General features: G+C 41.0%; 1 protein-coding gene across 1 annotated transcript; it reads right to left on the bottom strand.

Annotated features, from left to right (window-relative positions):
• Window positions 1-13134: 13134 nt before the first annotated feature.
• Window positions 13135-52536, bottom strand: LOC126284422 (endocuticle structural glycoprotein SgAbd-5-like). Its single transcript, XM_049983340.1, has 3 exons — window positions 52494-52536; window positions 37581-37699; window positions 13135-13677 (listed from the first exon to the last, which is right to left on the bottom strand). Exons 1-3 carry the CDS (start codon window positions 52506-52508, stop codon window positions 13395-13397), a joined length of 417 nt encoding a protein of 138 aa, XP_049839297.1. The 5' UTR covers window positions 52509-52536; the 3' UTR covers window positions 13135-13394.
• Window positions 52537-70638: the final 18102 nt, after the last annotated feature.

The following is a 70638-nucleotide window of genomic DNA, read 5'->3' as shown; positions in this document are numbered from 1 at the left end:
GCGTGAGTTTTGTAATCTGACAAGCAGATAGCACACACACCCACAAGAACGTAGATACAAGAAAGATATAACTGACACTATCGTGCAAGACCCACTGATCTTCTATGAGGGGAACCACCCTGAGACCGGAAAATCATCAACAAAAGCCGGGTTTGGAACGTATCTCTGGGTAGGCGTGAAACTTGTACGGAGGGATCTGATACAGTTCGAAGGGTCACTATTTGCAATATTTATTTTCATTCTGATAGTGTCACCAGAGAATATCAGATAATAAGTTTCTGTTTTCTGGAGTCTGTGATATTTTAGGTTGTCTATTAACTTTGAAACAGCAATTTACTAGCATCCACTCTTGTGTCTAAGTGATATGAGTCATTAATTTATTGAATGGAGTGAAATATATTACACATGGTAATCATTTTTATTGTTAATATTTTTTATTGTTAGAACCAAAGGTAGTAACTCCCGAGAATAGAGCAACCACCTCAGTACTCGACCGTTGTTCTACTCAGTGCTCCACAGGCAATGCCTACTAAACTGTTGTAACCTGCATTCTATCTTGGGAACTAGAACTAGTGTATGCGTTCAAGTTGAAAACAATTACTTTTTCCCTGAAATAAGTTCCAAAATAGAAGAAATTATTGAAGAATAACTTGATATGATTTTAATGACGATAAAGAGAACGACTTTATGCAAAAGGCAGCAACACAGGATGAAAATGTTTTGGTGGTAACGCCCCTCCGAACACTATGTATGATTTGAGAATTGTGAGTTTCTGGTTTCTCCGTCTCATATCGTAACGGGTAGTATCTTACGGGTTCTGTTAACTCCAGGAAGGTTTATTAATATATACTGTTCATTATTGCTTAGTTAACCTTTTCTGTCTTGCTATTGTTGGAGAGTGTATGCGGTTCGGCGCCACAGCCGTAACATTGTGGACAAAATTGCATCTACATCTACATCTACATCTACATGACTACTCTGCAATTCACATTTAAGTGCCTGGCAGAGGGTTCATCGAACCACAATCATACTATCTCTCTACTATTCCACTCCCGAACAGCGAGCGGGAAAAACGAACACCTAAACCTTTCTGTTCGAGCTCTGATTTCTCTTATTTTATTTTGATGATCATTCCTACCTATGTAGGTTGGGCTCAACAAAATATTTTCGCATTCGGAAGAGAAAGTTGGTGACTGAAATTTCGTAAAAAGCTCTCGCCGCGACGAAAAACGTCTATGCTCTAATGACTTCCATCCCAACTCGTGTATCATATCTGCCACACTCTCTCCCCTATAACGCGATAATACAAAACGAGCTGCCCTTCTTTGCACCCTATCGATGTCCTCCGTCAATCCCACCTGGTAAGGATCCCACACCGCGCAGCAATATTCTAACAGAGGACGAACGAGTGTAGTGTAAGCTGTCTCTTTAGTGGACTTGTTGCATCTTCTAAGTGTCCTGCCAATGAAACGCAACCTTTGGCTCGCCTTCCCGACAATATTATCTACGTGGTCCTTCCAACTGAAGTTGTTCGTAATTTTAACACCCAGGTACTTAGTTGAATTGACAGCCTTGAGAATTGTACTATTTATCGAGTAATCGAATTCCAACGGATTTCTTTTGGAACTCATGTGGATCATCTCACACTTTTCGTTATTTAGCGTCAACTGCCACCTGACACACCATACAGCAATCTTTTCTAAATCGCTTTGCAGCTGATACTGGTCTTCGGATGACCTTACTAGACGGTAAATTACAGCATCATCTGCGAACAACCTAAGAGAACTGCTCAGATTGTCACCCAGGTCATTTATATAGATCAGGAACAGTAGAGGTCCCAGGACGCTTCCCTGGGGAACACCTGATATCACTTCAGTTTTACTCGATGATTTGCCGTCTATTACTACGAACTGCGACCTTCCTGACAGGAAATCACGAATCCAGTCGCACAACTGAGACGATACCCCATAGCTCCGCAGCTTGATTAGAAGTCGCTTGTGAGGAACGGTGTCAAAAGCTTTCCGGAAATCTAGAAATACGGAATCAACTTGAGATCCCCTGTCGATAGCGGCCATTACTTCATGCGAATAAAGAGCTAGCTGCGTTGCACAAGAGCGATGTTTTCTGAAGCCATGCTGATTACGTGTCAATAGATCGTTCCCTTCGAGGTGATTCATAATGTTTGAATACAGTATATGCTCCAAAACCCTACTGCAAACCGACGTCAATGATATAGGTCTGTAGTTAAATGGATTACTCCTACTACCCTTCTTGAACACTGGTGCGACCTGCGCAATTTTCCAATCTGTAGGTACAGATCTATCGGTGAGCGAGCGGTTGTATATGAGTGCTAAGTAGGGAGCTATAGTATCAGCGTAATCTGAAAGGAACCTAATCGGTATACAATCTGGACCTGAAGACTTGCCCGTATCAAGCGATTTGAGTTGCTTCGCAACCCCTAAGGTATCTACTTCTAAGAAACTCATGCTAGCAGATGTTCGTGTTTCAAATTCTGGAATATTCCATTCGTCTTCCCTGGTGAAGGAATTTCGGAAAACTGCGTTCAATAACTCCGCTTTAGCGGCACAGTCGTCGATAACAGTACCATCGGCACTGCGCAGCGAAGGTATTGACTGCGTTTGCCGCTTGTGTACTTTACATACGACCAGAATTTCTTCGGATTTTCTACCAAATTTCGAGACAATGTTTCGTTGTGGAACCTATTAAAGGCATCTCCCATCGAAGTACGTGCCAAATTTCGCGCGTCTGTAAATTTTAGCCCATCTTCAGGATTTCGCGTTCTTCTGAACTTCGCATGCTTTTTCCGTTGCCTCTGCAACAGCGTTCGGACCTTTTTTGTGTACCACGGGGGATCCGTTCCATCTCTTACCAATTTATGAGGTATGAATATCTCAATTGCTGTTGCTACTATATCTTTGAATTTGAGCCACATCTCGTCTACATTCGCATAGTCAGTTCGGAAGGAATGGAAATTGTCTTTTAGGAAGGCTTCTAGTGGTACTTTATCCGCTTTTTTAAATAAAATTATTTTGCGTTTGTTTCTGATGGATTTGGAAGAAATGGTATTGAGCCTAGCTACAATGACCTTGTGATCACTAATCCCTGTATCAGTCATGATGCTCTCTATCAGCTCTGGATTGTTTGTGGCCAAGAGGTCAAGTGTGTTTTCGCAACCATTTACAATTCGCGTGGGTTCGTGGACTAACTGCTCTAAATAATTTTCGGAGAATGCATTTAGGACAATCTCGGAAGACGTTTTCTGCCTACCACCGGTTTTGAACAAGTATTTTTGCCAACATACCGAGGGTAGGTTGAAGTCCCCACCAACTATAACCGTATGAGTGGGGTATTTATTTGTTACGAGACTCAAACTTTCTCTGAACTGTTCCGCAACTGTATCATCGGAGTCTGGGGGTCGGTAGAAGGAGCCAATTATTAACTTAATTCGGCTGTTAAGTATAACCTCCACCCACACCAATTCGCACGGAAATTTACATTACTATCTAAAAGTCAGGTATGACAAGTAAACTGAAAGGCAATTCACCAATTCCTTATACACCAAATTCGGATCACACGCGCTACTGAACAAGCCCAAAGTGGAACATAGACCACACTTAACACATTAAGCTAAGAACCCGATAATCCTGTGAAGCTCTTTCCACATGAAGCTACATCGAATGCGCACTATGATAACATCTCACCATACTAGTGCCTACCATACACAATTACTTATTACTGTGGCTCATGACAGAAGTGCATAATGATATGTCGTGCTAAATACAGAACTACCTCGCTTTTCTTGCTTAGCCTTTCGCTTCTTTCCATTTTCCCCAGTCTCTCCCCTCGTCTGATTCGAAGATGCTGTCGACGTTTAAGGCAGCACCTCTTTGGTTCCCTTAAAACGACGTATTCGACTGACGTGAACTATCGTGAGGCGAGTTGGGAGTTGTAGCTTAGCGTAAACAGACGAAATCATTTTTGACATCTGAAAGTGGTCCTCACAACGTGTCACAACATTCATAGTTTCTTCGTTATATATTGGTTGATCATCATAACACGCTGACCTGCTTGATACTTACATACAATGCTTTCTTATTATGGGTCGTGTCTTGCCGTTCCAAAGCAATGGCGTTCATCTTTTTCACCTGTCGCCAAATAGTTTATAATCTTTCCAGAGACATTTTTCAGACAAAATACTAGCTCCAGGGGGAGGTGTATAAAAGTTAAAAAGGGGCAGCATCTTTTGAACAAAAACAACATCGTACGGAGGCAACCCTATGCTCTAGTGAATTTTACAATTGAATGTCGCTGTGAGCATAACTGATTTCGTTTATTCCATTTTACAGAAAATTATATTGCTATTTTACCATGTGTAAGTGAACCATTTAGTGTGTTACACCGTGCAGGGAACTGCATTGAGAAATTCGCGTACGTGGTGACAGTGACTTTTCTTCAGTGACCATTTCGTGATGGCAGCGACTGCAGGTTGTTTTAGTTGAGGGCTAATGAAAGTAGCCTTAATTATAGTGTGAGAGTTGTCTACTAGTTGTTGTCCTCAGATAATCGGAGAAGTAAATTTTACTGTCATTTTTCTGACTGCGACCATCATTGTTGTTGGCCCAATGCTGTTTGCTGGAGCTAACTCTTTTGAATCCGTATTCGTTGTGCTAAAGATGTTTTTTGTTGTTATTCTCTTGTTGTGCTCTGCCTTGAAGAACTGTATCGGCCTGTAAAATAAGTACTGCTTCTCATCATTTCTCTACTGTCAAGAAGAATTTTTATATTTAGTAAATTCTTTGTAAACTTGAGCCCACACGTGCACAAACCCAAATGAGGGCTCCACTCCAGCGAAACCCTACGCTGCCACGTTACACCCCTTTGCTACTGGCACTGAACGTGAGTCTGACTGGAACACGTGCTATAGTATGAAACAGTGAGATTTTATAAAAATGTATGCAGTATGTATTATGTGCCACAAAAGCTACAAATGTTTTGTAAAATGCCCTTCGCAATCGAGTACAATTACAGAAAAATGATGGTACACAAAGGGGGAAGTAATTTTCTGTAATGATAATTCATGTACGCTTTTAACTGACAAGATAACATGGCCATTATGTTATATAATGAGACGACATATTTTCACACAATAATCCTCTTGCACAGATGCGTTTATGACAAAATGTGTTCAGGCTTTCAGAGGTATTGTAGTTTTTGAACAAAAGTTTTAGACCGCTGTCCGGACGTTGACTCTTCTCTGCTGAATGCGTAAATTTGTTAAACAAATTACGGGCCGTTGCTGGAAACAGTCATTGTGACTATGTGTAGATTATCGTCTCTTTACCTTTGTGACATAGTCTAAAAATTGTAGTTACAGAGTGAAGAAAGCCATATTCCTTTGGTTAACGTTGAATGCAGCCCGAAAGCAGAACACTGAAAGGAATCGTGATGCCGAGCGATAAACGGTAGCGAGATTTAGGAAAAACCTGTTGCTACAATGTGACTGTCTTGTGCGAAGCTGCGAATAAAGGAAAAAGTGCTACGTGTAAAATGTTTTGGATGAAAATTCTAGCATACCTTTTAAAGACCCTAAGTAGTTTGCGAGACTGTGATACTAAAATTATCATTTGGTCACACATTTGCAATACTGTACCAATACAAATTTTATGCATTCCACATTTTCATTCATTATCAGTTGCATGAATGTGGTTTCCAGATCAGATTTTGCAGATTTCTGTAATTCTTAAGCATAATACTGTATACTGATGCAGCTGCACTCAGAAACCACGGGCACGTAAATTTGGTCAAAACGCAACCACAAGGAAGGACCGCCGTATTGTGCACCAAGCACACGGTGCTCTGCCTATCCTCAGAGAACAAGTAATAGGGTACCTACAGTATTCTGTCACATCCCATAGCTTTGATCAGATAACAGCACCAGCTGGACAAGAGAAATACGCCCTCATGCGTAAACTGATGTTAGCGTGACAGCACAAACGGCTGCGTTCTGTGTTTGTAGTGGTGCTATGGCAGGAAATCATGGACTACTTATGAGTGGCATCCTATAATTTTCCACAATGAATCGTGGTTATATAGTGCCTCGGATGAGCATCGTCGGCGATTACTGTGGTGGACTGGGAAGATGCTTTGTTCCAGTGTTTTCGAGACGTACAGCGGCGGTAGTTCTGGGGTGATTGATGGAGGCTATTTCTATCACAGCTGTTATAGAGTTTGAGAGAACGCTGACGACACAATGGCATTACGCGGATATCCTGAATTGTCATCTGTTCCTTCTCATGCGACATTATTCTGGTGCCATTTTTTAACAGGACAATGCTGGTGCAGCCATGGTCCGCGAGCCTGTGAACTATATGAGTGATTTTAAGATACTGTAGTGATCAGCTCCAGTAAATTACGTTTGAGTGATGAGGTTGGTCGTCTGTCTTGGTGCCAGTATCCAGTATATCGAGGACCAGTTAAAAATTTGTGATGCAGCGTGTCTGAGGAAAGGATACAATAGGCTTACGACTTCTTTTGCATCCGATTTATGATATACATCCAGGCATGCCAGAGAAGATGCTGATAACTGACTTCGTTGTGGAAAATTATTTCTAACTTTATTTTATAATCATAGACGTAACATCACTTATCCTCTAATCCCATTAAATTTCGTTTCATTTTCTTTTTTCCTTTCTGTGTGTTGAACCAGCTAACACCATTATTTCCTTCTCAGCCTGCTTAGTGAACGGTTGCAGTTATCCCTCTGTAGAGGTCACCCATTGCCGGGTAGGGAATCCCTACTGTTCTGTCAGGATGCTGAGAAAGAACCTTGCGGCGTCGTTAGACGCAGTAGAACAGTATTCAATATTATTCCATTAATTACTCGACACACAAGTCGTTCCCATGTCTTCTGCGATGGCTAGTGGCTATATAATCCGGAGAGAAAAGGTTCTACTATTGATTTCCACACCATAAATATTTTTTGTGATCATATTACTCCAAACGGTCAAGTTTAACTGTGGATGTCGAATGGCTCGTTTCCCTGGTTAAGTCTTATTTTTTAATGACAAAGAACACATAAAAGTACCCGGCGGCCAACTGATGCTCTTTGTCGTCATCCACTACTGTATACCCAGTATTATTTTTGTTTATTTTTGTCAACCGCACTTCAGACAATTCTCTTAGCGTACAGCTAGGGTCATCACTGCCTTCGGAATTATCATATGGTCGTTAGTGAATAGGAGAGAGTATAATTTATCGCGTTCTATCAACATTCCCTTCAGTATAAGTGTAATTTATATACATTTGAATACATCATGGGAGCAGACAGTGATCAATGTTATTACTAACAGTTACTATAAAAATCAGTCTTGATCACAAATTTATTTATTCCGGTGATAAATCGCTGAGCAGTGATTTACCACCAGAAGGAGGCTCAAGCTCATACAGCATTTTCGTCTGAAGATGACCACAGGGCTATCCGAACCGGTTACCAGAACAAACAAATTTGTGATCAAGACTGATTTTAATAGTAACTGTTAGTAATATATTTGGTGGTAAGGCACTGCACACTGATGTTAAAAAACAAAACTCAAAATATTTTGAAGAATCAGAAGAGAAAAAGCGATTTAGCGCCACTTGGTCATGTGAACGTGTTATTTTCATAATTAAAGAGCAAACAAACGTATCGAAAGGAGGTGATCTATTTGTTATTCGCAGACCTAGAAAAATGATATGTCACAATGCCGTTAAATAAGATGTCAGAGCGTCTTAATACTTTATCCTATCATGGTCAGAGACTTATACAGTGGATGCATCAGCTTAGTGAAAATGGGTCAATATTACCACAGGATTTCATTACTAGCAGAGGGCTTCGTCAGGGTTATCCACTGAGTCCTTATGACATGCGCAAACAAAACAGTGAAAAGCTTTCTCAAAATCAATGAACCCCAAACAATATGCTTACTAATTTTCTTTACTCCATCCAGGTTAGTCATTGATGGCTTCCTAAAAGTCCATTTTGATGCATCGACTTTTAAATTCTGACTGCCCTATATTCCGGTAAACATCCTGTTTATTTTAGAACTGATTCATAATGTAGCAGTTTAGAGACAGGCACTCGATCTGTAGCGTTCCTTTTTATAACCAATTGTTGTTTTTGTTGTTGTTGTTGTGGTCTTCAGTCCTGAGACTGGTTTGATGCAGCTATCCACGCTACTCTATCCTGTGCAGGATTCTTCATCTCCCAGTACCTACTGCAACGTACATCCTTCTGAATCTGCTTAGTGTATTAATCTCTTGGTCTCTCTCTGCGATTTTTACCCTCCACGGTGCCCTCCAATACTAAATTGGTGATCCCTTGATGACTCAACACATGTCCTACCAACCGATCCCTTCTTCTAGTCAAGTTGTGCCACAAATTTCTCTTCTCCCCAATTCTATTCAATACTTCCTCATTACGTATGTGATCTACCCATCTCATCTTCAGCATTCTTTTGTAGCACCACATTTCGAAAGCTTCTAATCTCTTCTTGTCCAAACTGTTTATCATCCGTGATTTACTTCCATACTTGCCTCCACTCCATACAAATACTTCCAGAAATGATTTCCTGACACTTAAATCTATACTCAATGTTAACAAATTTCTCTTCATCAGAAACTTTTTCCTTGCCGTTTCCAGTCTACATTTTATATCCTGTCTACTTCGACCATCATCAGTTATTTTGCTCCCCAAATAGCAAAATTCCTTTACCACTTAAGTGTCTCATTTACTAATCTAATTCCCTCAGCATCACCCGACTTAATTCGACTACATTCCATTATCCTCATTTTGTTTTTGTTGATGTTCATCTTATATCCTCCTTTCAAGACACTATCCATTCCATTCAACTGCTCTTCCTAGTCCTTTGCGTCTCTGACAGAATTACAATGTCATCGGCGGACCTCAAGGTTTTATTTCTTCTCCATGGATTTTAATACCTACTCCGAATTATTTCTTTTGTTTCCTTCACTGCTTGTTCAATATACAGATTGAATAACATTGGGGAGGTACTACAACCCTGTCTCACTCCCTCCCCAACCTCTGCTTCCCTTTCACGCCCCTCAACTCTTATAACTGCCATGTGGTTTCTGTACAAATTGTAAATAGCCTTTCGCTCCCTGTATTTTACCCCTGCTACCTTCAGAATTTGAAAGAACATGTTCCAGTCAACATTGTCAAAAGCTTTCTCTAAGTCTACAAATGCTAGGAACGTAGGTCTGCCTTTCCTTAATCTAGCTTCTAAGATAAGACGTAGGGTCTGTATTGTCTCACGTGTTCCAACATTTCTACGGAATCCAAACTGATCTTCCCCGAGGTCGGCTTCTACTGGTTTTTCCATTCGTCTGTAAAGATTCCTCGTTAGTATTTTGCATCCGTGACTTATGAAACTGATAGTTCGGTAATTTTCACATTTTTCAACACCTGCTTCCTGTGGGATTGGAATTATTATATTTTTCTTGAAGTCTGAGGGTATTTCGCCTGTTTCATACATCTTGCTCACCAGATGGTAGAGTTTGTACAGGACTGGCTCTTCCAAGGCTGTCAGTAGTCCTGATGGAATGTTGTCTACTCCCGGGGCCTTGCTTCTACTCAGGTCTTTCAGTGCTCTGCCAAACTCTTCACACAGTATCATATCTTCCATTTCGTCTTCATCAAAAAAATGGTTCACATGGCTCTGAGCACTATGAGACTTAACATCTATGGTCATCAGTCCTCTTCAACTTAGGACTACTTAAACCTAACTAAACTAAGGCAGCACACAATACTCAGCCATCACGAGGCAGAGAAAATCCCTGACCGACCCCGCAGGGAATCGAACCCGGGAGCCCGGGCATGTGAAGCGAGAACGCTACCGCACGACCACGAGCTGCGGACCCATCTACATCCTCCTCCCTTTTCATAATATTGTCGTCAAGTACTTTGCCCTTGTAGAGACCCTCTATATACTCCTTCCACCTTCCTGCTTTCCCTTCTTTGCTTAGAACTGGATTTCCATCTGAGCTTTTGATATTCATACAAGTGGTTCTCTTTTCTCTGAAGGTCTCTTTAATTTTTCTGCAGGCTGTATCTATCTTACCCCTAGTGAGATAACCCTCTACATCCTTAAATTTGTCCTCTAGTCAAAGCTACCCATTCTTCTACTGTATATCTTTCACCCATTCCTGTCAATTGTCCCGTTATGCTCTCCCTGAAACTCTGAACAACCTCTGGTTCTATCAGTTTATCCAGGTCCCATCTCCTTAAATTACCACCTTTTTGCAGGTTCTTCAGTTTAAATCTACAGGTCATAACCAATAGATTGTGGTCAGTATCCGCATCTGCCCCTGGAAATGTCTTACAATTTAAAACCTGATTCATAAATCTCTGTCTTACCATTATATAATCTATCTGAAACCTGTCAGTATCTCCAGGCTTTTTCCATGTGTACAACCTTCTTTTAAGATTCTTAAACCAAGTGTTGGCTGTGATTAAGTTGTGCTCTATGCAAAATTCTACCAGGTGGCTTTTTCATTTCTTACCCCCAATCCATATTCACCTACTACATTTCCTTCTCTCTATTTTCCTACTGCCGAATTCCAGTCACCCATGACTATTAAATTTTCGCCTCCCTTCACAATCTGAATAGTTTCTTTTATTTCATCATACATTTCTTCAATTTCTTCGTCATCTGCAGAGCTAGTTGGCATATAATCTTGTACTACTGTAGTAGGTGTGGGTTTCGTATCTATCTTGGCCACAATAATGCGTTCACTATGGTGTTTGTAGTAGCTTACCCGTATTTCCCTTTTTAAATTTTCTAACCTACCTGCCCGATTACGAGATCTGACATTTCACGCTCCGGTCCGTAGAAAGCCAGTTTTCTTTCTCCTGATAACGACATCCTCTTGAGTAGTCCCTGCCCAGAGATCCGAATGGGGGACTATTTTACCTCTGTAATATTTTACCCAAGAGAACGCCATCATATATAACTATACAGTAAAGCTGCATGCCCTCAGGAAAAATTACAGCCGTTCACAGTACCAGCACAGCAAGGCTGTTTTGGTTAGTGTTACAAGGCCGTATCACTCAATCATCCAGACTGTTGCCTCTGCAACTACTGAAAAGGCTGCTGCCCCTCTTCAGGAACTACACGTTTGTCTGGCCTCTCAACAGATACCACTCCATTGTGGTTGCACCTGCGGTACGGCTATCTGTATCCCTGAGGCACGCAAGCCTCCCCACCAACGGCAAAGTCCATGGTTCGTGGAGGGGGGGTATAACCAGTTACGCAACAGTATTTGATAGACGGTGTAGTCCTTTAGTAAATTGATCCAGTAAATAATTCTGCAAGTTTCTGTTGTATTACCTTAAGTCCAGATTTAAACGCTATATAAATACCATCACATTCACACACCGTTCTATATACCTCCACCTATTTTTACACACCACATGACGTTGCTGTCAGACGCTCATTATTTGTTTCAGAAACTAGTGTGGTTCATCCCTTCAACAACGCAAATATTTATGGATATACTGAATTTGTTGCTCAGTTTCCCCATTCCACATAGCTACTGAACCATCTCCCTTTATAACAGACAACCATACAATATTAATCGAAAATCTCACTGTTTTGTTTTCTTATTTTTCTTGTAGTTTTCAACAGCTTGGCATAATATGTTCCTTCGTGCCTCGTGGTTTCCTCTCGGCCTCTCTGTAATAACAGTCTTTTTCCATTTGTGACATCTTTGCTTCCACATTTTTCACGCCTTGTACATAATTTCGTTTCTGCCTAAGTGAAGGTAAAGCTGTGTTAAAAATTAAGTTTCTAAATTGACTCTCTGCTTCATTTGATTCTTTGCATCGAGAGCCCGCATCTCGTGGTCGTGCGGTAGCGTTCTCGCTTCCCACGCCCGGGTTCTTGGGTTCGCTTCCCAGCGGGGTCAGGGATTTTCTCTGGCTCGTGATGGCTGGGTGTTGTGTGATGTCATTAGGTTAGTCAGGTTTAAGTAGTTCTAAGTTCTAGGGGACTGATGACCATAGATGATAAGTCCATAGTGCTCAGAGCCATTTGAACGACTTTATTGCATCGAGTTTCTTTGAATGGCCTTACCTATCAATTTATGGTAGGCAAATGTTTAATGTGGCTTTTGAACCACTATGGACCTTGCATTTTTCTACATCTGTAAGTCACTGCCAAAGATAAAAGAAGTAATAAATGAGAGAACAAATCGAAGTACAGACCATAGCCTGAACCTTCAACACCTGAATTTGCACAATGGTGCTTATCCAGAATTTGTCTAAATAGCTATATTAGAAAATGGCGTCTGTCTTCTGTCATGGTACAACCTTGACTTCGTAGGACTCCATAACCGTTGATTGATTTTATCTGGCGTATGTCCGTTTTCCTCATAAATTCTCATAGTTTGCATATCTCACTTCCTTCTAAATGAGTTAATATCTTTGTAGCTTTGTGTAAACTTTTACTCTCGATATTGCTCACATAATACAGCTAAAAATTCTATTCCTAAGTGTCACAGCCTATAGTTACAAGTTAAATGTATGTGGGAGCTAAAAGGTGTTTTTGTACTTGGTAGTATTCTAAAAGAATGTAGAATATCTTTTGTTTATTTTGATTTGTATGTAACCGACTGCAGTGTACACCCACGAGAAGTACATGACGAAGAAAAAAATGTATGTAATGGTATCATTATTTTTAGGACACTATTTGAAGGAAAAAGAACAAAGACAGTATCATTTTTAATGTGATAATTAGTGATAATTGATACCCAAAAAGTATTTTTGAGTGAGATCATCTTCAGTACTTACATATAGCTACAAGAATATTTTAGTTATCAATATGTGGAAATGTTTAAGGATATTTTTTTGTTTGAGCCAGGTGTGACTGTTGACAGGAAATTTTTATGTAGGTATATCTAAATAAATTATTAGATATTCTATTTGCTCTTTGGGAGGATTACGTATTTATCGACTGGAGAATATGTTGATAATACATTTTAGTAGTGTCTCTGCACATGTGCCATAATGTGTAAAACATACCGCAATTATGTCATTGTAAATAACAATAAAACAGAAAGTATTAGACATACCACTCAATTTAGTATACTGATAAAATTAATTCACTTTTACAATTATTTTAATAAGTTTTCTTGCTGTGGCTATCGCATTTGTTCAAATTCCAAAGCACTCCCAAGAACTTCTCACGAAGACATTGGCTGTTATCTGCTATACTCCAGCTGACAGTGGTAGACGTTGCATACTATCTTGACGATTTTGACCAGTCACTTCAGAAATTTTAGGCACTTGAGTGATGCTGTGACAGGGAGTGACTGGCCACTTAGCCGATTAGAGAAAGTGCAGTGTTGCTGCCAAGGAACGCCACATGTGGGACCGGGAATTCGTTCGGCGGCGGCGGCGGCGGCGATGTGGGGCGCACCGCGACGGGTCCTGTGCCGAAAGAGACTTTGGGCCGGTAGCCGTTCTCGTCGGCCTCGTAGGTGACGCTGTAGGTGGCGCCGTCGCCCGCTTCCGACGGCTGCCACGAGAAGCTGCCCCGCAGGTGCGTGCCGTCACCCTCAGAGCCGAACTGCTCCTGCCGGATGCCGTTGCTCGTCTCGTACCTGTACAGGCATGAGTGTAAGAACAGAAACAGGGTCGCGCGGGATTAGCCGAGCGGTCTTACGCGCTGCAGTCATGGACTGTGCGGCTGGTCCCGGCGGAGGTTCGAGTCCTCCCTCGGGCATGGGTGTGTGTGGTAGTCCTTAGGATAATTTAGGTTAAGTGGTGTGTAAGCTTAAGCCGTCGGCACACGGATCGTGCATCCGAACGTTGAGTGTTGAGAGTGCCGACTTTCTGACGTCATAGCGTGGAATAGCACGTTCGGGAGTCTTTCAGGACGTGCAGAGCAATATCTGGCATGTCAGATATTCTGAGCGTGCGTCTGAGCGTTGAGCAACGAGATGGCACAACGCCAACTACGTCACACGCACGCCGTATCCCTTCAGTACAGAGTTGTGAGGCGCCATATTGGCATTCATTTCAAGCCTGTATGTATATATGCCGTTTCTGAGCGCCAGCAAATTGAGAATCACTGGAAAACCCGTTGTTAACTGTGTGATTCGTTCCAATAAAATAATGAGAAACATCATATTCGTGCAAAACATTATTGTATTGTGAGAGTAGGCTATTTGAAGGAAGCGAGACACTGAAGAACCACCCAAAACGCATTGTTCTTGGTACAATTTGTTATAATTACATTTCAATTGCTAACATATCTACGACTACGGTTTTCAACAAGCTATCAGATAATGTGAATAGACAAAAGCAATGTGATGTTGGTTTAGCGTGATGAGTGGCATTAACGTTTTGTAGAAATGTTTGTCGGGGCGATGGTTCGCGTCTTGACACTTCCAATTTTTTTTCCCTTGTCATTTGCGTTTGTATTAGGTGCTGAAAATGATACCTAGTAAAAGTGCCCAAAAATCTGAAAAACAAACGTACAGCTCCTTAGACTTCAGAATATATTATTTTCATTTTCACTTAAAAATAATTGGTGTGATACCCTAAAATTGTAGTTTCAAAGCATGTAAGTGGTAAACTTCTATTAATAACCGTAGTTTGCTGAATATTAGATATCTGTTTGAATGGTCACTTCCCCTCCCCTCCCCTCTCCTTCTGTCCCATCCCTCGTCAGCGTCTCTTAAGCGGCCCTAGGTGTTACCATAGAACGTCAATACTGGAACTTAAGCAGATAAGTTTGACAACCACTGCTTAATATAATCCGAGATGGGAGGCCAATATTGATCCCCTCTCAACATTCAAGGTGAATTCAGTACTTTAGCTAAGTCTCCAAAACAGCAATATGCACACACTTACCTATGGTGTGCGTGAATAGGAGCACTACTACGAGGGTCAGTCAAAAAGTAATGCCTCCTATTTTTTTCTACGTTTAATTGTCAGGAAATTTAAATGCAATTACATAGGTTGAAAACCACAACATTGAGGATCATTTTGTCATTTTTCAATGTAATCTCCGCCCATCTCTACAGTTTTGGTCCATCTTTGAACAAGGGCATGTATCCCAGCACGGTAAAAATCACAGCTCTGCTTCCTAAGCCATTGACGCACGGATGTTTTGACGGCCTCCTCATCTTCAAAATGAATCCCACGATGAGCTTCTTTTAGTGGCCCGAACAGATGGAAGTCTGATGGTGCCAGGTCAGGGCTGTATGGGGGATGAGGCAAAACTTCCCATCCAATTTTGACAATCTCGTCAGAGGTGTGACGACTGGTGTGTGGTCTTGCATTGTCATGCAAAAGAAGAACATCTGCCATTGATTTTGTTGGGCGAACTCGCTGAAGACGTGCTTTAAGTTTTTTGAGGGTTGTGACGTACTGAACAGAATTTATTGTGCATCCCTGCTCCAAAAAATCAACCAGAATCACACCCTCTGTATCCCAGAAAACTGTTGCCATAACTTTCCCTGCCGATCGCACAGTTTTGAATTTTTTCTTCCTCGGCGAGCTTGTGTGACGCCACTCCATTGACTGCCTCTTCGGGTTCAAAAAAATGCACCCATGTTTCGTCCCCGGTTACAATTTTTTTCAGAAACTCATCTCCCTCCAAACGGAAGCGCTGCAAGTGTTGGGAGGCTATTGTTTTCCTTGCCTCTTTATTCTGATCGGTTAACATTCTTGGAACCCACCGTGCACAAACTTTTGAGTACCCCAATTGTTTAATAATCGTGATCACACTGCCTTTACTAAGAGAAATAATGCGACACACTTCATCTGCAGTCACCCGACGGTCACCACGAATGATGTCATCAACTTGCTGAATGTTGTGTGGAGTCACTGCACTCACCGGCCTGCCGCTCCGCTTTTCGTCAGTCAACGGTGTTTGCCCTTCAGCTTCCTTACAACGACGAACCCATCGTCTAACAGTGCTGACATCCACTGTCACAACACCATACACCTTCTTCAGTCTTTCATGAATGCGTATGGGCGTTTCACCTTCTTCATTCAAGAATTCAATCACACAACGCTGTCTCAAACGAACATCGATGTCGGCCATCTTACAAACTTCTGCTGTGCTGCCACCTGTTAACACAGAAAGTTACTACTGCAGTGGATTGCAGAAGAAGGTTTGAGGAATGGCGCCAAATTCAAATTTTTCACTTAACTTAATTTTTTTAAGTAGAAGTACTTTTTGACCGACCCTCGTACGTCTGCAATTCTGGAGGACCGGGCGCCGACGACTGCAGGTTCCGGCATTAGCATTCACCATCGCCGAGTTCAGCCGAAGGCCCGCTGTCTATCGTCGTTGTAAAGTCAATTACACACTTGCCTGTGTTTCTCTGCACGCTTCGGCGCGATGTTTTCCTTTCTCCCAAACCATACCTGTGTTTCGTTGTGATTTGTTACGACCCCTGAGCTCGATGGGTTGTAACAAATGCAAATGCAAATTCATAGAGATTTCTAGTTTTCATTGAAAACTATTTGAATTTCGTAAAGTCATTTACGTAATCCCTTAATATCACAATAACTATGACTGAGCCATGTATCGACTCATGCTACACCTTGTGTTTAAATTGCATTGGTTTTCCTTTTCTTCCCCTGATTTGTTTGTTTGATACGTTCTCTGTTTTTAAGTGGCTGCTTGGTTGTCTTTTCCCTCGGCTATCGATATCTGCGTTTTGGCTACCGGGAAACTGCTATGGAGGAAGTAAGATCTTTGACCGGTGGTAACTTCGTGTGGTGGCGCGGAAGTAGGGGGTGCTCTGAGAGAGTCTGGTGGACACGGGAGGGCAGTGTGGCTCCACAGCGCGTCGGTTGTACAAAGTTGCCACGTGATGTATGTCGGTTGTGTGTAACGAGCGGTTCGAGATGACGGAAGAGCTCCCCGCGGGTTGGTTGTGTACAGAATCGTCCCACGAAGAGTTGCTTTTCATTTCACGTTGGGACGTTAACAAGCTTCTTTAAGTCCTCCGTTTCAACACTGGAGTTTAAAAAGGAGACAGCTAACATGAAGGAGCGGTCACTACCCGTCAACGTTGCAGAGAAGACGTGAACTCCGGTGGCAGACCGTATTGTCGCGTGACCGTGGCGTGTTGGGTACACTGGTGACGTGTGCCCGGTCGGATGTGTGGATCCTTGCCATCGGCGGTCGTGTACTGCCTGTTCGAGCATAATTGCAAATTAAGTTAGTGGAAGGTTTAATCGTTAAGTAATAATTTTGCGTAACCAGTGTCAGTTCTTCCTTGTGGCCTCCGGCAATCGGGTTTCCTGTCCCCGGCGCCGGTGTAAGTGAAGACAGTGATCTTTCCTCCTCCTCTCGTTACTTACCGATGGGAGGTGTTGTTTTGGCAGATTAATTGTTTCGCTATTCTGTCGTGTCTTATGAGTAAATTCATACTTCTTGTTGTCTGATCATGTGGTCGCTCATCCAGGACTGAGTGGTGTAATGTGTCCTTGCACGAGGTTAGCACTAATTCTGTCAGCGAGTTAAGTCATCTTATTAGAAGTTTACGCTGGCTAAAAGTCGGTGCAGTGACCAGCCTGAGAGTGGCAACTGTGTTTACGGGCATATTTAAATTGGCCGGTATTATGCCTAGCCTGAGCATCCCTGAGTGGGTGATTTGTGGCCGCCTTACATGGGTCCGTCATATCTCTTATGTTCTAATGATATTCCAGGACACGTTTCTTTAAAAACTTTGTTAAATCCCTCTATTCCTTTATTGCCATTAATCGTGTGTTTGCTGAAATCTTTGAATTTTTTTTTAATGGCTGTGTTGGTTGCTTCACTTCCTCACCGTACTTTATTAACAAAGTTCTGTATTTACTTTAGTAGCCTGTTTACTAATGTTCTTCAAATTTTTTAAATTGTTGTATCGTTGTAAGTTACTTGATTGCCGTGAGCGGCGTGTTTTGAAAGTTTGTTTTTTGCCGTACTGCTAGCTTCTGTGTTTTTTTTTTTGTAAATTTGAACTGTTGTATTGCTATAAATGAATCGATTTCAGGTTTAAAAGAAATTTTTTAACTGTTGCTTTGATGTAAATTACTTGATTGCCATTAGCGGTGTGTTTTCAAAGGTTGTTTATTGCCGTACTATTACTTCTAGTTTTTTAAAAAGATTTTTTTAAAAAAATGTGGTATTGCTATAAATTACTTGATTGTCATTAGCGGCGTCTTTAAAAGGCTGTTTATTGCCGTACTGCTAGTTTCTGTAAGATATGAATAAAACATTTGTGTGTGAAAATCTCAACTCGACAGTAAATTACTAGAAATTTGGCCCCAGTTGTAGTAATCGTAACCACTGTGTGTGCCAATGACATTTAACTAAAAGGCAGACAGTTCTTCAAGACATATGAAGCTGTAAGTAACAAAAGAACCTGAACGTTTCACTGAATAGTTCATGTAATATCGTTTGACAAAGACTGCAGGGTAGCTGACGTGAGCGAGCCTCCATTCTGCCAGAGTAGCACGCTAGAAGCAGTGTCGCTACCCTGCTGCCTCTGTGTGCTGCCTCATTGGAAAACATGTGACCATTCTTCCCAGAGGCTCAAGTCGCATTGTTCTGGCTTACGCCATAGAAGCAACGGCCCGAACGAGACTCGAACTCGGGACCTGCCAGAGAGTGCTAGTTCTGCAAGTTTCGTAGGAGAGTGTCTGTGAGATGTGGAAGGTAGGAGTCGAGGTACTCGGGGAAGTGAAGCAGTGAGGACGTGTGTGGGTTGCTTAGTTAGGAGTCGAGGACCGGCTTCTCGCACCGGAGTTGTTTACATCCGCATCGCGGTATTTGTGGCGTGTAGCGTGCATTATCATTGTACCTCATGGCACACTGTTACCGCCGAGCGACACTTAAAGTAACACTCCACGCCGAACATGCACGGCTATGCGCTTATGAAATCGCTCAATTCACTCGCGAAGAGCTGCGCCTGGACACACAATAAGTATTCTCTTCTCTATCACTGGCAGTACCGTCTATACTGAAATGACAACGGAGGAAGCATGTGCTGCCGTAGTTCCACAACACACACACGGACGCAAGCTCAAGCATCCTGACAGGCATATTGGGGAGCTGGTTTCGATCTGTGAACAATTCAGGTTTTTAAACTCGTTTTCGAAGTGCTTCAAGACGTGGTCATCGAAGCCTACACCAGTGTTGTGACACACATCGCGTAAAAATGGCAGAAGTTCACGACATACCCCGTGCTGAATGGAGTCCGTCAAGTGAAGTTCGACCTGTCGTAACAGCTGATAATTGGCGTGCGATCCATCGTTGTGTTTGATGGCCAGCTGAGGGCGTGTGCTGTATGTGGACAAGAGGGCCTTGTTCGGTCTGATTGTCTCCGTCACCGTTTGCTACAGATCCCGACCAGTGACGCAGATCCAAAAGCGACGGTCACTTCTTTGCCATACAGCTAGCCAAAATGGTGCGCAACCCGATTCGTCACTTCGCCAGCACTCCTCATTGGGAATGACGGTGCGGCTGAGGCCTCGCCGGCACCATCTCCTCCAAAAACTACGAGACCATCAATTCTCCAGAGCTTGATGACCAACTCACCCGCTGCCATGGACATCGTTGCACCTTGGACAGTGAACGTCCACCTTCTGACACAGACCAGCGCCTCTGAAAGCAGCGGTTACCCTGAAAACGGAAGGAAAGTCGAACGCCCTCCGACGACACACTTCTTCATGTGGCATCACGGGCAGTGGACCAGATACGAGACAGTGATCTCCCTTCGAGCGCCCAGACGACAGGAGTGACCGCTCCTGATGTCCCATCTGAGGAGCGTTTTTTCCACGGCCTGTTATCCCACCTGACCACGATGGACCCCATGGAGGGAGGTACCCTGGATCCCGCTACGGCTGTGTCACCACACCCAGCCCACAATGAGTGTGACAGTCGCCTGCACCTTTTGCAGTCTCCTGGACTGTCGGTACTGCAGATCAAGATAGTGGCTCACCTGTCAGGCAGTGCCCCACAATGATGCCTGACCCACCTTCCACCTAATGATTGCCACAGTGGCTGCGCCAGATGTTTCATGCTAGGTGGACATCTCTGCCAGGCTTCTGTGCCAATAGCAGGAGCACGTCCACAACACTACTGCATCGCGACGATGAACCTGTCCACAATTGGCAATGTCCTGAGAGACCATTTACGCTGCTGATGTCGACATTGCCCTCCTCCAACAACTGTCACTGATTTTTACGCCCCCACTGGCCACACGGCACACATCTCCCAAGCCTCTCACAATGGTAGTGGTACCGCCATCCTCCTCCACACTGGACTCCCTGCTGAAAACGTTGTGTGCCTTCCTAATGCTAGAGGTATAGCCCTCACGCTGTTCGGCGTCTACATCCTCAATGTATATGTACCATCAGGCTCGAGTCGAGGTCATGAATGACTCTGTGCTGCGAGGTAACGCCGCTTTTTTAGCGGTGCAGGCGAGGCACGTACCGTGTGTTTGTGTTTACTACGGCCGCTGTAAGTGCAGTTTTCCTTCTAGACCACCATGGCGCACAACTGTCAGAAGAAGACATTACGTTCCAACTTTTGTTCCGACTTCGTCCGACCCAGGAGCCTGGAGGTAGGACGATTTATTCGCGATGAAGCTAAAATACCACCAACTGATCTAATTGATATCCACTTGTCCATAGTTAGCAGTATCGTATACGCCAATATAATCAACGATGCGTTGTGTGACAAGGTGCTTCAAGAGGCATAGCGTGGACAGCGCTTCTGTCATTCCGACGGCAACGTCGGACCCGTTACCGTCGATCACGCAGGCTTCGGCACACGAACGATAAGGATCTTCGAACTACAAAAAGAGCCACCTGCAGACTTCTACATCGCGGCGCTCTGTCTCTATGGCAGCGATGGGCAGAATTTCAAACCTATTCCATGTTAACTGTGTCAGTCCCACCTGACAACCTTGCCGCCGAACAGGCTCCCGCACCGGACGCTGAGGAGACCAGTAATTCTTCCTATTTGACAATTTCATTGTATCCACCGACGCCTTCGAGCGAGGACGACGCTCCTCCATGCCGTCGTCCGACACTGAGGAACACGTAGGCGCAAAGGCCGCCGCCGTTCACCCACTGACTCCTAAAGCGTCGCCATCCAAGACGACGAAGACGACACCCAACCAGCCGACATTTCCACGCAGAGGTCGGCGGACAGCTTTCACGATAAACAAAACGTTTCGCACTACGGGACCACCATGGAGGTCGCCACGCACAATGAAACGATCGGCGCGCAGTTCCAGATCTCTCTCACCGCGATGCAATTCCCATGGACATTGGGCAGATCCACGGCACAGGAGCATGGGCCGACGACGTTGAGGAATGTATGCCCCTCCTCCGGATGAGTTGCCTCCCCCGGCGAGGCTGCCTGTTAACATCAAAAGCGAGGCACTGCAGCAGATGGGACGGGACTTCATGTCGGTTCCGTCCTCATATTTCCCTTGGTGATGGTAGATGCCCGGCCACCACCACTGAAACAAACGAACCGGTTCGCCACACTGAACATCAACATGATCGGTACTGCACCAAAACTGCAGCTCCTATGTGACATGCTTCGGGCCTCTGACGTCTACGTCGCCCTTCTTCAGGAAGTACGCGTAGCAACACTACCACCGGTCTACGGCTACGTCCACATGTGATCAATCAGGGCATGGAGTGGCCTTCTACATACTATCGAACCATAACTATTGAATCCATACTGATGGAATTTACAGAAGGAATACCAAAGTTATTTTTTGCTCCTATGTATATGAGCCCCCAAATTATTGTCAGCTGTTATGTGTTTCTAGTGTACGTGTTTATAGTGTGTCTTATAGGAAACAGAAAGTAAGATGCCTACTGGTGTAAAGTTGGTGTTAACAAGAGACGAATTCTAAGCAGAAACAATTTTAAAAGATGGTTCACTTGATTCACCTATAAAATATGGATGGAAAATAATAATCTAAGAGCATCTCACCAATAATATGAACGTACCTATGTTTCTAGCATATGTAGACTTAGAGAAAGCTTTTGGCAATGTTGACTGAAATACTCTCTTTCAAAATCTGAAGGCGGCAGGTGTAAAATACAGTGAATGAGGCCGCCCGCTATGGCCGAGCAGTTCTAGGCGCTTCAGTCTGGAACCGCGTGACCGCTACAGTCGCAGGTTCGAAACCTGCCTCGGGCATGCATCTGTGTGATGTCCTTAGGTTAGTTAGGTTTAAGTGGTTAGGGGACTGATGACCTCAGATGTTGAGTCCCATACTGCTCAGAGCCATTTCAACCATTTTATATTTACGTATGTTGAATTCTCTTAACCGTTGTTAAACCGTTGTTGAACCAAATAGTTTCTCTTTTTTCTTTTTATTTAAATCAGTGATAGCTTTCTTATGTGAAGCCGGTCCAAAACTCTTGATAAGTTGAGAGCAATGACACAAACGAGTGTTAATGATGACTGAAAAATTAAGTAGAGAGCGAAATGTGCTACAATTGAGAAAACAAGGCGGCAGGAACTGGCTGTTGCAATGTAAACAGTGCGACGTTGGGCTCTCGTACCACGCTCCGTTATTGTGTGTTTGTATGTGACAAGATGGTCACCAATATAAGTTGTATTTTATCTTGTCGATGCTTTATATGACATAGATACGGTACATGGTTAGCTATGGTTCTTGTAAATCGAACTAAACGCTAACTTCGTCCGAAGAGTTACTCCGAAATGAAGAGATTTCCGCAGAAGAGAAAATTTAGCAGAAGAAAAAAAATACACCACTTCTATTTGTGGAGACAGGGATTGTGACAGGTAATCGTAATTCTGAGATAGCTGTAGTACGTTCAATACGAATTTGAACCTACGAAAAACAGTGTGGAAGACGACAGACATCTAACTTCATTCCACCAGATCTCACTACCAACTTTAGGACATTTGCGTGATCGATCGCGTCCAAAATTTCACAGGGACAGACATGTAATTTCTGCGGAGTAGATTTATGATCCTAAAATATCCCAACGTGAAACTATCTTACTCTCTCTAGAATTGGCTCAGCAAAGAATGCACTAAATCTAGAACCTGGAAGAGAAACAAAAAATTCTGCGTAATATCTTTTACCTTATATTAATATTACGATGTATATTTTTAGTACATCCAGAATACACACATTTAAAGACGTATAAATGTCTTTTTTTCGCTAGGAAAATATATCTAATATACAACTGGGATAAATATGTAACTGGGAACGCTGGGCAGTCAATTTATGTTTTCTGCAACAGTAAAGATCTTCCAATGTTTAGTATAGATTACGAAGTTTAACGGAAATGCCAGGAAAAATATTAGGTAGGTGCTTAAGTTTGTAGCATTCGTTTTGCATGTTCGTATTCAGGGTGCTACGGGTTTGTTTATCTATTGTCATTTTCTCTTTGTAGCTAAAAAAAATTAAAAAAATTAAAATGACCTTCGGGGAAAAGAGAAGCGGCTGTATGTATATCAAGATCTCAGACAGAAAACCAGTCCTAAGCAAAGCGAAAGCTGAGAGATGGAGGGAGTATATAGACGGTCTATACAAGGGAGATGAACTTGTAGGCAATAGTGTAGAAAGGGAAGTGGACGGAGACCGAGATGAGATAGGGGATATGATACTGCGTGAAGAATATGACACCGCTCTGAAACGTCTGAGTCTTAACTAGGCCCTTGGATTAGACGATACTTCGCCAAAACTACTGACAGCCTTGGGAGAGCCAACCACGACCTTGTGTGCAAGTTATATGAGACAGGTGGTATACCCTCAGACTTCGATAAGAATTTAATAATTCCATTTCCAACGAAAGCAGGTGCTGAACGTGTGAATATTACCGAACTATCAGTTTAAATAGGTCATGGATGCAAAATACTAACACAAATTCCTTACAGAGGAATGGAAAAACTGGTAGAAGCCGACTTCGGAGAAGAGAAATGTAGGAACACTGGAGGTAGCACCGATCCTCCTACTGCGCACAGAAGATGGGTTCAGGAAAGGCAAACCGACATTTATGGCACCTTTAGAAAGCTTTTGACAATGTTGACTGGAACACTCTCTTGAAATTTTGTAGGTAGCAGGGAGCGAAAGACTATTTACAACTTGTGCAGGAAACAGAAGGCAATTATAACAGCCGAGGGCATGAAAGGAAGTCTTGATTGAGAAGGGAATAAGACAGGGTTGTAACCTGTCCCCGATGTTACTCAGTATGTACATTAAACAAGCAGCAGGAGTTAGAGTTCAGGGTGAAGAAATAAAAATCTTAAGGTTTGTCGATGACACTGTTATTCTGTCAGAGACAGAAAAAGACTTGGGAGATCAGTGGAAAGGGATGGACAGTGTCTTCAAAGAAGAATTTAAGATGAACATCAACGAACGCAAAAGAAGGTAATGAAATGTAGTCGAATTAAACCAGATAATGCTAAGGGAATTAGATTAGGAAACGAGACAAAATAGTAGATGAATTTTGCTATTTAGGTAACAAGACAGTGATGATGGTCGAAGTAGAGAGGATATAAAATGTAGACTGGCAATGGCGAGAAAAACATTTCTAAAGAAGAGGAATGTGTTATCATCGAATATAGATTTATGTGTTCGGAGGTCTTTCCTGAGGGTATCTGTCTGGAATGCAGCCCTGTCTAGAAGTGAAATTTGGGCGATGAACACCTTAGACGAAAAGTGAACAGAAGCTTTCGAAATGTGGTGCTGCTGAAGAATTTTGAAGATTACATGGGTCAATCATGTACATATTGAGGAGATACTGAATGAAATTGAGAGACTAGAAATTTGTGGCAAAAACTTGCCCAAGGGAAGGAGTTACTTGAAAGAATGCATTCTGACACATCAAGGGAACACACCGTTAGTATTAATATTAGGCTGAAGTGCGTGTGTGTGTGTGTGGGGGGGGGGGGGGACAAAAGTAGTGGCGGGAGACAGCGATGAATACAGTAAGCAGAATTAGAAGGATGTAGGTTCAGCACCTGTTCGGAGAATAAGAAGCTCGGGATAGAGTAGCACGTAATGGTGCATCAAACCAGTCTTCGCACTTAAGACGACAACAACAACAACGGCGATTACAGTTCAATGTTGGCATTTGACATTATACATTGTCCCTTTGACATTTGGAGGCAGTGATTGGAGCTGTGGACGCTAGAAAATGAAGTGCTAAGCCGAGAAATCGGAACGTTTCCCACATATTCTTCTGTTTGAGCTCAATAGAGTGGTGACAATAGAAGAGGCAATCAGGAAAACTTTCGTTTTATGTATAGATAATGGTATTGGACAGAGCACTCCAAGAAAAGCATTTTCTAGTATTAAGGAGGATCGTTTTGTTGTTATTGAGTCCCCATGTTCAGAAAGACCTACAGGGTTTAATGAAGATCATTTAAACACAATAATCCACAACGATCCGCGTCAGTGTACTTGATAACGGGCAAATATGACGAACTGTTATTATTCCAGAGTCGTACAACATTTCTTCCAATGGGGAAAATCGGGTGTATGCTCTAAGCTGAAATCACAGGAATGAGAAAATGTCCAGATGTTCATCTCCGCTTGCTCATAATCAACTAGCTCGTGAACAACACCGACTGCTCATATCATGAGTCCTTACTGGTGACGAGAAATGGTGCCTTTATGCTAAAACAAGGAAAAGAAAAATGTGGTTGAGCCCAAAAAATCACCGAAAATAATGCTACGCATCTGATGAAACAGTGACAGTGAGGCGTACTACGAACAGGTTTTTCGAGCTCTAACCAACACTACTAGCATATATCGTAGAAATCTGAAAGGTGTTGCAAACGAAGTCCAAGAACAACGACCGGAAGATTGCGTGAAGTGATGCTACCCCATGATAAGGCCAGCCGGCGTTCAGCTACACTGCCATGAAACACTATACAGGAATTTGTTTGGGCAGTCATTTGGCACCCACCTTATGCGCCACATTTTACGTTCTGATTTTCACCTTTCCCATTCTCTGTCGAACAATCTTCAAGGAATTTTCTTTCCGGATGAAAATGTGCCCCGAACATGGCTCGGCGATTTCTTCACCTCAAAATTACATGATTTCTGAATAGTTATCTAAGGGATGGCGACTTTTGTAAATAGCGATAGTGAATATATTTTCGATGATTAATGTCTGAGGCATACATCTCTGTTGTGTTTATTAAACTTACTGAAAATAGTATGGAGCTTACGCATCAAACCAATACAAAAATTACAGTGTGCGTGAAGCAGTTACGGCAAAGAATCCAATATACAAACAAATGCTTCATAGAAAACACTATAGAAGATACGTACTATCGATTTTAGGTGTCTCAAAACGTAGTGAAAATATACGTCAAAAACTAAATCCAAGAAACAAGAAACAACACGCAAAAAGCAGGAACACAAACAAGTGCACATCTAATTTAGAAGAGAATTTTTTTGAAGGTGGCAGAGTTCAGCTTAGAAACTAGTAAAACATTGAAATATCTAAACTGAAGTCCAGGAATACATAAAGGACTACAGAGAAGTACGAAACATATAACAGTGAAAAAACTGAAATTAGAGAAGTACCGTATAATTTGCCAGAAATGGCAACAGAAAACCTTAATGTAGCCGCTACGAAAATAGTTCGATTTTCTTAAACATCTCTTTGACCAGGAAATGATTAAATGTGTCTGAAGATTATCTAAGTTCCGCAGAGCGAGATGTCAGAGATCAGGAGGACAGTATTTTAGAGATTGGTAAAACTGGGCATTTAACGAAATATTATTTTAAATTTTTTAAAGTAGATTTCATTTATTGTACCTTTTGGATCAGGGTTTAACAAAATTTTAGTATTTATTTTACTTGTCTCGATTTGGGTTGATTTATAAATAATTTATATTTAATGTATCATAATTATTACTAAATTATTTATAGAAATACGATGTTAATTGTTTCTCAGACTCATTTAGAGATATTTTCCTCCTGTTACGAGTATATAAAGACAAAGAAGAAGGCGAGACGTAGGCTGATTTACCAAAATCCTTATTAGCTAATTTAGATATATGGTAAGTACGAAAAGCAATAACGTCTCTGTCCACAAAACTTTCAAGTCCAGGAACATTTGGTACTCCAGTACCTCCTCAAACAATGGCTACAGTAAACCATCCGTTGCCATGACCAAATGAATCATTTATATCTAAACTAAAATTCAGTCTGCAGCTGACAAAAACAGCAGGAACATCCAGCACGGCTTGAGCAGCGACAGACTTAACTGGAATACGATTCTTCTTGTCTCCAGCTGTTGTAGCAAATTCGATGTTCTCGATGGTCTTGTAGGCTGTCTGTTTAGAACGGCGGCGGTATCTTCTGTACGGCGTCATGGCAGCGTTCAGGGAAGTTGCCTGTCCAGCAGATGTCTAGTTTCTTAAGAAAAAGTTTAATTTTTTAATGTTAGTCGTTTTTATTTAATTTTTGAAGTATAAATATTAACTTATTTATTCTTTAAGGGATTAGCTTTGAAGTTAATCACCTATAATTTGTTTTAAAAAAATATAATAGTAATCTTTAAACCAGCTATCTTTGAGATTACGTTTTAGTTCATTATTTTATATTTGGATTTTATAAATATTTTAGGTTTTTAAGATTATTGATTTAATTTTAAAATTTTTGTAATAATGATAGACTTAGTATTTATATTTCCATAAAATGTTTACCTTGTAAACTTATTATAAGGAACTAGGCAAAATTGATTTCATCCTATTTATCAAAAACATGTCCTCTTGAAAACATTTTGAGGTCTGGCCTGCTCACTGAGCGGATTTTTAGAGCCAATGTATTTTGAGCGTGCAAATGTAGCATAACCATTATTCTCTTAATTAGTGGCTGGAATGAATGGCTTGACAAGAAATAAACTGTCTTTTAATATATATCTGAATTTAACTTTTGAGTCAAAAGGCTTAAATTCTTCTTTAGGACGAGAAGACCATATAGAGCTTAATATTTTACTTCAATATAGCTTTTTGTATCTCTTTCTATATTTAATGATAATGTTTTGTTGGGGTGACATGAAGAGTAAATAAACTCTTCATTATTATATCATTGATTTATGTTTGTTGTTTTGATCCATAATTTATGATCATAAGATTAAGTTACCTTAGGGATAACAGCGTAATTCTTTTTGAGAGCTCATATCGACAAAGCAGATTGCGACGTCAATGTTGGATTAAGAAAAATTTTGGGTGCAGGAGCCCAGTGATTAGGTCTGTTCAACCTTTAAATTCTTACATGATCTGAGTTCATAACGGCGTGAACCAGGTCAGTTTCTATCCTAAGACTATTAAATCCATATTAGTACGAAAGGACCATATGGTTAAAATATTTTTTATTATATTGATTAATATTAATTAATTTACTAGTTTGACAGATTAATGTGTTGAATTTTGAATTCATTTATGTAGATTTCTTCTACAAATAGTATTGACACTTTATGATTTATTTATGTTTATTTTAAATTTTATTTTATTAGTTATTTGTGTTTTAATTAGTGTTGCTTTTCCAACTTTATTGGAGTGTAAGGTTTTAGGTAATATTCAGATTCATAAGGGTCCAAACAAAGTAGGATTTGTATGAATCCCACAACCCTTTAGTGACGCTATTAAGTTGATTTGTAAGGAGCAGCCAATTCCTATTATATCTAATTATATACTTTATTATTTTTCTCCTGTTTTTAATTTAATGATTTCTTTGACTGTTTGAGTAATTTTCCCTTACTTGATTTATATATGTTCTTCTTCTTATGGATTTTTGTTTTTTTATATTGCACTGGATTAGGTGTTTATACCATTAGAATCGCTGGTTGATATTCTAATTCAAATTATTCTTTATTAGCTTCCCTTCGTCCTGTTGTTCAAACAATTTCATATGAAGTTAGTTTGGATTTGATTTTATTATCTTTCATTATTTTAATTGGTAGTTTTAACATGTTTGATTTTATAAATTATCAGCTTTATTGTTCATTTACTATTATTTCTTTTCCCTTAGCCTTAGCTTGTTTTGCTTCTTGTTTGGCAAAAACTAACCATACTCCTTTTGATTTTGCTAAAGGTGAATCTGAGTTAGTTTCAGGATTTAATATTGAATATGATACAGGCTGTTTTACTTTAATGATTTTAGCTGAGTATACTAGAATTGTTTTTATAAGAATATAATTGGCTTGAATTTTTTTAGATGGTGATTTTTATTTTTTATTAAGCTTGCTATTATATCCTTTGACTTTACCACGGTTCCATTATGATAAACTGATATACTTTTCTTTTTTGCCTTCATCTTTGAATTTTTTATTTTCTTTGTTGGTTTAAAGATTTTATTTATCTCATTTATTTAGTGAAATTTTTTTAAGAAAAGTTAGTAGAAGAGTTAAACTTCCAGTTTTATGTTTTCAAAACATATGATTTTCCTAAGCTAATTAACTTATTATTCCTTAATTAGCTTATCTCACGTGTTTGCAACATGGACATTAATTGAGAAGTATTTAAAGTAGATAATTGTTAAGATTTGCCCTGTTATAATGTAAGGCTTTTCAACCAGTCGTTTACCAATTCATGTTAATAAACATACAACAACTACTATGATTCAGAATAAAATCTGATTAATAGGATAGAATTGGATACCTTGGAATGGAGTTTTATTATAAAATGGTAAAATTATTAAGATGATAATTGATAAGACTAGTACAATAACACCTCCTAACTTGTTAGGAATTGACCATAGAATTGCATATGGAAATAAGAAATATCATTCTGGTTGAATATAAACTGGTGTTACTAATGGATTAGCAGGCACAAAATTGTCTGGGTGTCCTAGTAGGTGAGGATTAATTAAACATAATATAATTAATAACGATGTTATTAGTACAAATGTAATAGAATCCTTGAAAGTAAAGTATGGGTGAAATAGAATTTTTTCAATAACTCCGTTTAGACCTAATGGGTTATTAGACCCTGTTTTATGAAGAAAAAATAAATGAATTGCTGCCATAGCTGCAGTAATGAATGGTAATACAAAATGAAATGTAAAGAATCGATGTAATGTTACGTTATCAACAACTAATCCTCCTTGCACTCATTCATCCACATCTACATCTACATTTTTACTCCGCAAGCTACCCAACAGTGTGTGACGGAGGGCACTTTACGTGCCACTGTCATTACCTCCATTTTCTGTTCCAGTCTCATATGGTTCGCGGAAAGAACGACTGTCTAAATGCCTCTGTGCGCCCTCGAATCTCTCTAATTTTACATTCGTGATCTCCTCGGGAGGTATAAGTATGGCGAAGCAATATATTCGATAGCTCATCCAGAAACGCACCCTCTCGAAACCTGGGCATCAAGCTACACCGCGATGCACAGCGCCTCTCTTGCACAGTCTGCCACTTGAGTTTGCTAAACATCTCCGTAACGCTATCACGGTTACCAAACAACCCTGTGACGAAACGCGCCGCTCTTCTTTGGATCTTGTCTACCTTCTCCGTGAACCCGATCTGGTACGGATCCCACACTGATCATCAATACTCTGGTATAGGTCGAACGAGTGTTTTGTAAGCCACCTCCTTTGTTGATGGACTACATTTTCTAAGGACTCTCCCAATGAATCTCAACCTGGTACCCGCCATACCAAAAATTAATTTTATATAACCATTCCACTTCAAATCGTTCCGCACGCATACTCCCAGATATTTTACAGAAGTAACTGCTACCAGTGTTTCTTCCGCTATCATACAATCATACAATAAAGGATCCTCGTTTCTATGTATTCGCAATACATTACATTTGTCTATGTTAAGGGTCAGTTGCCACTCCCTGCACCAAGTGCCTATCCGCTGCAGATCTTCCTGTATTTCGCTACAATTTTCTAATGCTGCAACTTCTCTGTAAACTACAGCATCATCCGGGAAAAGCCGCATGGAACTTCCGACACTATCTACTAGGTCATTTATATCTATATTGTGAAAAGCAATGATCCCATAAAACTCCCCTGTGGCACGCCAGAGGTTACTTTAATGTCTCTAGACGTCTTTCCATTGATAACAACATGCTATGTTCTTATTTTTGCTAAAACGTTTTCAATCCAGCCACACAGCTGGTGTGATATTCCGTAGGCTCTTACTTTGTTTATCAGGCGACAGTGCGAAACTGTATCGGAACTGTATTGAACTATATCTGTTCCTAAGTATGGAATTGCTGATAATAAATTAATAATTACTGTTGCACCTCAAAATGATATTTGGCTTCAAGGTAAAACATATCCAATAAATGCAGTTCCTTGTTGTTGTTGTTGTGGTCTTCAGTCCTCAGAATGGTTTGATACAGCTCTCCATGCTACTCTATCCTGTGCAAGCTTCTTCATCTCCCAGAACCCACTGCAACACACATCCTTCTGAATCTTCTTAGTGTTGTCATCTCTTGGTCTCCCTCTACGATTTTTACCCTCTACACTGCCCTCCAATACTTAATTGGTGATCCCTTGATGCCTCAGAACATGTCCTACCAACCGATCCCTTCTTCTGGTTTAAGTTGTGCGACAAACGTCTCTTCTCCGCAATCCTATTCAACACTTCCTCATTAGTTATGTGATCTACCCATCTAATCTTCAGCATCCTTCTGTAGCACCACATTTCGAAAGCTTCTATTCTCTTTATGTCCCAACTATTTATCGTCCATGTTTCACTTCCATACATGGCTACACTCCATACAAATACATTCAGAAATGACTTCCTGACACTTAAATCTATACTCGATGTTAACAAATTTCTCTTCTTAAAAAACGCTTTCCTTGCCATTGCCAGTCTACATTTTATATCCACTCTACTTCTAACGTCATCAGTTATTTTGCTCCCCGAATAGCAAAACTCCATTACTACTTTAAGTGTCTCATTTCCTAATCTAATTCCCTCAGCATCGCCCGCCTTAATTCGACTACATTCCATTATTCTCGTTTTGCTTTTGTTGATGTTCATCTCATATCCTCCTTTAAAGACACTATCCATTCCGTTCAACTGCTTTTCCAAGTCCTTTGCTGTCTCTGACAGAATTACAGAGTCATCGGCGAACCTCAAAGTTTTTATTTCTTCTCCATGGATTTTAATACCTACACCAAATTTTTCTTTTGTTTCCTTTACTGCTTGTTCAATATACAGATTGAATAACATCGGGAAGAGACTACAACCCTGTCTCACTCCCTTCCCAACCACTGCTTCCCTTTCATGTCCCTCAACTCTTATAACTGCCATATGGTTTCTGTACAAATTGTAAATAGCCTTTCGCTCCCTGTATTTTACCCCTGCCACCTTTAGAATTTGAAAGAGAGTATTTCAGTCAACATTGTCAAATGCTCTCTGTAAGTTTACAAATGCTAGAAACGTAGGTTTGCCCTTCCTTAATCTAGCTTCTAAGATAAGTCGTAGGGTCAGTATTGCCTCACGTGTTCCAACATTTCTACGGAATCCAAACAGATCTTCCCCGACGTCGGCTTCTACCACTTTTTCCATTCGTCTGTAAAGAATTGGCGTTAGTATTTTGCAACTGTGATTTATTCAACTGATAGTTCGGTAATTTTCACATCTGTCAACACCTGCTTTCTTTGGGACTGGAATTATTATATTCTTCTTGAAGTCTGAGGGTATTTCGCCTGTCTCATACATCTTGCTCACCAGATGGTAGAGTTTTGTCAGGACTGGCTCTCCCAAGGCTGTCAGTAGTTCCAATGGAATGTTGTCTGCTCCGGGTGCCTTGTTTCGACTCAGGTCTTTCAATGCTCTGTCAAACTCTACACGCAGTATCTTATCTCCCATTCCGTCTTCATCTACATCGTCTTCCATTTCCATAATATTGTCCTCAAGTACATCGCCCTTGTATAGACCCTCTATATACTCCTTCCACCTTTCTGCTTTCCCTTCTTTGCTTAGAACTGGGTTTCCATCTGAGCTCTTGATATTCATACAAGTGGCTCTCTTTTCTCCAACGGTCTCTCTAATTTTCCTGTAGGCTGTATCTATCTTACCCCTAGTGAGATAAGCTTCTACATCCTTACATTTGTCCTCTAGCCATCCCTGCTTAGCCATTTTGCACTTCCTGTCGTTCTCAGTGTTGAGACGTCTGTATTCCTTTTTGCCTGCTTCATTTACTGCATTTTTACATTTTCTCCTTTCATCAATTAAATTCCATATTTCTTCTGTTACCCAAGGATTTCTACTAGCCCTTGTCTTTTTACCTACTTGATCCTCTGCTGCCTTCACTACTTCATCCCTCAAAGCTACTCATTCTTCTTCTACTGTATTTCTTTCTCCCATTCCTGTCAATTGCTTCCTTACGCTCCCCTGAAAGTCTGTACAACCTCTCATTCTTTTAGTTTATACATGTCCCATCTCCTTAAATTTCACCTTTTTGCAGTTTCTTCAGATTTAATCTACAGGTCATAATAGATTGTGGTCAGAGTCCACATCTGCCCCTGGAAATGTCTTCCACTTTAAAACCTGGTTTCTAAATATCTGTCTTACTATTATATAATCTATCTGATACCTTTTAGTATCTCCAGGCTTCCTCCATGTATACAGCCTTCTTTTATGATTCTTGAACCAAGTGTTAGTTATGATTAAGTTGTGCTCTGTGCAAAATTCAACCAGGCGGCTTCCTCTTTCATTTCTTTGCCCCAGTCCATAATCACCTACTACGTTTCCTTCTCTCCCTTTTCCTACTACCGAATTCCAGTCACCCATGACTATGAAATTTTCGACTCCCTTCACTATCTGAATAATTTCTTATACTTCATCATACATTTCATAAAATTCTTCGTCATCTGCAGAGCTAGTTGGCATATAAACTTGTACTACTGTAGTAGGTGTGGGCTTCGTATCTGTCTTGGCCACAATAATGCGTTCACTATGCTGTCTGTAGTAGCTTACCCTCATTCCTATTGTCTTATTCATTATTAAACCTACTCCTGCATTACCCCTATTTGATTTTGTGTTTATAACCCTGTAGTCATCTGACCAGAAGTCTTGTTCCTCCTGCCACCAAACATCACTATTTCCCACTATATCTAACTTTAACCTATCCATTTCCCTTTTTAAATTTCCTAATCTATCTGCCCGATTAAGGGATCTGACATTCCACGCTCCGATCCGTAGAACGCCAGTTTTCTTTCTCCTGATAACGACATCCTCTTGAGTAGTCCCCGCCCGGAGATCCGAATGGGGGACTGTTTTACCTCCATAATATTTTACCCAAGAGAACGCCATCATATATAACCATAGACTAAAGCTGCATGCCCTCAGGAAAAATTACAGCTGTTCACAGTACCAGCACAGCAAGGCTGTTTTGGTTAGTGTTACAAGGCAATATCAGTCAATCATCCAGACTGTTGCCCCTGCAACTGATGAAAAGGCTGCTGCCCCACGTTTGTCTGGCCTCTCAAAAGGTATCTCTCCGTTGTGGTTGCACTTACGATATGGCTATCTGTATCACTGAGGCACGCAAGCCTCCCCACCAAAGGCAAGGTCCATGGTTCATGGGGGTAGTTCCTATAACTAACAATAGAATTACTGTACCAATTATTCAGGTGTGTATGTATATATAAGATCCATAGTAAATTCCTCGTCCTACATGCAAATAAATACAAATAAAGAATACAAATGCTCCATTTGCATGTAAATTTCGAATAATTCAACCATTATTTATGTCTCGGCAGATGTGTACTACAATACTAAATGCTAGTTCAATATTTGAAGTATAATGTATAGCTAAAAATAGTTCAGTTTCGATTTGAATTACCAAGCATAAACCTAGGAGGACGCAAAATTTCATCAAAATGAAATATTTGTTGGTGCAGGTAAATCAACTAAAGAGTTGTTGATAATTTTAATTAAAGGATGTCTTAATCGTAAGGGTTTATTGATTAGTAAGTTTTCTTATTTTACGAATAGGCCCCTGGTTAATGTTATTGATTGTAAGCACTGCTAATAGTGCCAAAAATAAAGTCCAGTCCTCTTTCATTGACTTGCCTACTCTGGTATTCCTTATCGCAGTATCCCCATCCTTAGCGAATGTTAAAAATGCCTTATCTTTTCTCAGTACTTCAGTATCCCATTTCCGTCCTCACTGATCCTTCCTGGCGATTCTCTTAAACTTCACTTTACTCCTCATCATTAATAAATTGTGATTTGAGTCTATATCTGATCCTGAATATGACTTGCAATCCAATATCCGATCCTGGGGTCTGTCTGACCAGAAATAATCGATTGGAACCTTCGTGTTTCCGGGTCTCTTCGAAGTATACCTTCTCATCTTCTGATTCTTTAACAGAGCATTCGATATTACCACCCAAAATTTATCGCAGAACGCAGTTAGTTCTTCTCCTCTCTCGTTCCAACAGCCAAGCCCATGTTGTCCTGCAGCACTTTCTTCTATTCCTTCCCCTAGAACCGAGTTTTATTTTCATCTCCCTGAACATACTGAATTACCCACGCAATATCCTCGTACACTTCCTCTATCTCTTCATATTCTGGTTGTGACGTCGGTATGTACACGGCGACGTTGATTTACTGTTGTTTGATGAAAACAACCACGTCACTGAACTATTTGCAGCAGCTCACTGCCTGCCCTTCTTTCGTATTCATAACGATTGCTTCTCCAGTTATACTATTTTCTGTTGTTGAACACAAACGCTTTACTGTAACTGGGCTTATTGATGAGGTAAATGTAGATGCTTATTCTAAAATAAGAACTGCCATCGATAATTCTGCGTTATGGTATAACATTTTTGAGTACCTTTCAAGGGTCCATGATTCCACGGAATAGTGATGTATATGCAACAATTTTTGGATTTCTGGAAATGCTAACAGTTTAAAGCATCACACATATACCCACATTGATGTTTCTGTAGAAATATTGTGATTCACGCAGATCACAATTTAGTAATAATTAAGTTGAGCTTTAAGAGAAATTTCGGGAAGAATCAATGAGGAATGTCCCATTGCGGAAGTATTGATGACTGTTTGCAGTTACCTAACGGTGTAGATATAAGCTCAGTACTCAATTCCGTTAAAGATCTCTAACAAGACAGAATGGAGTGACGACAGAATGGAGTAAGTAAACCTAGAGGTGGCTGGTTCCGTAGAACCTAAGAAAACTTACGGCTTTCGGTTCGCATTCTGTAAGTGCGAGGATCACACATCTATCCAACTTTTTACATTTATATTTTCCGTCCGCGCGGTCTGGGGAGTCTTGTCACAGACCGCGCGGCTCTCCTCATTGGAAGTTCGGGTCCTCCCTTTGGGTATGGATGTGTGTGTGTGTGCTGTCCGTCTAAGTTAGATTAAGTAGAGTGTAAGATTAAAGACCGATGACCTCAGTAGTTTGGTCCCATAAGACTTTACCACCAATTTCCAATTAGATTTTCGGTGGTTTTCTTCAAGGAGGACGTGACCGTTTCCGTTTTCCTTCACTTGTTAGTAATAAGTCTACACTCCGCCACCAACAACGCTGTAATGTCGGAGTGAAAACACACTTTCTTCTTTCAACCTCTGGAACGCTGGAGAAATGTTTCATTATAAGTCACTTGAAATGACAGGCCATATGTTGGTGCAGATAGAGCGCCAATGTCCTGCTTTTGATTTTAACATCATGTACTTAATCTCTAAAAGCTTATACGACAATGCTCGACTATTTGTATATCAGAAACAACTTCTCTAACACCATTACCGTACCGAACTTCAGCATGTTACTCTGCAAAAGAACGCTTTAGAGTCTTCTGTTTTACACGACTAAACGTTAGGCGTAGCACATAGGAATTACTACATAAGGAATAGAAAAAAGAAGGGCTGCAACAAAAACACGACTTAGTAATCGTGAAAAGCAACAAAAGTACTTCGACGAATGGCCTCGCCACAGTGATGACACAGATACCGGTCATATCATCGAAGTTAAGAATTGTTGGGATTGGCTAACACATGGAGATGACACTGTCCGGTTCTGCAGAGAGCTGTTGGTAAGCAGGGTGCACTCGACCCTTGTGATGACAGTGCAGAAACTACTTGACTGAGAAGTAGCACCTCCTGTCACGAAAACTGATGACGGTCGGGATAGAGGGGTGCTGAATATTCCCTCCATACCCGGATTCAGTGACGCCTATAGGCTGACTGTGATACAGAGGTCGGCCTGTACCGTTCGACTTCCTGAGAGATTGAGTTAGAGCTTTCGTTGTTTGTGCTGAAGCTGAAAATGATTAATAGGAGATCATAAGTCAATATATTTATAGTTGTCAACAATTGTAATTGTGAAGCTCCTCTTGAGGGACAATAGTATATATGTTTGGAACAATGTGTTTGCAAATGGAAATACTTGAGATGCTTTCATTTGTCTACCCTAGCGGCACTGAGCGAAAGTCTCCGTTTTTAAGCAGTAGTCGTGGGAAAAATTTTATTTAAGTATATTGATGTCAAGTGCGATACGGTGTGTCTTGGGTATAAGACGTCATTGACAAACCTCCAGTGCCAGGGATCGACTCCATTGAAGTCATTCTCCAGCACCACAACTGTTGCGTCTCTTGGATTCATCTGTGGTGCTGCGAGAACAGCATTAAGGAGAGCAGCAATCAGGAGAACCTGGAAATATGTACAACACAAACGTTACACTAAACCTCTCTGAATCTATTTTCTAACTCTCTCTCTCTCTCTCTCTCTCTCTCTCTGTCTCCTCTCTGACACACACACACACACACACACACACACACACACACACACACACACACACACACAGAGAGAGAGAGAGAGAGAGAGAGAGAGAGAGAGAGAGAGAGAGAGAGAGCGAGAGAGAGAGAGAGCGAGAGAGGGAGAGAGAGAGTGAGATAGATAGAGGGGGGAGGGATGGAGGAAGAGAGAGGGTACGTACATACAAAAATTATGAACTCACAGTCACATTGCTACATTACAGGCCATTTTTCGGTAACAACAAATGTAATAACTGATGGAGTGAACCAATGTTTTCGGTTTTTCTTCCTTTTTTTTCATTGTTCATCTTTGAGGGTCAAAGTAGTTGCTAAAAGACATTGTCATAATTCAGCTGGCTTGTACGCGTCAATTAAAACTATTGTACACGAGGTTTTTTTTTTTTTTAAATTTGATTTGAAGTAAACTGTTTCATTACCACCGATAAGCTGATATCGCCTGCATGGGGGTGATCATGTTGTACCAGACCGAAAATTATGTTGAACTTACAGCATTTCATAATCCATGCGGCAGTGTGGAAAGAAAGACAGATGAAAATTTTCGTAGTAAAGATTCGTCACTGTCATGGTTGACAGGGTCGCAACTAATACAGATGCGAAGTTTTATATGTAAAATGAAAGAAATACAACCCACGAGTTGCATTTATAACCCTACCAACATATATGAAACATGTGATACCTCTTTCTTTCTTTTTTTTTTTTGTTATCAGTCTACTGACTGGTTTGATGCGGCCCTCCACGAATTCCTTTCCTGTGCTAACCTCTTCATCTCAGAGTAGCACTTGCAACCTACGTCCTCAATTATTTGCTTGACGTATTACAATCTCTGTCTTCCTCTACAGTTTTTGCCCTCTACAGCTCCCTCTAGTACCATGGAAGTCATTCCCTCATGTCTTAGCAGATGTCCTATCATCCTGTGCCATCTCTAATCAGTGTTTTCCACATATTCCTTTCCTTCGACTCTGCGTAGAACCTCCTCATTCCTTACCTTATCAGTCCATTTAATTTTCAACATTCGTCTATAGCACCACGTCTCAAATGCTTCGATTATCTTTTGTTCCGGTATTCCCACAGTCCATGTGGAAGAAAGGCAAGTCTTCCGGTGCAGATCGCAAACCAATCCGGTTCCCCTCAGAGTATGCAGTCACAATAGCGCCTTTCTTAGCAATCATATACAACCGCTCATTTGACGAAAGGTCTGTTCCTAAAGACTTGGGTATCACAGGTCACATCAATATTCAAGAGCCGGCCGAAGTGGCCGAGCGGTTCTAGGCGTTACACTCGGTTCGAATCCTTCCTCGGGCATGGATGTGTGTGATGTCCTTAGGTTGGTTAGGTTTAAATAGCTCAAAGTTCTAGGGGACTGATGACCTCAGTAGTTAAGTCCCGTAGTGCTCAGAGCCATTTGAACCAATATTCAAGAAGTGAAGTAGGATTAACCCATCGCATTACAGACCCATATCACTGACCTTAATTTTCAGCAGAATTTGGATCATATACCAAACATGAACATTATGAATCACCTTGAAGAAAGTGACTGATTGATACATAAGGAACACGTATTCTGAAAATATAGTTCTTGTGCAACATAGCTAGCTCTTTATTTCCATGAAGTAATGAGTACTGTCGACAAGGGATCTCAATTCGATTCCATATTCCTAAATTTCTAGAAGTCATTTGATACCGTTCCTCACAAGCGACTATTAATCAAATTGCGTGCTAATGGAGTATCGTCTCAGTTGTGTGACTGGATTCGTGATTTCCACTCAGAGAGGTCACAGATCGTAGTGATACACGGTAAATCATCGAGTAGAACAGAAATGATATCTGGCGTTCCGCAAGGTAGTGTCATAGGCCCTGTGCTGTTCCTGATTTAAATAAATGATCCAGGTGATAATCTGAGCAGCCCCCTTAGACTGTTTGAAGGTGACGCTGTAATTTATCGTCCAGTAAAATCATCAGACAATCAATTCCAATTGCTAAATGATCTATAGAGAATTTATGTATGTTGCAAAAAGTGACAATTAGCACTAAACAAAGAAAAGAGCGAGGTCATGCACATGGGTACTAAAGGAAATCAGATAAATTTTGGGTGTACGATAAATCGCACAAATCTAAGGGCTGTCAATTCGACTGAATACTTAGGAATTACAATTACGAGCAACTTAAATTGGGAAGACCACATAGATTGTATTGTTGGGAAGGCAAAACAAAGACTGCGCTTTGTTGGCAGAACACGTAGAAGATGCGACAAACCCACTAAAGAGACAGCCTGCATTACACTTTTTCGTCCTCTTCCCACTAAAGAGACAGCCCACATTACACTTGTCCGTCCTCTGCTAGAATATTACTGCGCGGTATGGGATCCTTACCAGGTAGGATTGAAGACATTGAAAAAGTCCAAAGAAGGGCAGCTCGTTTCGTGTTATCGCGCAAGAGGGATGAGAATGTAATTGGTATGATACGCGAGTTGGGGTGGCAGTCACTGAAAGAAAGGAGGTTTTCTTTGTGGCGAGACCTATTTACGATATTTCAAGCACCAACTTTCTCTTCCGAGTGCGTAAATATTTTGTTGACACCCACCTACGTAGTGAGAAATGATCATCATAATAAAATAAGAGAAATCAGAACTCGAACGGAAAGATTTAGGTGTTCCTTTTTACTACGCGCCACTCGAGAGTGGAATGGTAGAGAAGTAGTATGAAAATGGTTCGATGAACCCACTGCCAGGCACGTAAGTGTGAATTGCAGAGTAACCATGTAGATGTAGATGTAAAACGTATGAACCTTTAATATATCATATTGAGTAACACAATATTCCGTCGTCGCTCAGCATTACGCTTAGGGACTTCTTGCGCTGTTGCGCAAGACAAAGTGTTTTCCGCGCACATGATTGACTTGAGAGGTGTTGGGGCCTTGGCCTAAGCAGCTGTGGATAAGGTACAGCCAGTTGGTGGACATCCAAGAACAGGAACCGTCCTTAAAGCTCGCACACCAAAGATCCGCCCATGGGACGCCACTAATGGTCAGCACAGGGCCGTTGTGTGGACACAGAGAACCCACTGATGTAGGCGGTGTCTTTTCCTAGGCGAGAGGGTGGGATCCAGCTGGAGACGCACACAACGATTCCACATTAGCTGTGTGTTTTAGTACCCGACAGCAGTAATTAAACCCGTCGAGTGATGGAACACAGTGTATAGTGAAGTGTATAGGCTCTGCATTACGTGTATCGGTGAACAGCAGTATTTCACACGAAAGAACCATCAATACAGTGGCGCACAATGATTTTCTTCAGAAGCGACGACTATATGGATTTACTTTCCTGTACCCTGTAAGAGTGACTATTTTGTATGTGCCATTGTACAGAAGATGGTCTTGTTATTAAGAGCACGTGCTGAAAAATGAGACCTTTAAAGTCACGACTTCTAAATCTTATTAAATCGAAAATCGTTGTTTTGTAACATTCTACAACGTAATTCTTCACGTCTACATATTTACATAGTCGCCCTGGCGATGAATACATTTCTCCCAACGAGAGACCAATTTGTAGATATCGTCACTGAGAATGTTTGCTGACGGATTCATAACTTCACCTCTCGTTGCACCGCTTCGTCACTATTAAAGCGAAGCACTGGAAAGTTTTCTTTAAGTTTTCGAAACAGATGGAAATCTGCCCAAGTCATGACTGTATGGAGGATGAACGATGACAGTGAACACAAGGCGTCGAACCGTTGCAGATGTCGTAACGCTCGTGTGTGCTCCATATGTGGACGAATTCGAAACTTCATTACAGCACTTTGTTCTTCACGCATTGACACAATTACGTTATACGTTGCCACGTTACACGCTACAGTTCGGAGGCCTGTAGCTGCAGAGGTCAGAAATACACTAACGGAAAACAATCGCGACACCAAGGGGTAGTGTGGCATAAACTAAAGTGGCTACACGTGTTTCTATATCCGAAAGATGATGTCTATTGAAATTTTGCGCCAGTCGTATAAGAATGGAGCTAGTAGTGCCACTATGAGGATGCAAATCAGGTTTACTTTAAATACACGCTGTAACGATCGGGAGCGTGAGATATCTTTGAAATTGGAAGCACGGATTTTATGACAGTCAAGAGTGTCTTTAGGGCTACAGTTTGTGGGGTGGAGTTCCAAGCCTGTTGCGCTTCGTCGGTTAATTAGTGCTGTTCACCGATACACTTAATGCAAAGTCTGTACAGTTCACTTTACATTATGTTCCATCTCTCGACTAGTCTAATGACTGCTGTTGGGCACTAAAGCACAGTTGACATGGAACCCTTGTGTGCGCCTCCAGCTGAATCCCACTCTCTCGCCCAGAAAAAGACACCGACTACATCAATTGGTTCTTTGTGTCCATACAATGGCCCTGTACTGACCATTCGTGAGGTGCCATGAGCGGCTCATTGGTTTGAGAGCTTTTAAGGAAAGCTCCTGTTCTTGGATGTCCACCAACTGGCTGTACAGCTCGTTTCGCCATGGCCCCAACACCTCTCAGGTTACTCGTGTGTGCGGGATTCCCTCTCTCGGTACCACCGCAACACGTCGTTAAGCATATTGCTGAGCGAGGACGAAACAGCGCTGTTGCTCAATATGACACAAAGTTAACAACATTGTGACACATTATAGGTTCACACGTTGCACCCGCGTCATCGGCCGTGTAAATGATTCTTCAGTTTCGGATACCTACTGGGACCATTTAAAATTTATCATCTATGTTACTAAACGATGTTGATTTATACTGTTACATAGCGTTCTCGTGGCTTTCGATAGAGGCGCCGTTCTCTGCTTAAAGAGTAAATGGATAGAAGTATCGCAGTGGCATGTGTTTTGTAGCACCGCTTTTTTCGTTACAACTATCACTTTTCTTAATACGAGTACGTATTTTTCTCTCAGATTTTGTTTTTAATTCAGCCATCCAGATGAGAGAGAAGAAAGGAATATTGGTATTAGAGCAGTATTAACACGCACTATTAAGTCACAGTGACATGCCGACTATGACAACGACAGACCCTAACAGCACGTCTGTGAACAAGTACCGTTGAGACAGAGTAATGGAATCAACTACTTATAGAAAACAATGCATGCGTGTTTGCATGTTTGCATTCATCATTCACGCGTTTACACCAGTTATTAATGTACAAGCATTTTACATCTTCTATGGCTTATTATACGTTTACATTATCTTGTGATGTTGCAATGTTAGTCCGTTAAATATGTTGTCCAGACAAATTTATTCCCGGAATTCCATTACTCTACATTACTTTTTGGTGTTGCATGTATGTGGATATGAAGAATAAAGGCGTAGAATATTAACAGTGATTGATTTATTTATAAAGCCATAAGATTTCACATAAATTATTCGGAGGCTTGCAATAATTGATACAGACTGCTGAATGGATGCATGACTTTTAAATTTGTAAGCCTTAACCAGGTTTCTGGACCACTCAGGGTATCTTCTTCCGAAGAAATGAAGTCGCTTGACTTACATTACATCAAAGTCATAAGCATACATTATGAGCGGAAACGCTCAAGTAGCATTTTATCTTATAATGTGTGATTTATATTTTAACGAAATGGAAGTTATGACTTTATTCTTTCTGCAGAAGATACACCTAATGGTACTGAAACCAGGTCAAGCCTTATTACATTGATCTTTATGCAGCTGACTATCATCATTCGTCATCTCATGCTCGAGGCACTGTCATTGTCCATCAATATGAGGTCTGAAGATGATGTGATGATCGAAATGGGTCACAGTATAAATGTGCCTTGTGATGTAGACTGCTATAATTAATTTCTATCATTTTATTTTGATCGCTGATATCTCTACTAATGTTTTCTAAATTGAAAAGTGCTACATGTTTGGGTCCACAAATTACTATTATTTCATTGCAAATATACAAAGGAACTGAGAGTGACGCCAAATATAGTTTGTGTCTAAGAACATTTTACGCAGCGTGGAAATCGCATTTGTACGTTGTTTGTTTGTGATACTATCGTGTAAGAAGGTAAACCGCCTAACCAGTGCCGGAATACGGCACCAGGGCTATGGCTTATTGAGATACCTTATTAATAAAGGGAAAATTTCCTGTACGAGTCAACGACCATGGTGAATATTTTTGTGAAGTAAATGATTTCATTCACTAAATAATCATGTCTATTTACAACGTCGTTTCGGCTACTGTCATCACGATATCAAAACTTAGATCTTGTAAAATAAGATCAGTTTCAGTATAAAGTAAAACCTGCACCACATGCTGGCATTTAGTGAGTTGAAGACCCGATTAGGTGTAGAGGTTATTGATAGTGAAACTTGGGCTTTATTTTGTGAGTTCCAAGTTTGGATCTGATGTTGACACTACCCAAAATGACATTATAAATATATTAAGCGATCTAGACTCTTTTATTAAATAAAATAACAAGTTCGTGTTTACGTTTTCTTGATATAGCTGCTCACTTTGTGCTGGATCCCACAATTGTCATACGAGTATGGACTCGCTGAGTTCAAGAGGACCACACAACGCCTTTCAAGATCTCCTACTACCCACGCGATTGGGACATAAGAAGTCAGGGACACACAGCCCATTCACATACTTCTTGTGGCGATACGGACTGTCTCCGCTAAAAAAAGTATTCACGTGGAGAGTGCGACGATGTTTGGACCACTAAGGGGTACTGTTAGCTTGGCGATCACTGTTGCAGCTCCACGTGACGTGACGGCTTGGAGGGGCACGATGTCAGTGGTGCAACAATGAACACAATGATAGCATCACGTTATCTTATCAGACATTCCGGTACGGCGTACAGCATCACATGAGTGCTGAGGACAACGGCAGATTACATCCATCATTGCCATCGGGAGCAATAACCTAGGCGTGAGAGTATGCGATTCCTTAGAGTACACTATTATCTCTGGTTTGCATAGCCGGTGATTTTCACGGCATGCAGTACACCACAGATCTTTCAACAAGATGATGCAAGATTACTTGTTGCTCAAGTTGTTCTGACCCATCAATACAGAGAGAGTTAGGCTATTGATCTGGTTGTTACGTTCTCTACATCTCTCAACCTTTGGAAACATCTGGTCATGGGTTGTCGAGCAATTGTCACATCCCCAGCCATCATCCTCTATGGAGGGAACCCGTATTTGCCATCAAACCTCATTTCGACACCAGAACCTACCGGTGTAGACCCGTTTATGCTGATAAGTATGATAACGCTGCACAATAAACTTTGCAGCCTATATGCCCCCATATCACCTACAACTTTAATCATGTGTTCTTCTTACCATTCTGTACACACACTATAAGAAAAATTTTGATATTTATTGTGGTTAGTTGTATGATTTTTTGCACCGTATAGTATTTACAATTATAATAATCGCTTGTGAGGCTGTTAGATCTTCAAATGGCGCCACGTTCACAGGCAGGCAGCGAATGAATTCAAGAACTGCAGAGCACCACAGAAATCAGGTATCTAGACTGAACAAACACCGTCTAAGGAATGAGAACCCTAACAGAAAAAGCTTGGTGAGCCGCAGCTTCACGGTGGAAGAACATCACAGATTCCAATGCAGTCCATTGCAATCGACAAAATGTTTCCCACTTTCTGAAGAGGCCCATGTTACCCTTGTTGTACGTACAAAATGCATGTGGAATGTTGGTGATTTAATTACGAAGTGGCAACGCAAAGGCACAACCACAAAAAATGACAGCAGCCAGACCTCATATAATGGCGGAAACGGACCGTAGAGCAATGTAGAAGTTAGTTGTGGTAGTGTAGAACTGCAAGAAATCAGCGGAAGGAATCAGTTATCATTTCCAACGAGCTACCAGCAATCCAGCTAGCACAACGAGTATGGGTAAGCAATTGAAAATAATAGATAGCTTTGATAATTCCTTATAAGCCACAATATCTGTAGTTAAGGCTAAGCAATGTATAAGCTGGAGCTAAGACCGACGTCACAGAACAATCGATGACCACAAGTGAGTGATTTAGAATGATGAATCACACTGTAGATGTGGTAATCCGACGTTTGGCGAATCCGACGTTTGGCGAATGCCTGGATATCACTAACTGCCATAATACCAACAGTGAAGTACAGAAGAGGTCTTGTTATGGTATTAGGGTGTTGCTGCCGTAGCGGCCCCTTATCAATTAGAGGGCCCGCACAAGCGAGTAGCAAGATGGGCTGCCGACCTCCTTTCATGAGCGCAGAGTGAAACATCGCCAGTGGATATAAACATCAACAGACTTTCCGAATAAACATGGAACTACATCGCCAGACATGTATACAGTGTTCCAACAATCGCGACTCACGTAGCACTCCGGCGACTCAGCCCTATAAGCACACCCGGATAGTCAGACTGGCCGTGTTTACTTATCTCTAGGGACAGCTCCAGCCAGTACTTACGACGGCTCTAGCATAGTATACACCCGCCATAACATTCAGTAACACGTTGTACATTGTAATTCGTAGAGATGATTTTGGTCATTATTTCATTTCATTATGTAGTTTCCTTATCTGGTTTTGCCGCCACAAGAGTTGTGGGTTTTTCATGTTCTTGGGTTTGGCAATTAGTGCATGCCAAGAAGGCGTTTTTTAAAATTATAATAAAGTGTGTTCAAACTTGGCTGTTAGTTTTTTTCTTGCCGATCGCAGGCCATCACATTTTCGTTGTTAGCACATGGTCCCATTATTGCGCTTAAGAAAACTTTAAAAGCAGAAGAACATGAACACATTTCACAGTATCGTGTACTGAATACAATGCAGGAACAGTTGGGAGACGTTGACTGTTTGTTTCAGCAAGACACTGCACCCTGTCGTGAGGCAGAATCTGTGAGACTATGATCTGTGGACAGTAAGATATCTGAAACTGACTGGACTGCCACGAGTCCCAACCTGAACCCTATGGAAAACCTTTGTGGAAACGCCAACTTTAATTCGCTCCACACCTCAGCTTCCGACGTCACTACCTTCTCTAGTTTTGGTCCTCGAGGAAAAATAATGGACTGCCCTTCCTCTGCGGACATTACAACTTTTTACGGAAAGAGTCCCCAGTAGAGTTCAAGGCGTCAAAATGTGAAGCCTGGAAACACCCACTAATAGGTATCTCCATACTTTTGGTCACACAATGAATAAGAGTTTTAATTACGTGCCACAACTGCTCAGTTATTAAAATTGAGTCAAATTACAAAGCAGAACTACGTGTATTCTTTAGTGACCAGTAAAGTGAAATGATTAAAATGATCATAACTAAGGCTGTTTGTTCGAGCACTAGAGTACTAGGCACGGTACTACTGGAGATAGTCTGTCCTTGCCTTCTTCCAACTTTTGGATCGACCTGCAGGCCAATTACAGAGAAACTTACAGTTTAACGTGGACTCCGAACTACGGTAGTCTATCACAATTAGAAACCTCTGTCAAAGGTAAGTAGCAGAAAATTTCCTGTGATGGACAAACGTTGAATCTGCGACATTAGTCAAATGCTTCAAATGGCTTTGAGCACTATGGGACTTAACTTCTGAAATTATCAGTCCCCTAGAACTTAGAACTACTTAAACCTAACTAACCTAAAGACACCACACACATCCATACCCGAGGCAGGATTAGAACCTGCGACCGTAGTGGTCGCGCTGTTACAGACTGTAGCGCCTAGAAACGCTCGGCCGCTCCAGCCAGCTGACATTTGTCCTCTGACGTTAAACTACTTGTCCATTAATGTGAACACAACAGAAATTTGCGCGCCAGCGTCGTCCTATTGTAACACGAGTACCGATACCAATAATTCTAATTCATGAACCTTGCTGTAGGCAGACTCATAACGTACAAAGAGACTGCACTCAGAAAATAGGTAAATACGGGAATCTGCATCTACATCTACATCTACATCTACATGACTACTCTGCAATTCACATTTAAGTTCTTGGCAGAGGGTTCGTCGAACCACAATCATACTATCTTTCTACCATTCCACTCCCGAACAGCGCGCGGGAAAAACAAACACCTAAACCTTTCTGTTCGAGCTCTGATTTCTCGTATTTTATTTTGATGGTCATTCCTACCTATGTAGGTTGGGCTCAACAAAATATTTTCGCATTCGGAAGAGAAAGTTGATGACTGAAATTTCGTAAAAAGATCTCGCCGTGACGAAAAACGTCTTTGCTTTAATGACTTCCATCCCAATTCGCGTATCATATCTGCCACACTCTCTCCCCTGTTACGTGATAATACAAAGCGAGCTGCCATTTTTGCACCCTTTCGATGTCCTCCGTCAATCCCACCTGGTAAGGATCCCACATCGCGCAGCAATATTCTAACAGAGGACGAACGAGTGTAGTGTAAGCTGTCTCTTTAGTGGACTTGTTGCATCTTCTAGTGTCTTGCCAATGAAACGCAACCTTTGGCTCGCCTTCCCCAAAGAAGTTGTTCGTAATTTTAACGCCCAGGTACTTTGTTAAATTGACAGCCTTGAGAATTGTACTATTTATGGAGTAATCGAATTCCAGCGGATTTCTTTTGTATCTCATGTGGATCACCTCACACTTTTCGTTATTTAGCGTCAACTGCCACCTGCCACCCCATACAGCAATCTCTTCTAAATCGCTTTGCAACTGATACTGTTCTTCAGATGACCTTACTAGACGGTAAATTACAGCATCATCTGCGAACAACGTAAGAGAACTGCTCAGATTGTCACCCAGGTCATTTATATAGATCAGGAACAGCAGAGGTCCCAGGACGCCTCCCTGGGGAACACCTGATATCACTTCAGTTTTACTCGATGATTTTCCGTCTATTACTACGAACTGCGACCTTCCTGACAGGAAATCACGAATCCAGTCGCACAACTGAGACGATACCCCATAGGCCCGCAGCTTGATTAGAAGTCGCTTGTGAAGAACGGTGTCAAAAGCTTTCCGGAAATGTAGAAATACGGAATCAACTTGAGACCTCCTGTCGATAGCGGCCATTACTTCATGCGAACAAAGAGCTAGGTGCGTCGCACAAGAACGATGTTTTCTGAAACCATGCTGATTACGTATCAATAGGTGATTCATAGTGTTTGAATACAGTATATGCTCCAAAACCCTACTACAAACCGACGTCAATGATATAGGTCTGTAGTTAGTTAGATTACTCCTACTACCCTTCTTAAACACTGGTGCGACCTGCTCAATTTTCCAATCTGTAGGTACAGATCTATCGGTGAGCGAGCGGTTGTATATGAGTGCTAAGTAGGGAGCTATTGTATCAGCGTAATCTGAAAGGAACCTAATCGGTACACAATCTGGACCTGAAGACTTGCCCGTATCAAGCGATTTGAGTTGCTTCGCAACCCCTAAGGTATCTACTTCTAAAAAATTCATGCTAGCAGCTGTTCGTGTTTCAAATTCTGGAATATTCCATTCGTCTTCCTTGGTGAAGAAATTTCGGAAAACTGCGTTCAATAACTCCGCTTTACCGGCACAGTCGTCGGTAACAGTACCATCGGCACTGCGCAGCGAAGGTATTGACTGCGTCTTGCCGCTTGTGTACTTTACATACGACCAGAATTTCTTCGGATTTTCTACCAAATTTCGAGACAATGTTTCGTTGTGGAACCTATTAAAGGCATCTCGCATTGAAGTCCGTGCCAAATCTCGCGCGTCTGTAAATTTTAGCCAATCTTCGGGATTTCGCGTTCTTCTGAACTTCGCATGCTTTTTCCGTTGCCTCTGCAACAGCGTTAGGACCTTTTTTGTGTACCGCGGGGGATCCGTTCCATCTCTTACCAGTTTATGAGGTATGAATCTCTCAAATGCTGTTGCTACTTTATCTTTGAATTTGAGCCACATCTCGTCTACATTTGCATAGTCAGTTCGGAATGAATGGATATTGTCTCTTAGGAAGGCTTCTAGTGACACTTTATCCGCTTTTTTAAATAAAATTGTTTTACGTTTGTTTCTGGTGGATTTGGGAGAAACGGTATTGAGCTTAGCTACAACGACCTTGTGATCACTAATCCCTGTATCAGTCATGATGCTCTCTATCAGCTCTGGATTGTTTGTGGCTAAGAGGTCAAGTATGTTTTCGCAACCATTTGCAATTCGCTTGGGTTGGTGGACTAACTGCTCGAAATAATTTTCAGAGAAAGCATTTATGACAATCTCGGAAGATGTTTTCTGCCTACCACCGGTTATGAACAAGTATTTTTGTCAACATATCGAGGGAAGGTTGAAGTCCCCACCAACTATAACCGTATGAGTGGGGTATTTACTTGTTACGAGACTCAAATTTTCTCTGAACTGTTCCGCAACTATATCATCGGAGTCTGGGGGTCGGTAGAAGGAGCGTATTATCAACTTAGTTCGGCTGTTAAGTATAACCTCCACCCATACCAATTCGCACGGAGTATCTACTTCACTACAAGATAAACCACTACTGAAAGACACAAACACTCCACCACCAACTCTGCCTAATCTGTCTTTCCTGAACACCGTCTGAGACTTCGTAAAAATTTCTGCAGATGACGTAAATATTATGTGAAAAGTTAAGTATATGTCTATGTTATACCGGTTTTTATTGCGTTCTTCGGTGTTACTTCAAAACGAACTTCGAAGAGCTTGAGTGAACTAAAAGTTGGCCATTACATAAGGCAGTTGTTGGGAACACCTACAGGTTACCTCTGACATACTGATAATATATTGCTTGAACCAGTATCTTTAATTCAGTACTGTGTCAATCAATAATATAATTTTTTAAAAATCTGCCATGATGTAAGAGAATTTGCTTATCAACAGGTAAGCCATCGAAGGTTTTACAAGAGTATTATCCACGAACATCTGTATTAAATTAAGTTGTAATGAATTATTTATAACGACATTCTGATGAGGGTGTGTCTATTATAATGAGCCGCTTAAATAACATTGTTATGAAACATGATCGTGGGTGATCATCGGATATTACCCTCGCTGCAATTTCTTGTAACGAAAAGTACGTTAGCCGAAAATACGATTCTATAGGACCCTATCGATCGCAAACATGAGGGGTGTTAGTTTCTCTCCTCAACTTCTAATGACACAAACAAAGCATTGAGTAAATGGACGTGTTGCTATCCACGACTTGCAAATTCTTAAAATAAGGAGAGATAAGAGCAACTTTTAAGAATTTGTCAAATATGTTTCTTTTAAACTAGAATAATTCTCTTCAAAACCTAGACACAAAATACTGTTTCGTAGTTATTACCTGTTACCCATGAAATATCATTGGTACTGTAGCCTCTAATATGAGGACTAAGCTGCTACTTTTATTAACAGACAAACATTGTTGACGATGTCAGTGAACATAATGTTTGCAGATATTATTTATAGTTTCGTCTGCTTATGTTCGTATTCCGGTATTGATTATAACACTCTCCTGGAAAATGTTTTAATGCAGCTTGTTTTGTATTAAGCCTTTGAGTCGGAACAATGGGAAAAAATGGAAACTTTTAACAGAATTAAACTTTATCATCATAGTAAGCAACAAATAAGAGAAGAAATTGGCAAAAGTAAATCTGTTGTTTTAAGTAGGTGGTTTCACTTTGGAACTACTGGGAGATATTTTAAGCACCCGTCATTTCATATTATATATTTGAAAACAGTTTCGTGTCCCACATCTCGAAACTGCCTTAAACTCATACCACCAAAGCCAAAATATAGCCGTAAACAGCAAGCAAAAAGGGCCTAAAATTTAATAAATCTATATCAAACATACACATTACGCCAGTGATTTCATTTCGAAACTACTCTTGAATATGGTGTGCAAACTTACAATTGTATTACAACACCTTTGAATTTATTTACTTTCACTGTCAATGATCTCCTCAGTATGACCACCACAGAAAAAATCCGCACATCACAATACCCTACAATCGCGTTGCATTACGTCAGAGCCTACCGTTGCTCTAACGCTGTTAATGACGGCTACGATGTACCACTTTCGAAGAAGGGGCTCTGTGTATGATTCGAAGTCTTTGATTTGTAATAGCATCGGTGGTTTCATCTGGAAAGCACTGGTATCTCAAATTTAAAAAAAGTAATAATCATGCCAGTGATTTCTATCTCAAACCAAGATTTTATGATTATTACTTTTTTTTTAATTTGAAGTGCCAGTGCCTTCCAGATGAAACCACGGACGCTATTACAAATATAAGACATCTAATCAGTGGGTTAAACGAGTGCGTTACGTATATTAGGTACGATAGCAGACTTAACACTGAAAGTGATGGAAATCCTTTAATGTGTCTCTTCAATCAGGAGAGAGTCCCCTTTCTACGTATGTAGCACAAAACATTTTATCCTTTTCGTTAACTGAAGAGTGAACAGTTTGATAGTTACGTAATGAACCTGAAATAGCGTTTCAAGCAAGATCGTGTAATTCATTCAGTAAAATGTCTTGGATAGGTCACAAAAAGAAGTTTAAAACCAAGTTGACGTACTATGATGTACTTACTTGTAATAATTTGCTAAGTGAACACGTTAATGGTGTTCAGTATGTACAAGTCTACTGAAATGCAAGACAACAGACCTGCTCTACGACACCTGTGACAGTAACAGTAGCGAACAGACTTTAACGTAATGAAGGCCACCACAAGAGAATCAGCCAATGTCTCGGTGACTCACCCTGGTGAGGACCATTTCCTCTGGATGCGTCTGGAGGACTAGTGCCCTTCGATACACGCGCCGTATTATATAAGGCCTTCGGAGGGCATCGCCCCCCACTCACCAGTATGCACGTATGGACCGCTCTAGGCATCTCCAAGGCGCTGTTCCGGAAACTTGTTTGTAATGACTTCACTTTTTATAGCCCTAGTGTATGGGATAGCTAACCATACGAAGCTTCCGATACACAGTAAACTGCAGGTCTCGGCTTTCAGAAGTTAATTCTAAGAATTGATCGATTATGATAACAAAAATTCGACAGCACATTTTCTACTGAAGAAACAACAAGTATAGCAACTCCCAAAACTCAATGCGAACGCACAAACTATTTCGCTGTTGACTAACATCGCCTGCCTGTTTACCGCTAGAGAAGTGAGTAAGAAGGTATGCGAGAAATCTAAATAGGAGTCACCACATCCTGCCGATGACTGCAAAAAGGGAAGTAGAGGAACGCTGTTTGAAGACAGCACAAAAGTTCCGGAAGATACATGCATTTTGTAAAATTAAGAACAGTGTCTTGCAAAAAAGCACTGCTAGGCCTTTTATTGATTTATCTTACAGAATACCGATGTAGGTACGGGTATCGTATTTGGAGACGCAAAGTCGTATTTACTTCTCTGAAAAAATCGTACAGAACGTCTTGTTGCAAAGACGGCGATTTCAGCTGGTGGCCGGGGTACACCACATGTACGTTACTAAATATTAGTTGCGAATGGCTGTTCAGGGCCTACCATAAAATTGTAATTAGAATTTTTTTCTTAATGGCTAATGCAAAACACTGAATGTTGTACTGTTGCTCAGAATTTTTGCAGCATAGAATGTAGGGAGGCTCTAATAAATTAACAACAATCAAGTACAGATAAGTTGGGCAATCTGTAGTCTTTCAGACATCTAGATGACAGTTACGGCTAATCAACCCTCGGAAATCGAAAAATGAAAATAAGAGAATGCATTCTTTAATACTTGAGCACTACAGTGGACGATACAAGCTCCTGTAGGAAAACTGACGGTTACGTGTTTGTCGAGTGCGTCAAGTTCTCCTAATTGGCTTTCTTGGTGACCCCAAAACTTAAGGCAGTGATTTGGCAGAAAATGGTTCCGTCGAAATGTTTCTGTGTTCAGTGAGACACTATGTGACACGACTTTTATAATAGAAACCAGCCACTAACTTGATAGTATATTCTCAAAATAGATTTTTGTCAAATGATGTCACGGTTTGAGACCGTGGCTGTTATTCGAATAGAAAGTTGATGGCGTTCAGACAGCAATCAGCCACAAATTTATTGTAAGTTCCTTTATTCAAAAGGGGCCGTTACCTGTTTCGAATCATTACAGTTTATCGTCAGACGGCTTTCATGCTTTCATTGGAACATGTGGTATATTTTTTACCAATTAGTTGTCCTAAAATATAAATAATACTTCATTATAAGCACATCACACAGAGGGTTGCGTTACAGATTTGCATTGAGATGTGACTCACGTGAAATTCAGGCTTCGAGTACTTGTTTTCATAGTTTTCATCCAGCAGACGGCGTTCGTAGCTTTCGCCACATTCCCATCATTGCACACATAAACTTGTATAATTGAGAGCTTCAGATTTGTCACTGAATACATGTAAATGTACCTTTTGAATAAAGAAACTTAAAATAAATTTGTGGCTTGTTGCTGTCTCAACGCCATCAACGTTTGTATTTTCAAAATGCTTATTTCCTTTTATCGGTTTCAGAAATTCCGTTGCTCTATCGACGGCTTCATTGCACCTACAAGTGAACCAAATGAAAGCCATGACGCCCTCAAGTGAAAAACATTCGGACTGTGGTATATTCAAAATGGAAATAAAGATTGAATATAAACTCTACTTCAAATAACAGGCCAAATAAATCGTCTACGTACTTACAACTAAAGACGCCCAGTTATTTCTGAAACCTGCATGTCATGTTTAGCGTGAAATACGCTCAGCAGGAAAAAAATCTGTCAATCCTTAAAAAAGCATACTAGTAGCTTCGAGAGTTGTAATTCGTATAGAGCTGGTGATGTGACTCCCCACCTCTAACGGAAGTCAAGAAGCTGAATTGATATGTATGTCAGTGGTGCCTGGTAAATGAGTCTGGAGGACGTGCTGTTTTCTTGATCACCAAACTGAAGGATGGAGGGAGGGGGTGGGGGCGGGAAGGTTGGGGAGAAGATTGAATCCAGGGTCCAATCTACTTACAAAACATCCACTTGTACATCAGTTGAATTATTCTTTGCTAGGACAAACACAATAATTTCTCTATGACGTTGTCGTAAGACAGGAGCTTCCTCTTCAGAGTGGTAAGGTTTTGATTCTCTATGGAAAGTAGACTTATCCAACTCAGTCTTTCCTGAGACTATTTCCTTCATAGTCATATACTAAATCTCCTGAGAGCCAGGAAAGATTGTTTCATTAAAGATGTAGTACATGGAATTGTCAGTATCGAAGTTGATAATTTATACAGCTCCGAACCTTGAAATCATATCATGCTCGTTCAATAATGAAACTACCTCGTACTTCAGAGCCCATCTTCAGGTGTCGTAACTTGGTGCTGTGGGCCCCGAGCACCGCAGTGGACGTGTACTGGGCTTACAAGGGCCCGAAACCGGTCGTGTGATAATAATAGAATTGTATTTTCAACCTCTTGTATACTTCTCAGTTGACGATGTTCCTCCAACAGGATTGTCTGTACCTCATACATCTTCTTTGAAGAGAACTCGGATGATCTGTATATTACAATAATTCATTTTTCAAAGCAACATAGTCTAAAAGTGGTCCGTAAACTGACGACAGTTTATGGAAAAGCTGGTCAGGAAATCTTCGTCTGTGATCTTCGTTGTTCTCAGATACGGCAGGTAAAAAATTCCAGCGTATCGGAAGAAGATAAACTTTGGCCTATCCTATAGAAAATGTGATCAGTTGTTTTAAAATACAGACGACGTTAGATGCCCGCTGCTGTTTTATTAGAACGGCTTTTCTCATCTCTGTTTTATAATTGCATCACAGGTTTAAGTCACAGATGATATCCGCCCAAAGTAATTAAATAAGTAAATACAAATAAAATAAAATAAAAATAAAAAATAAGTAGAAAATAGAACATGCGTAAGTGTGTTCCCTGGAAAATTACAGCTGTTTATAAATCTCTTTAATATTCCTGTTGCAGCACACATCATAGCTCTTCGTTTTCGCTACGTTATACAGGGCATATGTCTAACTGTTTTTCCAGCAAATATGTGACAGTTGCATTTCATTCTGTTGTCAGTTTTGAATTGGAACGAATAAAGTTAAAACTACAGTAGTTTTTGAAACAAAACACCTCACTCTAGTTCGGATAATCTATAGCTAACAACGAAAGAGAACTGTCTTAGTGAACGTGTCTAGAGGGCACAGCACCAACGTTCGAGGGGACCCTTCACAGACCGAGCAAGTGGGAGAGGTGGTCAGCACAAAGGACCCGCATCCGGCAGGACGACAGTTCACATCCGAGTCCGGCCATCCAGATATAGGCTTTTCGTGACGACAGGATTGTTCCTTAGGAAGGGCAGCGCCGATTTCCTTCTACGTCCTTGAAACATTCCGAGCTGGTCGTCAGTCTCTAATGGTCTTCCTGCAGACGAGACGTGAGCATCCTTCCTTCCGTCCTTGACAGCTGAAGCGGTGCTTTCACCGCACACCATCAGTCTAGTCGGTCCCCCTCCACGAAACCGAGCGCGCAACCCCCTCCCTCCCGTTTTCCCCCTCCTGGCCACATTTTCTACACGATGTCTACGGGCTCGTCGCTGCACACCTCTCCCTGCACACAGCTTGCCACGTGCGCTTGTTTCCCAGGCCGTCAAAAGGAATCGTTAGCGCTAGGATTTCACCCGGGACAAGTCCCGCCCACTCACCCACGGTTTTCGCTGTCTTTGTTCCAAGCCTGGGCATCGTTTCAGTTGACCCACGTGGTTTAACGCGTTCGGCTGCACTTGGAGTGAATGTCAAATTAATATCCTGCTAGGTCTTAAATTTTGCCAGGTAGTTAAAAGACACGTTACAAAAAACGTGCACAATTGGCCTCGGCTGTGCCAGGTACTTCCACAGCAAACATAACAGAAAACAATGTAGCACTGAATTCTTTAAATGCGAGAACTCAGTATTCAGTTGAATAGCCTATGAACAAACATACTTCTATGTGAGAAAAAGCACCCAAAGCTACAACAGGAAATATCTACCCTGCAAGAATAATTTGTTTGCAGAAAGAGGAATCACAGTATACTTGACATTTATGTTTCAGAACTCAGACAGTATATGTGAAACAAGCACCAATGTTCACTATACTTCCAGATGGCATCAAAATTACTTTGTTTTTGCTAGATCGATCCAAGCTGTTTTTGCAAGTTATTCACTGAATAGTGTTGCTGAAATGTTTTACGGGTGGGCGAAGAGCTAGCACAGCACGAAGGACGTTTTACAGACGTGAGACACTGCAGCATTTATTTCCTCCATAACTGCTCTGTGACAAACATACACATCATCATTATTATTTTTAAAAAATGGTTTGAATTACATTTACGAAATTAATAAATCTTTTGTTTAAGAACAGGCAAGACAAAGAATAACGACAGATTATTTTCCTGAGACGTTTGCAACAGCATATAGGACACTACTCACACAGAAACAGTCAATACTTCATAGCCTCGTTTATAATGCGCAGGCATGGGATTGGAAGAATTTACAAGTTAAAATTCACCCATGACCAATGGAAATACTAACGAAATATGGCATATAAGCAAATATGTTACTGCTTTCATTAGGCAGTCCTACTTTACGGCATTCTCATATTCTTTAATCGCGAGCTACTATGAGGGCCTACATAAGCAAACCGACTTACACCTATTTCTATATAACGTTGATTTTAGACAACAGAGTGAGTCGACTGCATCCGTGGCTTTACTACCGACATGACAGATTCAAGACCATTGTTTTCGCACTGTATGTTTGCTCTGCTGTTTCCCTCAAACGTTAGTTAATGAAAATTTGTCCTTATTGCCCTTAAATAACATCACGTTATTTTTTCTTCTCTGTTGCTGGCGATGCTTTCAATTCTCTATAAATACTTTTATTTCTTTAATAATGCACATTCATATTATATTACTGTCCAGAAAAACTTAAATATCTTATCATTACTGAATCTCATCACAGTGTAACATGTGTTGGACTGTGACGATAACAACTTTGAAGTAGCTACCAGTTTGTAGAACTGGCGGCTGTTTAGGGGAGGGCCTTGCACTATGGATAGGCGTGGAGGGGGGTGAATGGGCGGGACTTGTTCCGGGTGAAATCCTAGAGCTAAGGGCACGTGCTGTCAAATGTTTCTGGGCCAAGATACTCGCTGTTCCTATCAAGCGAAGAGCTAAAGCCGGTTGAAACTCAGTTCTGCCTAGTGAAATATTTTCCCAGCCAAAGATATTCACTAGGAACAATCATTTCGAACATTTTCTGAGTGGTTTAATGCTACCGACAGAGATGCTATTGTGACTATTTTCAATCTATTCTGCCCTCTTAGGTTCTTGACTAGCGGCATCCTTGGAAACTGCGACATGTTCGAAAATAAGCAGGCAAATATCTGTGACAAGCAACGAATATCTGCCTCACCACACACTCGTAATTTGCGTCATACTCGAAAATAAATAGCCGAATATTTGTCAGGCAAGGTATATACACGTAATTCCTACTCGTTTCACTGACAGCTGTTTAAGGAGTGTTCTTAGGTGACCACCAAACGCTCATAAATTGCACATATTAAGAAAAACGGCAAAATGTTTTTGACAAGCAAGAACAAAAATGTTACTGCTGATCAGTTAATCTGTAGCAATTTCACCCTTCGTTGTCTAATCAGACAGAAGACACAAAATAGAAGAAGTTCTTTTTTGATAAAGCGCTTTCTGGTATGTAAATAACATCGAATATTACGGAACATACTTCAGTTGCATCAATATGAAAGTCCCAGAATGTGTTATAAACTCTAAGACGACAAAACAAGCATTAGCTTGTAATAGTCCAAGAACATTTTTCGTGACACAACAAATTCAACGATCTTTAACACTGCCGGTATGCATTACCGAAAATTTGGAACATGGGACTTCAGTATAGTTTATCTCGGAGTCTCTTCAGCATTTAACCGCTGATACGTCATTATTTATATTTAATTACGAGAAATCGGTCCGAGGTTGATGTTTTTGTGATATATTTTCAGTGTGCCCCTTTCCCTGGAACGACATATTGCAGCATATAATAACAAAACTGTGAAATGCAAGTAATTAAAATGACGTCTGTCGCATGAACACATGGAGTAACACTAACTTTGACGTCACTTCCTAGTATTCCGAGCATGGCACTGACAGGCCACTTGGTTGCTACTTCCCAGTACGAAAAGTGTGGCGCCAAGTTCTCCTGCTGCAGGAGCTCTCCCTACAGAAGATCTTTGAAGTTGAAAAGCTGCTCATTGGCTAACAGCATAGCAAGTTCAAGTCTGCTCACAAAGTCTGGCAGCACGTATAGTGATGAGCTCTGTTTCTGCCACAGTTTGTTCTTACCTGTAATCGTATACAGTAAAAGGGCTGAGCACACTGCTGTTCCCTATCCCTCCGACAATTAATGTACAAAAATTTCAGATCGGGAAGCCGAGTTTACCGAAAGAGCAGTGCAGCGTTTAATTCGCAGTTTACGGAAGGTGTAGGTCGTAGGTACTTCTCTGAAATGGTGAGGTATTTTTTATACTACACCTTGGCCCAATCATGCAAGTTACTGGGAACGGGAACCAGTATGTCTGTTTCAACATATTCCATGAAAAAATGTTTGCTTTGCTTCATACATCTTTGTGATGTGTATGGCGTGGAAATTCGTGACTTTAGAGACAACAACATGTAACGGAACCACATTTACCTGTGTAAATACGTTATCGATAGCTGCGTCGAATCTAGCTGAAAAGTAGTTGTCTAAAGTGGTCTGTTTACAATTATGTGTTCTACTCCAAGATTGCAGTTCAAGCAATTGAACTGCACTTTAATGTTGAATAAACTACAATTTATGGCCAGATCAATTTTTAATTATTATTCATGTGTAGATCAATAGTTAGCCACATATTACGCTCTCTATAGGCCCCCGGGCTGAGCAGCTGTTGTGGCTGAGCACCTGAAGAAGAATTTGGAAAATATTTCGAGTAGATTTCCCCACCATGTTATAGTTCTGGGTGGAGATTTTAATTTGCCGGATATAGACTGGTAGACTCAAACGTTCAAACGGGCAGGAAGGAAAAAGAATCCATTGAAATTTTTTAACGTGCTTTATCTGAAAACTACCTTGAGCAGTGAAACAGAGAACCCACTCGTGGCGATAACATATTAGAACTTCTGGTGACAAACAGACCCGAACTCTTTGAATCAGTTAATGCAGAACAGGGAATCAGCGATCATAAAGCGATTACTGCATCGATGATTTCAGCCGTAAGTAGAAATATTAAAAAAGGTAGGAAGATTTTTCTGTTTAGAAAAAGTGACAAAAAGCAGATTTCAGAGTACTTGATGGCTCAACACAAAAGTTTTGTCTCAAGTACAGATAGTGTTGAGGATCAGTGGACAAAGTTCAAAACCATCGTAAAATATGCGTTAGATGAGTATGTGCCAAGGAAGATCGTAAGAGATGGAAAAGAGCCACCATTGTACAACAACCGAGTTAGAAAACTGATGAGGAAGCAAAGGGAACTTCACAGCAAACATAAACATAGCCAAAGCCTTGCAGACAAACAAAAATTACGCGAAGCGAAATGTAGTGTGAGGAGGGCTATGGGAGAGGCGTTTAATGAATTCGAAAGTAAAGTTCTATGTACTGACTTGGCAGAAAATCCTAAAAAAAATTGGTCCTATGTCAAAGCGGTAAGTGGATCAAAACAAAATGTCCAGACACTCTGTGACCAAAATGGTACTGAAACAGAGGATGACAGACTAAAGGCCGAAATACTAAATGTCTTCTTCCAAAGCTGTTTCACAGAGGAAGATTGCGCTGTAGTTCCTTCTCTAGATTGTCGCACAGATGACAAAATGGTAGATATCGAAATAGACGACAGAGGGATAGAGAAACAATTAAAATCGCTCAAAAGAGGAAAGGCCGCTGGACCTGATGGGATACCAGTTCGATTTTACACAGAGTACGCGAAGGAACTTGCCCCTCTTCTTGCAGCGGTGTACCGTAGGTCTCTAGAAGAGCATAGCGTTCCAAAGGATTGGAAAAGGGCACAGGTCATCCCCGTTTTCAAGAAGGGACGTCGAACAGATGTGCAGAACTATATACCTATATCTCTAACGTCGATCAGTTGTAGAATTTTGGAACACGTATTATGTTCGAGTATAATGACTTTTCTGGAGACTAGAAATCTACTCTGTAGGAATCAGCATGAGTTTCGAAAAAGACGGTCGTGTGAAACCCAGCTCGCGCTATTCGTCCATGAGACCCTGAGGGCAATAGACACGGGTTCACAGGTAGATGCCGTGTTTCTTGACTTCCGCAAGGCGCTGACACAGTTCTCCACAGTCGTTTAATGAACAAAGTAAGAGCATACGGACTATCAGATCAATTGTGTGATTGGATTGAGGGGTTCCATTCTCAATGGAGAGAAGTCTTCCGAAGTAAGAGTGATTTCAGATGTGCCGCAGGGGAGTGTCATAGGACCGTTGCTATTCACAATATACATAAATGACCTGGTGGATGACATCGGTAGTTCACTGAGGCTTTTTGCAGATGATGCTGTGGTGTATCGAGAGGTTGCAACAATGAAAAATTGTACTGAAATGCAGGAGGATCTGCAGCGAATTGACGCATGGTGCAGGGAATGGCAATTGAATCTCAATGTAGACAAGTGTAATGTGCTGCGAATACATAGAAAGATAGATCCCTTATCATTTAGCTACAAAATAGCAGGTCAGCAACTGGAAGCAGTTAATTCCATAAATTATCTGGGAGTACGCATTAGGAGTGATTTAAAATGGAATGATCATATAAAGTTGATCGTCGGTAAAACAGATGCCAGACTGAGATTCATTGGAAGAATCCTAAGGAAATGCAATCCGAAAACAAAGGAAGTAGGTTACAGTACGCTTGTTCGCCCACTGCTTGGATACTGCTCAACAGTGTGGGATCCATACCAGATAGGGTTGATAGAAGAGATAGAGAAGATCCAACGGAGAGCAGCGCGCTTCGTTACAGGATCATTTAGTAATAGTGAAAGCGTTACGGAGATGATAGATAAACTCCAGTGGAAGACTCTGCAGGAGAGACGCTCAGTAGCTCGGTACGGGCTTTCGTTAAAGTGTCGAGAATATACCTTCACCGAAGAGTCAAGGAGTATATTGCTCCCTCCTACGTATATCTCGCGAAGAGACCATGAGGATAAAATCAGAGAGATTAGAGCCCACACAGAAGCATACCGACAATCCTTCTTTCCACGAGCAATACGAGACTGGAATAGAAGGGAGAACCGATAGAGATACTCAGGGTACCCTCCGCCACACACCGTCAGGTGGCTTGAGGAGTATGGATGTAGATGTAGTCAATGCCCTACAACGAGATTGTTTCCCCCTGCGGGCCCAGGGCTTAGAATAGGCCCGAGGTGTTCCTGCCTGTCGTAAGAGGCGACTAAAAAAGAGTCTCACACATTTAGGCCTTTGTGTTATGGTCCCCTGACGGGTTTAACCTCCGTCGTTCTAAATTTTTCCGAAGAGTGAGCCAATTGAGGAAGGGTGCAAAGTGTCCATCATGCATTGAGATCTTTAGCCAACTTTCTCATCGTCGCATTGCAGTCCCGCTCATCCTCCAGCTCTTGGGCAAGGATCCTTTCTGTGTGCGTTATGAAAGGCAGTACTGGAAGAATTCAACCCCTATCACAAACTACGTCTCCAAGTGATGCAACTGTATCAGGGGATTATTCAGTAGAGCACTATAGTGCCGAACTTCGTACATTTTTCATTTATTCACGAAGGATGAGGTGTTCTATAGTCAGAACAGTTAAGTCTGAAGTGAAAAATAACACGTCATGCTTGTCTCAGATCACCAGCAACGATTCTCTATCAGTCTGTGGTCAGGAATTGTGCTAGACCTTCGCTGGAGCATGTGACTTCAATACCACGGTACTCTATCGCACTATGATAGTAATGCCTTAGAACACCTGGACAACAAGTACACTTTGTGGTTATATCTACTGTGAAACGAATCGCTGGGGAGCGAGGAACATCTGTGTACGAGCAAAGACGTCAGAGCGTTCTTGAGCTATGATATGTTCTGGACATGGTATTTTATCGAGCTTCGTGAATAAATTAGAAGCTTGATTACCCTCTTCGATACGTTGGTAACATTCTCCGTTTTGTCTTGTGATATTCCACTGCTTCCAAAACAACAGCGGCATTTCCTTCATCAGCTATGGTTAACATAGTGCGTTAATTTCCTATGAGTGCATTAAAACTTTCCTTCCTTCCGCTGATATATTATTCTTGGATGATTCCGATTTCCGCAGAGCTGTCGATATGTTTTGCCTTGCTTTGTTTGCTTGAACCTTCGGAAGAACAAACGTTGATGATTCGGCGGCAATGATGATTTGTTGTGTGGAAACTGGGTTAGGCGTGGCCGCGAATTGAAAACCTTCGCTCAGCACTGTGATAGCTTGTTCACAGAGCCCCTCAGACGAGATTTTTACTACCACTTGTTATGTATCAAGAATGGCATCTTTCCTGTGGACTCTACGTTCTAGTTTCTTGTATTTCTCTTTCTGCTGCAGGGCGTGGATGAGTGAATTCCAATCAGTACAACTAAACGTTGTTCTATTCCCTTTGTGCCGGTCATAAAGAGATGTAGGCAGTGAAAAATACAACTCAATTAGGACAGAGCTGACATAATTAAAATTACTGCCTGTTTTTCTATTTCTTTACCGAAGATGAACTTGGCTGGCGCTTTCGTAAATCCTGTTTGCTTTCACCGTGTGCACGTGGTGGCCAAATCCAACAAAATTAGGAGTAATGGCATCGTCACGACACCAATAATTGAAAGTCGAATCACAAAGTCATTTACCTCTTCTTCTGCGCAGATTTTCCGGTCTTCTAAGCCACCTATAAATTTCTACCCGACATAAGCGTTTCATAAAAGTCTGCAGACTTCCGTCGCTGTTGTCATTGATGGTAAAATCGTTTGAAAACAAAATACAGTAGATTGGCCAGGAAGATCGACGCATCTCTGGATTTTTTCCTTATGTATTTAGATAAAGTCGGTATTATTTGAAACAGCAAAGTAAGTTGGTGAGAAACTACTGACTGATAGGGTACTAGCTCCCTGCTTCGTTAGACAACAGGAACATTCCAGAACGTCTATAAAAACTATATTAACCGTTGGAGAACTTGCATTGAGACAATCTGTTGTCACTTTGAATGGCAGGTATTGTTTACATTAACGGAAAACTAAATACATTCGTTTCAGACCTATAGTCACCTTTATTACTCAGTTTATAATACGCTACTAGCATTATAATTTTGACTTTAAATTCTGTTAAAATCCTATAACAATCAAGCACTTAATTGCCGTTTCAAGAGAGGTCACTCAGTGCATGTATTACTGTGGATCGTTGGTGGTCTATTGTTTTAAGAATTTAGGATAAAACATGAGGCAGAAGTGTGGGAGACAAGAGCCTTCATGTCTTCCAGTGTGGAACTGTTACCGTATAAGTTTAGAGTAATGATATTTTTGACGATTATACGGTAGTGTCTTCCTGCTGGCGTGTCTCGTTCATTGACTCTTACCACACTGGGAGGAACTGTTTTCAGTTCTTATGTAGTTCATGGACATTAACGGTACCAATACTGCTACCTGCTAGTGTTTAGTCGTTCGAGGTGGCAATGACACTCTATAAAGACTTCGTTATCTTATACAAGGCCGACCAATAACTGCAGTACACCTGAGGTATGTTATAAGACCGAATACACAGCCTCCAGCAGTAACTGTGATTTCTGCTTTATTTACGAGCTGTCATGTTACACAGCTTGTCACAAAGTCGACATACGAATTTTCAACTGTTTTGGTATTCGTTATTTGGTTTCATGTAACTAAACCATTTTAAATGGAGACATGATATTCGATCAATACGTTACCGAGGCCCACAAATAAATTTTCAGATTATCTCAACGACTTCTTGGTTCTACTGTTAATTCTACATATTAATTACCAGTCATTCGAAGAAAATAAATATACATTTTCAGTCTTCCCTACTGGGAAGACTGAAAACTTGCTCTAACAAAGAGAAAATTGAAACAACACATTCACTGAACGCAAAATGTTGTACAATCTCACTGATTCGTTGTAGGAATTACTTCTAGCACCTCGCAAGTAGACTACACTAGTATAAAATCGATCATGTAAAGCGTCGCTTCATCTCAGTGGTAGATCTATGAAAATTGCCATTTGTCGATAAGAAATTCTGGCTTTTAAAGAACGTAAATAGGACTCGTTAATTCCAGTAGTTTGAAGACAAGAATTAATACCATACTTTAAGATCTGTCAACGAATAATAAACTTATTTATTTTTTCTTCGTGTAATCCTTTCTGAATAACACAAAAATTGGCCCAACCTTATTAACCAAATGTAAAGAGTGTTTGACTGGCCTTTCCTGTACTTTGCTGTGATGTTCCATCACCGTTTTGTCTGTACAGTTTTGGTCTCAGGCAATCACACAATATTTTCCTGTGGATGTCGAAGATAACGAAGCTAAGGGGCACGAGTATAGCAGCTCTATCACAATAGAAAACGTCTTTCAAGTCCATAACTCGCTTACGGAGTAACTTAAATCACTTCCAATAGCAGGCCGGAGTAGGAGAGCGGTTCTAGGCGCTACAGTCTGGAACCGCGTGACCGCTGCGGTCGCAGATTCGAATCCTGCCTCGGGCATGAATGTGTGTGATGTCCTTATGTTAGTTAGGTTTAAGTAGTTATAAGTTCTAGGCGACTGATGACCTCCGAAGCTAAGTCCCATAATGTTCAGAATCATTTGAACTTCCAATATGATACTGCGTTTATAACGACGCTGAATCAGTTTCGACCGAGAGTAAATTTCTCACGATAATGGAAGAGCCACATGACAGTCCGACAGCGTCGCCTATTTCTTCTACGAATGAAACATTTCGGATGTAACGAATCATTTATGACAAGTTAAAACTCTGTGCAGGAATCGAATTCGGACACTAATGCTCTTCCAACTCATAAAAGTATGCCTCTCGGACGTATCGCAAGGTTACTATTGGTTCTATATTTCCATTATTCCTTTCAATGTTTCATTTAAATCCGCTCACAATTGTGAAAGGATACGTTCAACTATCAACCATGTCAGCTCTGTATCACGAATTCGTCTGTCGTAGCTACCGCTTAAATCTGAAATAAAAATCTCCATCAAAGGCAGCCAGTGACTTATAATGAGTTGCCCTCACTGTGCCACCGACGTTGTCAAAGAGCGCGAAGGTGTGGGTACATTCTTGCCTTTGGGCTTGGAAGCAGCCCCCACAGAGGGAAAAATCAGCACTGAACAACGAAATCGTATGCAGAACGAAAACGCCGCATTAAACGAACATGACGTCCAGCCAAATGACATGTTCCTCTTTGTTGGCAAAAGATTCCAGATTAGTCGTCCATTCGGAAGAGAATGTAGTTATGGCAAAACAATGAAATAACCACAGAAAGGGTAACACACTTTGCGCGGAATTTAAGAACCATGTTTTAGGGATGCTAGCACATAGGAAAAGGAAAGTCCATATGTAGTTGGGGCTAGTGAAATGAAATGGAAAACCATACAAGGATTGTTCGTCAAATGAACGTGGAATAGCATCAACAGCAGAAATGAGCAGAGTGAGTTACTTTAAAGAATTCAGTGATAGCGTTATTTTCATTTGTATCGATAGCAAATGTCAGCAGGAATACTTCATAGCCATCTTGTGACTGTTGCAGTTCTTATTTCCGTGCTTGTTAAGAACATTGGAGAGGAATTCTGACTTATGCAAGACACCTTTGGCAAAAAACTCGTAGGCAATGCTCGGGTAATAACATAAGCAAAATAATAAGCGCATTAACTCGACACAAACAAATTAATGACACCACAACATCATAAACCTGCGTTTTAAACCGAGCATAAACAACCAATAGCTTCGTGTGATAATGAAAATAAAGAAATGATTCCACTGAAAGTAGCACAAAAATTGCTGAAAAATCTCTGGTTGAGAACAAAACTACAAAGGTGACGTGCGTAAGGAAGAATTCCTCTCCAAGCAATACTTCAGGCTACACGCCGACGTCAGAAGCCACAAGCAAAAGGTGAAGATGTAAGCTTTTCAAAATCTATTGACCTTGAGGGTTTAGAATGCTGTACCATGAAAAGGAATAATATATAGAATTATGGGAGAATATGGCATACGTAGGAAAAATGAGAGAGAGAAAAATCTGATTGATTTCTCCAATACGTTACAGCTAGTAGTAGTGAATACAATGTTCAAAAATAATACGGTGAGAAGATATACTTGGAAACGCCTTGGAGACACTAGAAGACACCGGCCTGGTTACGTAATACTGAGACATAGATTGCGAAATCACATATTATGTTGTAAGACCTGCTCTGGGTAAAATATAGACTCAGATCATAATTCAGGAATGAGGAAAACTAGATTGAAGTTTAGTTCTAGGCGCTTCAGTCCCGAACCGCGCCGCTGCTACGGTCGCAGGTTCGAATCCTGCCTCGGGCACGGATGTGTGTGATGTCCTAAAGTTAGTTATGTTTAAGTTCTAAGTCTAGGGGATTGATGACCTCAGATGTTAAGTCCCATAGTGCTCAGAGCCATTTGAATTTAACAGTATCGTAAAAAAAAAAAAACAGTGTGCAAGGAACTACGATTAAGCACTACTGAGAAATGATGATATTCGTTTGAAAGACTGATTCAGCATAACTGATTCAGCATACAAAAGTAAAACGCAACGTCAATGATTAAAAGTAAGTACTTCAGAATTAGGAGAAAAGAGACAGTTTCATTGTAAAACACAGAGGACATATAGGTAGACAGAGTACCATTAAAGGCTCTACAAGGGCGATGTAGACAATCCAATAATATAGAGTTTCAAAGAAATTTAGAAGATCATTTAAAAAGGCGAACTCAAATAAGATATTCCTTCGGAATTTCTAAAGTAGTTTGGGAAAATAATAAACAAGTGATGCAGTTGGTGTGCGCAACAAATGAAACTGGTAAAGTAAAATCAAACTTTCTTGAAATATTATTTACAGAACGTTGAAGACGGCAAGAGCAGGTGTATGCGAGAATTGTAATGCAGTCATGTTAGCAACTCATGCATTCCAGGCGATGGCGAGTGTATTATACCAAAAAATGGAAAAGTAAATAGAGGGACTGTTAGATGACGATTACTTTACTTTATGAAAAGTAAAGACACGAGAGAACTGACAGTATAAAGGGACAGCTTGGGATTACGGTAATATGGTGTTGTCAAGGGTCACCATTCGCAAGAAATTTCGACGGTTTCATGGCCATATAGTATGGTCATACAAACGCTTTATAATGGCTAGAAGACGTGAATAAACTTGATTGGCTGATGCGCTAACCCTCTCCCCCCCCCCCCCATCACCCCCAACCAGCACCCAATCCCGCAATCCCCTATCCACTGCGCTTTAGCTCGAAATTTTAATGATGTCATAAAATCATTTTATTATGTGTATCTTAAATGTAACTAATCTTCGATTAGGAAAAGTTGCAGCGGAATGTATCATTTGGTCCAGAGAGAAAGAAAGGCTTAAACTAAACTAAGAGGGACACGAAGCTGCTGAAGCGTAGATGGCCATTGGGGGGTTCCATGACGTCAAAGGCAGAAACTGTGTGGACGAAAAGCAGCCAATGCACAGATACCAGGCGACGTTCACTGTGCTGTTTAGCAGCACTCATTGTTAGTGAAAGCAGAATGGTCGTCAGCCCCAAGACAGTTTACCAGATGCTGCTGCAAACTGAGTAATCGTAATTAAGACTTCGTGACGTACTGGCGTTCTGTGTACAAGGTCTGTGTAGCCTTAGTTGCTAGTCTTTAACTTTTGTGAGCCTGACTGACGAGAAATGCAGCTGAGATCCATTACCTGATTGCAAGTGAGTTGCAGGGGTCCCGAAAATCAGTCACAGATATTAGTAATGATGGAAAAATAGTGTCTTGAATCCCTTGTAAAGACAGGCAGTCCTAACGTCCAAATGTGCCTGGCCAGCAACTGTTTGAATTTTTTGCGAGACTAGATAACCATTCTAAACAGTGGAGTTCAGCTGCAATTCACTACTGCATTTTTGTGCACACCGCATGAATACCTTTACAGGAAGTGCATAGGAAGAAGTTCAACGACTGCTGCTAATTCAGTAACCATTAACAATCAGGAAACCTGTAGAGTTTCAATATAGCAACAGTACTGTGAAAGTAGAGGCACAATCTCCTGCCCACCAATTAAAACATTATTTGAGACCGGGACCACTTTGTTTTTCCAGCAGTACAATAACTGACATATCGTCTCATTGATGTTCAGTACAATAACCGTAGACATGGTGACGTATTTTAAAATGAACAGTAAAATCTTATTATATATCTCTGAATATTTCTTCGTTGGGTATTTGAATAAATCCTTAGTAACAATTATATTTACCGTAATGTTCACGTGTTGCGCTGGCATGACGTATTCTTCGAATTCAGTCAACTTTTCGGCGGAAGTCAAGGGACCTAGATTCTGCAAGCACAGTGATGGTGTGAGAAGCTGTATGTCTCCTTTTAAGTAAATTTAGTGAAAATAGTGAAGTTCAACGTTATAAAGAAAATGAACACTTGTCAGTATGCGTTTGGTACGGAGAGGCTAAGAACAACGAAATAAATGCGTTTATTACGTAGTCGGTCGGCAGCGACGGACCAGCTGGCCCTGAAAACGAAAGTGGATCCACAGGAGACGACACAGGCCTTTCCGACTACAGGTGGGCGAGCGGTTTTATATTATGAAACAAAGGATCCACCACATTGAGAGACGAGGTGCCTGGAATTTAGGTTTTAATGAGCGACCGCTGTAATTGGTGGCATAACTAATGCATAATTACACCTTCTCTCAGTGCACGTATGATGGAAATTATGGTCGGGGTAATACTGACGGTAGTGGCATGCTCTAAAATATGAGGAAACAGTAACGTCTCACTGCCTCTTTCTGTTGTTAATGTAAATCAGAATTAAACGAACGATGCTATCGTAAAGACTGACAATGAACAGACTGGCTTTTTAACAAGCCGTCAAAGCGACGAAACAGGCGCCAGTGACGTGACACGGTGACTAAGTAGTCATGGATTCAAGACCTCAAACACTAGCGCAATTGGCTGAAGACCGAGAAGAAAATTTGTGATCAAAATACCAAAGGAACAAGAATTCTGTCTAGAGAGGTAACGGTTGGAAAATGTAGCAGTTAGTGTATCACAGATCAAAGAGGTCAAAGAAACAAGAAATCTATGGAGAGAGGCAAGTGATGGAAAATACAGCAGATTAAGCATCTCAGTCACAACTGTAAACCACCACACGATATAAGTAAGTATTACAACTCTCCCTGATATCAACATTTATTTATTTAATGTAACTATCACGTCAAATAGTGAAACGCAGTTGATTCTCATGAACTATTTCATTAATGCAATCTTAAATATTATCATATTATTATTTATCTTAACACTGTATGAAACCTTACATTTAACTAAAACGTTAAAATGTTATGCACTCCGTAACAACCAAGATAAATTTATGTGTAATGTGAGAACTATCTAATGGTCAACTTAAGTATTACAGAATTAATAATGACTGAGCACATGTAACTGCCTTTATAATATCAAATCAATATTTAAGACTGTTATTGGCCCGAGTGGCCGTGCGCTTCTACGCGTTACAGTCTGGATCCGAGCGACCGCTACGGTCGCAGGTTCGAATCCTGCCTCGGGCATGGATGTGTGTGATGTCCTTAGGTTAGTTAGGTTTAATTA

This window comes from Schistocerca gregaria, chromosome 8 (genome assembly GCF_023897955.1).
Source record: "Schistocerca gregaria isolate iqSchGreg1 chromosome 8, iqSchGreg1.2, whole genome shotgun sequence".
NCBI lineage: Eukaryota > Metazoa > Arthropoda > Insecta > Orthoptera > Acrididae > Schistocerca > Schistocerca gregaria.
This window is presented reverse-complemented; position numbering and strand designations above follow the sequence as displayed.

What these genes read in the sequence shown, in the direction of transcription:
- LOC126284422 (XM_049983340.1), bottom strand. An exon ending in GTCGATCCCTGGCACTGGAG is followed by an intron (nt 13,678 to 37,580) that starts GTTTGTCAATGA and finishes ATGCCTGTACAG; the next exon opens with GTACGAGACGAGCAACGGCA.